At 44.7% G+C, this 72,089-nt stretch overlaps 1 protein-coding gene, 1 long non-coding RNA gene and 1 other non-coding gene across 4 annotated transcripts; 2 read left to right on the top strand and 1 right to left on the bottom strand.

The window, feature by feature from the left end:
* The first annotated feature begins 28,929 nt into the window (after positions 1–28,929).
* On the top strand, positions 28,930–55,863 carry LOC111852944 (uncharacterized). Of its 2 annotated transcripts, none has more exons than XM_072702076.1 (23): positions 28,930–31,106; positions 40,345–40,414; positions 40,973–41,044; positions 41,429–41,534; positions 42,003–42,092; positions 42,175–42,373; positions 42,459–42,533; positions 42,653–42,799; positions 43,092–43,259; positions 43,612–43,962; positions 44,243–47,208; positions 47,351–47,477; positions 48,064–48,169; positions 49,037–49,242; positions 49,912–50,009; positions 50,207–50,275; positions 50,445–50,593; positions 51,204–51,318; positions 51,630–51,817; positions 52,317–52,458; positions 52,564–52,690; positions 52,834–53,004; positions 53,090–55,863. In XM_072702076.1, exons 4-23 carry the CDS (start codon positions 41,434–41,436, stop codon positions 53,111–53,113), a joined length of 5,619 nt encoding a protein of 1,872 aa, XP_072558177.1. In that variant the 5' UTR covers positions 28,930–31,106; positions 40,345–40,414; positions 40,973–41,044; positions 41,429–41,433; the 3' UTR covers positions 53,114–55,863. The 2 variants fall into 2 exon arrangements, with proteins under 2 accessions (XP_072558177.1, XP_072558176.1); XM_072702075.1 differs by having other exon boundaries at positions 43,609–43,962.
* A 346-nt stretch (positions 55,864–56,209) lies between these two features.
* On the bottom strand, positions 56,210–56,400 carry LOC111852959 (U2 spliceosomal RNA). Its single transcript, XR_002840353.1, has one exon. It is a non-coding gene; the product is annotated as a U2 spliceosomal RNA (small nuclear RNA).
* An 8,123-nt stretch (positions 56,401–64,523) lies between these two features.
* On the top strand, positions 64,524–67,991 carry LOC111852903 (uncharacterized). The gene is made up of 3 exons (XR_002840345.2): positions 64,524–64,785; positions 66,912–67,014; positions 67,179–67,991. It is a non-coding gene; the product is annotated as an uncharacterized lncRNA (long non-coding RNA).
* Positions 67,992–72,089: the final 4,098 nt, after the last annotated feature.

Here is a 72,089-nt window from a genome sequence, read left to right as displayed (position 1 = left end):
CAGACATTCTCTGTTTGTATTTGTTTACGCAACTCTGTCTGTCTGTCTCCTGCTTACCTTTCTGAATGACCATCATTCTGTCTCTCTGTATTGCCTGTTTCCTCTCTCTTCTGTATATTGTCGTTATTGAAACAGCGCAATGATCGTTAAGTTAAACACACTCTGTTGTGATTAATTACAGCACATGAAAACATGCCGGCACAAAGCTTCAGAAGCAGTCAGCACACTGGAGTACTGGAAACAAACAGTACTGACCATTAGTGCACTGGTCACAATATTTCTGGTTGCTATATTTCATGTATTTTCATGTTTTCTCCAGCCAATTCTTTTAAGGCCCTTCATAGGTAATTTTCCAGAGAGAATCATCCATGAAATCTGACTGCATCATCCTGACCCCTTAAGAAAAGGCAATCAAACAACAGCCCGGGAAAATTGTTTTTAAGTGTATGAATCAGACACGGAGGGTTGTATTAGGACACGTGTGTGCGCGGCTGTGAGCTCGAGAAGCTTTCAGCCGTCCGGGTGATAAAGAGAAACGTGCAAAAACTGTCACGCCGGGGACGTGAAACTCACCGAGAAATTTTTCATTTCGGTTCAAGACGAGGGTGGGGGGGGCTGCCGAAGCAATTTATACATAGCAGCTGAAAATATACACGTAAGAATGCCTGCGTGTGCAGTAAATAACAACAACACATGAGATTCTAATCTGATGATCCGATTCCCTGCATTTACTGCCTTAAATGGTGCCTTAACAATTTTAATTTGGATTCAAGGGACTGTATTAGCATGACAAATAATCTCTGTTGCCAAAGCAGTGAGCAAAAATGTATATTTTGCACTAGATATAAAAAGTAGCATTTGATGAAAGGCTGATATAGAATAAATAATGAAATAAAGTGAGAGTGTGGAGGACGGCGAGCTCATGCACATGTTCTGCCTGTCCTGCATTTGGTGACCCGCACACCTGTCAGCGTGAGACAAACGCCGCCACCACAGCAACCCGTCAGCGCCTGACACATTCCGGAAAGTGGGGCAAATTCAGGTTACCTTCTGAATCCTGTCAATGTCTGGCTCCGGGGGAAATCTCAGCGCCTGTGCGTGTTCATAAAAGCGAGCGGTTTAGGGTGTGTGTGTGTGTGTGTGTGTGTGTGTGTGCGTGTGTGTGTGTGTGTGTGTGTGTGTGTGTGTGTGTGTGTGTGTGTGTGTGTGTGTGTGTGTGTGTGTGTGTGTGTGTTCTACAGGTTTTTTGGGATGGACAGGAGGTAATTCATGGGAAACAGATGTTGTCCGAGACATCCTTAAAAAATACTTTTTATGCCATCTGCTAGGGAAATAAGTGCAATATCTTTTATATATACATTTTTAAATATATATATATTTGTAAATTTTTATCTGTGTGTGGGATTGGTCAGGCTGGAGTTGGGAATCAATGGGATAATGAGTGAATTAGCATTTTAGGGAAGTGTTAAGTACAAGCATTCAGTTTGAAGGAGGAACTTAACATTTCCAAGATTATCTTTTGCATTAACTGAAGTTATTTTTATCCAGTTCTTTTTTCTTCTTCATTTTAACTTCTTTGTAAACTGCTGTTAGTATTGTGGCTGAGGGTTAAGGGAGGCAGGAAAGTACAAAAAAAAGGTTGAAGGATGAGGAAGGCATAACAAAGGAAGGATGGCAGTAAATAGGTTACTGGGCAAGTCGCAGTGGTGAGGATCTGCTTGCTCGTTATCTCAATTAGCACCTGCTGCGCTAACAAGGTGAGCCCTCGGTTGCCATGGTAACCACCCGACAGCATCCCCTCCCGTTCCTCCAGGTAATGGAAGGCGCAGATAAGAGCGTGGACTCCACGCCGCCTCTGCCGTCACTCTGTCTTTGGTTATCATGCAAAGGCTCGCGTTGCTGGTGGAGCGATGTCCCCTCGCTGACACAAACCCAACAGATGGCCCTGATGCTTGGACACGGGCAGCTGGTGACTCCCCCCCCCCCCCCCCCCCCCACCCCCCGCCGCCTTCAGCTGGAGCTCCCCGCTGGGGGCTGCTCACAGAGCCCACCGGCCATGCGCTGCAGGCGCCAATGACAATGTTAGCCTGGTGCTCTGACTCGGGCACATGTGCACCAGCGTCCGGCCAATGATTCTTCTGGAGAGGATTTTAAACACCGTTTCTCCAGGCGCCTTAATTGATCTGACGCAGTCTGATAGCTCTGCTGTGACCCTTTGCCAGATCGTTCACGGAGATGGTCAGAAAGTAGCGGGAAGAGGAAGCAGAATGGTGCTTAAAAGTGAATGTGACCACGATAGTGGTGCAAGGCTGGAGCTGTGCTCTGTGACTCCTGCCAGGATGGATGTTTGCCTTTGCAGAAGTCTAGGGCGGACACATGGGGAAAGGGATGAGCCGAGGGAGGGGGGCCTAGGGAGGGGGGCCTCAGGCGCACATCTCTGCTCTCCAAAGTATAAGTGACAGACGGAGGCGGAGAAACACAAACAGATGTCAATATTGATTTTTTTAGGGATGCAATGACGAGGACAGACACTGTATAGACACCCCCCTCGCCCTTTAGGGCGGACACTGTACACAGAGGCTCCTCAGCAGCCCTTATCATGTCAGATGGTGAGGGGGTCGCATGGGGTGGCTTGTATAAATGTCCTGCCATAAGATGAGGATCCATTTTATACCTTTGACCTCAAACATATGCTATGGAGTGTCAGGGGGGACACAAGGGAGTAGCATCCTGATGGCAGGGGTGCTGTGTGCTACACGGCCACTCTACCTGCATGTCAGGCGCATCTCACTCTACCTGCGTGTCAGGCGCATCTCACTCTACCTGCGTGTCAGGCGCGTCTCACTCTACCTGCGTGTCAGGCGCGTCTCACTCTACCTGCGTGTCAGGCGCGTCTCACTCTACCTGCGTGTCAGGCGCGTCTCACTCTACCTGCGTGTCAGCCGCGTCTCACTCTACCTGCGTGTCAGGCGCGTCTCACTCTACCTGCGTGTCAGGCAGATCTCATTCTACCTGCGTGTCAGGCGCGTCTCATTCCACCTGCGTGTCAGGCGCATCTCACTCTACCTGCGTGTCAGGCGCGTCTCACTCTACCTGCGTGTCAGGCGGATCTCATTGTACCTGCGTGTCAGGCGCGTCTCATTCCACCTGCGTGTCAGGCGCATCTCACTCTACCTGCGTGTCAGGCGGATCTCACTCTACCTGTGTGTCAGGCGCATCTCACTCTACCTGCGTGTCAGGCGCGTCTCACTCTACCTGCGTGTCAGACACATCTCACTCTACCTGCGTGTCAGGCGCATCTCACTCTACCTGCGTGTCAGGCGTGTCTCACTCTACCTGCGTGTCAGGCGCGTCTCACTCTACCTGCGTGTCAGGCGGATCTCATTCCACCTGCGTGTCAGGCACGTCTCATTCCACCTGCGTGTCAGGCGCGTCTCACTCTACCTGCGTGTCAGGCGGATCTCACTCTACCTGCGTGTCAGGCGCATCTCACTCTACCTGCGTGTCAGGCGCGTGTCACTCTACCTGCGTGTCAGGCGTGTCTCACTCTACCTGCATGTCAGACGCATCTCACTCTACCTGCGTGTCAGGCGCGTCTCACTCTACCTGCGTGTCAGGCGCGTCTCACTCTACCTGTGTGTCAGGCGCGTCTCACTCTACCTGCGTATCAGGCGCGTCTCACTCTACCTGCGTGTCGGCACATCTCACTCTACCTGCGTGTCAGGCGCGTCTCACTCTACCTGCGTGTCAGGTGGATCTCACTCTACCTGCGTGTCAGGCGGATCTCACTCTACCTGCGTGTCAGGCGCATCTCACTCTACCTGCGTGTCAGGCGCGTCTCATTCTACCTGCATGTCAGGCGCATCTCACTCTACCTGCGTGTCAGGCGCGTCTCATTCTACCTGCATGTCAGGCGCATCTCACTCTACCTGCGTGTCAGGCGCATTTCATTCTACCTGCGTGTCAGGCGCATCTCACTCTACCTGCGTGTCAGGCGCGTCTCATTCTACCTGCATGTCAGGCGCATCTCACTCTACCTGCGTGTCAGGCGCATCTCACTCTACCTGCGTGTCAGGCGCATCTCACTCTACCTGTGTGGTACACACATCTCACTCTACCTGCATATCAGGCGCATCTCACTCTACCTGCGTGTCGGCACATCTCACTCTACCTGCGTGTCGGCACATCTCACTCTACCTGCGTGTCAGGTGCATCTCACTCTACATGTGGGGCACACACATCTCAGCCTACCTATGTGTCACACATATCTCTCTACCTATGTGTGAAACACATCTCATGCTACCTGCAGGTCATACATATCTCACTTTACCTTTGTGTCACACACAACTCACTTTACTTGCATGCACACAATTCACTCTACATGCATATCACACAAATTTCACTCTACCTTTGTCACAAACATCTCATTCTATCAGAATGTCACATGCATCTCATGCTACCTGCAGATCACTGACATATCACCCTACCTGCATGTCACACACATGTCACTTTGGTGATATTCCCACTCCCTGTCACACACAAAAATTTCAGTCTGATGATATTCTCTCTCTCTCTCTCTCTCTTTCTCTCTCTCTCTCACACACACACACACACATACATACATATACACAGGCTTCAGTCTGGTGATATTCTCTCTCTCTCTCTCTCTCTCTCTCACACACACACACACACACACACCTGTCACAGAAAAGCCTCTGGCAGCTTCCCTAACACACGACAAAACAATGAATCACAGGAAATGTGAATGCAAATGAGGGCAGCAGATGATCAGACTGCAATGCGGCCAGACAGGCCCGCACGCTCACCTTCAAAGCCAGTCGGCCAGTTACGGTTCACACCGCGAGGGCTACAGTTATATTCAAAAAGCACTTTTCCAAAACAGCCTGTGATCTTCAGCGTGCACATGTCTGGCTCTTCTTATCCCACTTCTACTTTCCATGCTTAGTCTCTCTGCCTTTTTTCACAGCTGGCGTTGATTTTTGCCATTTATGACTTTCATGCTAATTAAACACAAGACCTGGGAATCCGCTTTCTTGTTCTGCATGAGTCGGAGGCAGATAGCCATCTCCGTCATCACCGTAATGTCCAGCAACGTCAGCGAGGAGACAATTCCACATTGTGCACATGTGGAGAGTGAGGAGCTACTTATCATCCACAGGAATGGATGGCAATGAGAGCTGGTGAGAAAATAACATCATGGCCTAAGATGTACTATCTCCAGACTGTGCGTCTGCTCGCACACCACAGATTGAGAGCCACACTGCAGCAAATTAATTTAGCCTGCACTAAATTAAAGCTTTAGATAACAAGCAAATAATGATGATATTTGTGTCTGCTCCGTCGTTCCATGCCCCATGTTAAATGATCTATGTAAATCTGTGCTAGTATGAACTGCCAGTAGGAACTCATCAAAAAGAGCCTCAAGGCTTTTCCAAGGATCAGTAACATTCTTCTGCAGTCTCTTCGGGTCCAGGCAGTGGTAAACTGAAATGTAGAAAATGAAACCTTGTTCACCATTTTTACATACATGCTCCCACATGTTTTGTTCCTGCCTTCCCCATCCTTGGTTTTTGGTAGACTTATTACATTCCCTCCTTGATCATGCTAATATGTCTCCACATTCACCATTCAGTCTCTGCAGTTGCACATGTGAGTCTTACACAAAAATGTTCTGAGGGCAGAAATAAAAATTGATTGGTTCAGAGAGATAACCAATCACATTGTAGATGAGGTTGGTCCAAGCAACTAGAGGAAGTTGGACAAAGACATCTGATTGGTTGGTTCTGTCTAATTTAGTTGCTTGGACCCGCCTCCTCTATAATCTGATTGGTTATTTCTCTGAACCAACATTTTTCTGTAAAGCTCCCATGAGCTCTTTGCTTGCCTGACAGCACAACTGCTGTTCCTAAGTAATGGCAGTTTTATATCAAGTAGCTTCTTTGCTTCCATGTTCGTCAACGGAAAACAAAGCGGGAATTACACGTACGCTAGCTGTGCTGCTCCACTGCCTGCTGCGATCACAGAGATCCTGCCGCATCTTTGCACCCAACGTGCCCCTTTTCCAACAAACTGATGTGTGAATCAGCCGTTCTCCAACCTGAAGGAATCGCAAACGGGCCTGATATAACGTCGGCCTCGCAGCGACAGCTATTTCCCTCAATGCTGCTAACATGTATTCCGTTAAGTCTATTTGTAAATGATGTCTGTTATTTACGTCTGACTTCCCCACGCACTGAATCTGTCGGGAGAGAATTATAAATGATTCCAGTTGGTTTGAGTTTATTTACACAGAGAATATTTTCAGGGATAAACATTTACCTTCCTCTTTGACAGCCACTCTGTCATACTCCTAATTTCCCTGAGTGTTTCCTGTCCTAATTAATGCCTTTTCCCCCAGTGACAACGGCAAGCTGTGAATCTGTTTGTTTTGCCCACTCTGACTGCCTGTAGGCTGGGCGTGAGGCCTGTTAACCTCAATAAATGTAGGTAGAGAGGGCAGGATGGAGGCTAAAAATAGTGTATATTTATGTCTGTATGGTGCTGTACCTGTGCTGTCCATCCAGTTTGGTGGATTTCTGTCTGTGTCGTGCTGTAGGAATCCATCCCCATGTGTGGATATCCAGCCCTATGGTTTATCTGTAAAGTAGCAGTCAAAGGTCTGGACACACCTACCCATAGAAAGGTTTATTTGTACTCTTCTCCACATTTTAGAATAAAATAATTTATATGGAATTATGCACTGACCAAAAAACAATAATTTGTTGGGGCGGGGCAGCTCTGTGGGTTGGGACTCAGAAGGTTGCCAGTTCAAATCTCATGGTCAGTAACATGATCCCTTTAATGGGCCGTTGAGCAAGGCCCTTAACCCCTATTGCCCCAGGGACTGTCTGACCCGACTGTCTCCTCTACACCAGTTCCATGAGGTGGCCTCCTGGGATGCTGCTCCAGCTGTCCTGAAGGAGGTCCCACATATGCTGAGCTCTCATTGGCCACGTTTCCTTCACTCTCGTCAGCCTCCTCCAGAACCAATTCTGTTGTGTTTAGGTCAGGTGGCCAGGTCATTGTGATGCGGCACTCTCCTTTATAGGCCGCTTGGCGTGTCCAAACTTTTGACTGCTACTGCATTCAGAGAATAAAACATGACATAGGAAAAGCATCTCAGTCATTAAGTTATCTGCTCTATCATTTAGCCAATGTATATTTCCCATTAGCTGTAAATCATTTCCATAAAGGTTTCATATTCGTGGAAATGATTGTAATGGTTTCTAGGTACAGAGAGCGCTGAGATCACTGACCCACAGCCGGCAGATTTACTGTGTGCTGTCTAACCCAGCACCTAGTCTAACCCAATGGGAACAGCTACCCTGTCAATCAGCAGCCTTTGATTGGCAGCACACGATAATCCTCATTTCACCTCTCGCTATGCACGATGAGACTGATGATGCAAACAATAAGCTTGGGGAAAAAAAATCATTTTGAGCTTCTAAAATGAAGACAAATAGGCTTTTAAGAAGCAGCCTTTTGGAATTACGCTGGGTCTGAGCTACCATGCGTTCATCAGTCACTCTGGTGAAGACCTGCCTGCATGATTATTCAGGGAACATCTCTCAGCACTTAGGCAACTTAAAAATACTGGCTTGTTCCAGCAATATTCACAGTGATGTTAAAGCTTCAGTTATATAAATGTTAAATCATTACTGTCAGATAATGTATTGAATGTCTCAGACACATACAGAACAAGTCTTGGTGGTCCAGCAGCAGAGATGAATAAACTTGGCATCCTTGTGTTTTGGTTTGGGCCAACTGTATCTCTCTGCGTCCCAGTTAAGATGTTTAAAATGCTGTTTATTTCAGAAGACAACTAAGATCCTCTTGGAATCTTGGATTCAATGCCGGGAGAGATTACGAGGGAAAGGGGGAGACTGGAGCTTGTGAAGTGAGAGATGGAGAAAAAGACGCTGAGGATGACACTGATGAAAGAGAGACAGACTTAGCATTAACTCCAAAGGGTAGTAAAGACAATTTACAGTTAGCTTAGCGGCTTCCACTCCCCCAGGAAGCCTCTCAAGCTGCCTTGATCCATGTCCAGCAAACAGAACAGTGACAGAAACCATTCACACAGTCCACACTGAGTGATACAATTGAGGTTAAGCATCCATTTTTGGGTGCAGCAGGCTGGACCAATTGAGTGGCTTTTTTCACTGTTTATTTCAAAGAAGAAACACTGTTCCCACTGCTACTCATTTCCACCATCTCTCCTTCCAATTATACCTATTTGTTCTCTCTTTCTCCTCTCTTCTGTCATTTCTCAGTCTCTTTCCCAGTGCACTCATCTCCTTCCCTCCATCCTCTCTTTCTTCTCTGTCTCCTCCGTCTCTCATCCTTCACTTCTCCCCATTTACTCCCTCTCTCATCTGTGTCTCCTTCCGGTTACGCTCAACAATTTTCCGTTGCTCCGCTCTGCGTCTCTCCGTCTCTCCCCATCTCCCCTGCCTTTCCCCGTCCTGCCGTGTCCTTGTCTCGTCGATGTCTCCTCCTGGGTACCTCCCTGTCATGTCCCTGTCTAATTCCTCTCACATTCTTGTCATGTCCCTGCCACGCTCCCTCTCTCAATCCCCTTGAATTCAGTTCACGCATCATGATGACAGAGTTACTTCCATGTCAGCCAGGGCAGTGCTATCCCTGACACTTAATGAAACGTCTTTGAGGTCTTATTTGCCGGGGGAATTTTTCCGCTATTCCCTTCTGGGTTCCTTTGTCAGCAGCACATTTTACATTACCTCGCACTACACAGCCAGGAGAATGATACCCACTCTATTTCTGTCCTACCGTTGAAGCTGCTTGAGTTTGATCGACTGCATCCTGGTGGCCGTGTGTGTGGGCAGCACACAGCTCATGCTCAGGAGTTCTCAGGAAGCACCACCCCTGTAGGGTTCCTGGAAACGAGAGGGGGTAAGTCAGCAGACCCAGAGGTGGGACTGGGATCACTGTGAGGGGTCACTGCGTGCAGTGATGCTTCTCATCTTGGCAATCACTAGGAAAATCCCGGGGACACTTTAATGCCAAGTAAGCAGACAGCTGAGATATTACATTGTCAAGCACGCAAAGCTTCACTCACACATACAGCTCTGGAAAAAAATTAAGAAACCACAGCAAAAATTTCAGTTTCATTGATTTCTCAATTTATGGGTATGCGCCTGTGTAAAATATACATTTTTTTGCAAACTCCATCTTGTCACTTCCCTACATCTCATTGATGAAGGACTTCTTCCTTGGTTTATGGGACTTCAATCCTACTTCTAGGAGACTGCTATGAATTATCCTAGCAGTGGACTTCACACCCACACTTAATGTTTCTCATTCTTTTTGTCACTCGGTGCCATCCTCCGATTCATGAGGGACTGTTAACAGTCATCTCTGGCATTAGAAAGTCGCTTCTGCCCTTTACCTGGCTAGTTTTTGGTTGTTCCCAGTGTCTCCTGCTTCACCTTATTCTTGTGTACTGCTGTGTTAGAAACTTTGGGCCTGGAAGCATCCAGCCATGTAACCTTCTGCTAACAGAGCAAGGATTAAACCTGGATTTCAAAATGCAGATTTTACAAAAAATTATAGAGTGGTCTCTTAATTTTTTCTCTGAGTAAAGGATGGGGTATGAATATATCCTGAGTTCTCCTACAGGCTGGTCCCATATCCAGAACGTACTCAACTCTTTCGCTTGCCCACCGAAAGGCAGAATCTGGCCAGTTTCCTTAATTGACCTTCCTTAACTTAAGGCTAATTTAAAGCATGAGGTTCTGGGTCTCTGCCCGGTCCTCTGCTCTGTGTTTCCCAGCAAAATCGCTGGATCAGCAGGATGTAGGAATGGATTTAAGGCAGAGGAATGGCCATCTACAAACAGGAAGTACTCAATGGATACGAATAGTCCGGGAATAATCAGGGAAGAGTCACATGTGCAATTAGGAAGTTTCAGATAACAGTCACTTGCAGAAATGGGAGCCTGATGCTTCACCTTAGCTTTCCAATTCTCACAGAGATTGTAGGGAGCTGTTATCTAACTTTCTGTTCAGAACCTCAAATTCAGGGCAGACTGTCTTCATTGTATCCTGCACCAACCTGAGCAGCTAAGTACTTGCTAAGACCCCAAACTCTCAGCCTCCCATTGTCTCCGTTGATGAGATACTGACCGCACAGGAATGAGCAGCAGATCCTTATTTAACCTAGGGATAGCCCTTTGGTGCTAGGCCCTCTCGCCCATTTATCTCTAAAAAATTTTAACAGTGGTGTCTCTGTGCCATCTCTTCCTTCAGCACCCCCTATGGGCCCCAGAGAATGGCAAACGGCCCAAGAAACTGTTACAATAATAAATGTTTCTTGCAGGAATCACAGTGCATTGTGGGTAACAGCACAGCTCGGAGCTCTGTTGGATATGAGATGGTGCTAAATAGCTGCTATATACAATTTCTAACTAATTTCCTAGTTGTTTATATTCAGCCAGTACAAGGAGATTGAAGTATCATTTAGAAGCCTTCAGGCAGATTAGAATAAGATGGATCCTGAGCCAAAGGCAAGGGCCACTACAGTGCCACCTTCCAGGTTTCTGGAGTTACTTTCCTGTCAGCGATCAAGGTGCACCTTATACATGGATAATAAATTCAATAACAGGAAATCTCACATAGCAAATAGCTAGAGTTAATTTAGCCCTACCTTGGTTCATGAATATTTAATAGGTACCTATTACTATGGAGCAGAAGTGGGAGACAGAAATGATTTAACCTCCACGGTATAAAGCAGTTTTCAGCTTGGCCAGCGTTGGCCCCTGCTGGTATAATGGGTGCCCCCGCTTTAGCCGGTGAATTCACACAGAACACGGCTCCGGAATATGAGCCTTGGGGCTGTTGTTGGGGCGGACGCAGGTGTTGTGGTCGGAATGGACTCCGTTTCAGCCTGCTGTGTCGACCCCAGCTAACAGGGAACGTTCCCCAAGCTTTAGCTGACGTTACATGACAGTCTACTCAATGCTGGCAGAGAACGTTCTTACTGTAACGTTATTTCCACATTTTACATTTTAACAAAGGTTCACGATTATTTGAACACCCTTCTAACGCAATTAATGTTGAAAAATATTGTTTTATAATTAAATATAATTTTTGCAAGTGTTGTCCAGCCTTGATCCCATGATCTTTGCGATGTAAAATAACATTGTTACCTGATGGTCTACCACGCCATTTGTTTATTGTCGTTTTAGTTCTAGTAGATGGATAACGTTCTGGGAGCGTCAGGAACACTGGACACTTTGAACAATTCCATACATTAATCGCAACGTTCAGTGAATGTTCCTGGAATTAAAAATTGTTAGCAGTGTCAGTGATTCTCCTGACCATTGTGCAGTCAGCAGAAATTGGTGATGCACCCTGCAGGCCCCCAGAAGCCCCCTTTCCCGTGGCAGATCATGCACCCAAAGGCCCCAAGCGACATTCCTGACTGCGGCACCGTAATCCGCAGCGCCTGCTCCAGTCGGCACTCAAGCAGCTGTTACCCGGAATGATCCACTTCAATTAGCTGAAGCATTTGGGGGCTTGACAGGTAACAGGGTTATTCTTCAGATATATTATCGTCATTAATCCAGCCTGAAGTTCTTTCAAATGTTTCACAGAACATCAGGTGCTTTTGGACAGCAGAATTTATGCATCGCGGCATGTTGAGAGCACGGAGAGAAGCTTCTGGTAACCGAATTAATTTTGTGTGGGAACAGACTTGTCCAGCTGTTTTTGCGATGATCCTGCAGTGGCTTTTAAATGGAGTGTCGGTCTTAATGTGTCTCACAGTCATTCGCGCACCGTCGCAGAAATACGAAACTGTTTGGCACAGTGGGCACCTCTGAGCCAATTCTCTGCTGTTCTGTTGGTTTCCATCCAAAGACATGTAGTTAAGCTAATTGTAATCTGTGTGTATGTACCTTTGCGTGGATTGGTATCCCATCCAGTATGTACCCCGGCCCTGTGTTGTCTGGGATAGGCTCCAGATCCCGCTTCAAGCCAGTCCAGAATAAGCGGCTGGAATCTGCATGGATATAAATACTGAAAAACACGACTGGGCTTTTTTTTTTTTTTACAGGAACTCCCTTATGCTGGATCTCTCTGTTTAGTTAGGTTATGGTAACAGTTACACAATTAGTGCTCAATTAATTCTGTCTGCTGTATGCAGTGATGATGCACGCAGAGAGTATGCAGTGAGGCAAATGTACCTTCTGATGGAAATGCCCTTGTTAACATTGTTAAGAGCCCAGACTGATCTGACTGTTTCTTCATGCCACACACCAAGTGGAACCCAGATCTCCTCGGTGGTTTGGTCATCCATTTCACTGGTGACCTTGTCTGGGCTGGTCCTGAGCAGGACTGGAATATCCCAACTGCATTGCTGCTCTCAGGTTGGTAGTTTTATTCAATTATTCTGCTAAGGTCACCAAAGGGTCACGAAGAGACCTAGATTATGGCAGCGGTAGCCATGTCCTATATTAGACACCCCCACCCCACCCCCCTTCCCAATATATTCCATAACCCATTTCAAATCTCATCATCTTCTCATTTTTAGTAAAGATTGTTTCTCCTCACCTGGTTGCTAAGCCAAACAAAGATGTTGTCATGAAAGAGAGACACACCTCCATTCTCCTGTGTGAAAAAGTGGTGTGACTCGACACATATGGCAGAAAGGTCTACTGTCCCCTGAGACTGCTGTAGTGTCTATCTCTCCATCCCTCTCAAGGTGTTTTGTTGATTCCGGTTATCAGCCTCTAGTACTAGTACATGCCTGTCCTGTCTCTTTCTCTCACTGCTTCTCATTTTGTTAAAGCTTCTGGAAATTTTACTGAATACCATAGCTATGTATTATAGGTTTAACTATTTCAAGGCCTAGAGATTAACTTGAAAGGACCAGTAGACATAGGATGCATCAATTTGTAAGGACAAGTGGTGGATGTAATATTTATTTTACACCATCTTTCCATCCATCCAACCTAAAAGACTAACCTAACCTAAAAGAGCATCATGGCATGCATTATATGATGCATCCCTGCATACATCTGTTCATCTTCCACTATGGACCGTGTACATCCTCACTATGGTCCATTTATAGACACTAATTAGCCTCACTGCATAACTGCAAGAAGAACCGAAGGATCTGGAGGAAATCCAGGCAGCACGGGGACAGCGGTTCATCCAGTCCCTATCAAAATGTCACCCAGGTGAATATTACAGTGTGTGAAGGCAGTGGAAAAACAGCCTTTGTATCTGTCTGTGTCTGTCTGAATGAGTCACGTAATTCATGTAACACACGGTTTACACGGCGCCCGTAGCACAATGGCAACATGGGGTCTGGTGTATTTTTGACAACAAAGAATCAGCATCTCTGCTGATTTATCATTATTTATCACTCTGATATTTATCTATTATTCATGCAGTCATACTATTTGTGTGCAGCTCTGCTGCTCCCACCGTTGCCTGTTCTAAACATCTCAACATTGTTTACATTCACGTTGTGTGTCAGTGCAGTTAATGTTTTTTTTTCCTGCACTTGTCCTGTCTATCTGTACACTTCATGCAGCGTAATTTCACGTCACCATATGCTGTGTTACTGTATATGGTTAGTGTGACAGTAAAACCCCATTTGAAGGCTACAGAAGTGTCTGTGTGTGTCTTTGGGGGTAAGACAGACAGAGAGAGAGAAAGCAAGAGAGAGGGAGACAGAGAGAAAGAGAGAGATGGAGGGCACACGCTTCAGCGGAAAGTTGTGTGATTAACATTTTTGGGATAGCTTCAAATAATGTAACAAGCATTTGATACATTTTTTGGAACATTGCTAACAGCAGGTACAAAAATGTTAGGGCCACATTTTGCTTTTATCTGAAACTTATTTTCCGTCATTTAATAAAACGAAGAACAGATTTCCTCTGCTTACAGCACTGCTTCGCAGCACAAATGACTGATTGTAGGTAATCGTCAATGAATTTGCTGCTGCAAGATGAGGGATGATGTACCTGGATTACAAGAATGCCTTTACATCCTATAAAACAAATATAAAACCAGGAAACTCTGTATATCCGTAAAAGTGAAGAACAAACTTCACAACAAAACATATCAATCCTCAGTGCTGATGCCTCAAGAAAAGACCGGCAGCTAGGAGTCTGCACTCATATTAAGAACAAATCTAATGTGTCCTTCTTTCATGCTGAGGATGCAGCCAAGGTCAGGAAAAGACAGGCTGCGATTGGTGTGCAAAAGCTACTCCCTGGGACTAGATTACCTTAATGCTCTGCTATCTGGCCGCAAAACATTCCTTAAATGTCACTAGTAAGTACAGAAAGAAGCTGGAAGACTTCTTACTGCAACTAAAATGTGCAAACATATCTGTTCTTGTGTATTACCCCAGCTGCCTGTCAAATAGTGAGTAGAATATAAAACGCAGCTTCTCGTTACCTCTCCTTAAACACACCCACGCCAGCGAAAGCCGGGATCTGCTTCTCCTATTCCACTTTTTTCACAGGATGCTGGATGTACATAAAGTAGGAGCTCAGCATGCAGTAGGGCCCACCTGCTCATGCCGGACTCAAACCCACTCTCTCTATCCATCTCTTTAGTCTCCCCTACAGGTAAAGCCTGGAGTGGGGGGAGGAATCCTGACTACTGGGCTAACCAGGCGTTGCAGTCAGGGGCACCGGTGGGCCACGGATACCCTGGCAGATTTAGGGGGTGCAGCACTTGACAGGAGCCCTTGGAAACATAAAATTATATGATGGGGTGGCCCAAGGTGACATTTACTCAGAAGAGTCAGAATGTCTAAGTACAGCCCTGATTACTGTCACATGTCGGCATGTGCGTGAGCTCACACATCATGCATCATGCTGTCACCTTGACGTGTTACACTGTCTGCACACACAGCCAGGGCTATCACGCTAACAGCCTACAGTACGTGATCAGTAATCACAGGCTAACGCTAACACTAATGAGCCATATTAATGCTAAGCTCTACATGCTGTTAGTTACCTCTCTTTCATACTGATCTGTCCCAGGCTAATCGCTTTGCCCTGTCACTCATTATTTATTATTATTTGCTGTTAAGTCACGATTCACTGAAAAAAAACCGGTTCAAAAGTATGATTCGTTCCCAAGTCGGACATATTTATCACTTGGATAGCTGCTTTGCGTGCAAGTAGCGTTTCTCGGTAAGAACATACCGCGCTGTATTTTGCGTGGTGGTTTTCCCTCCGACTGAAAATCGCGCAAATACATAAGCGATTCCACGTTGCATTGAACTTGGGTACTAATATAGGTCTATCGGTCACGTTAGAACAGATTTACGATTAAACTAAACGCGTTGCTGCAAAACTGCCTGTACAGTAGGCTACTGCTGTAACATTGTCTATATTCTACCTGCTCCGACACTTCATATTGCGACTTTGCCACGTATAACTTTACCACCTCATGTCGATTTGTATTATATAATAACAGATATTATATATGTTGCTAGATATCTTGTAGTAGTTATAGTACTTCATACCTAGTATATATTTCATTGTAGTGTTGCACTGCCCATGCACTGTTCATTGTCTGTAGTTCAGGTAAACACCTAATCCATGTCAGGAGGGGCACTATGAGCTACTATAGGTTTTACAAACTACTTTAAAACTGAAAGGCTCCTGTGCTTTGCTAAATTGTTCGGTTCGTCTTGTACTTTCACTGGGTTGTTTTTCTGATTGAAAGACTTCTCCAGCTGTTTCACATTAACATTAGCGACACATGTATAATTATAGAACACTGACCAATCAGCACACAGCAAAAATTTAAGTGAAGTCAGGGTCCTTTTAATCGAAATGGTACTTTTGTAGCTCATAGTCTCCCTCCTGACATGGATTAGGTGGTCACCCTACAGTATCTGTAGTCTGTGGAGAAAGATTTCAAGTAAGAATTTCATTGTACTCTGTACATATGACAATGAAATCTTGCTTCTTGAATCTTGATCACATTTCATCCGTACCTCATCTTTTATTATGCTGCTGAACGTCTCAGGTCTCCCTCGTGCTTATAAGGACACTTTTCTTCTTTTCTCATTATTATTCTGTGATTTTTAAACTCACTACTCTTGGATAACTCAGCTTCTGTGTAACTATTTTTCACACAATTCTCAGCACCTTTTTTTTTTAGTTTCTCCCTTCTGCCTCCTGCTTAGGGCCATCTGGTCCTGAACTAACAGATCATCAACTGGACCCAGACATCTGGCCTGCAACGGTGTGTAAAGAATGGATCCACATGTTGGCATGATGTAGTGCCCTGACACAATCATCTGCACTGTCCCGCTGTTGCCGTCCGGCCCCCTGCTATTGTCTTACATGTTCAGCCGTTTAAATTATATCTGTCTTTTCTATAGAGTCTCTCCAGAAGTCTCCTTGTCTTTGAAGGGGCTGCGGAATTGTTTTCAGCTTTTGGACTTGACAGAAATAACGACCGCAAATCTTTGAACTTTGTGACAAATCTAGTAAAAATGCATTATGAAATTTGATCAACCAAACGTCTGAGAGATAATATCAAACCTGTTAACCCCAAATGTCTAAGAATATGAATATGCCAAGCCTATCTGAGATGGAAGACGATAAAATTGTCCAATAAATCAGCCGTCAAAGCTGACGGTTCAATGGTAAAATGGAGACGTGAAACTTGTTACGTGAAACCTCACTGCAAGGTTAAAGAGACTTTCCCCTTGAGGCAGCTATTGAGGATCCTCTCCTGACGCAGTGGGCCTCCAGTGAGCAGATGATAGCAACACTCATTAAGAGGTAACAAAGCAGGCGTGACCGCAGTGTCATCGTAGGGACCACTGCGGCCTTGACTCCCTGCAGCCTGCTCCAGTCCATATGCAAGGTCCTCCTTAATTGGGGCTTGATTGCACTCACGCCTGCTGGAACTTCCCACAGCCTGGATAAAAGTGTGACACTGGCTACTGCAGGTGCCATTCACAGAACAGTAGAATCCTCAAAGGTTAGCACATAGAAGGCCATGGCAGAGATAAAATCACCAAGTTTAAAACCATAATAATGAGGCGTTTGTTAGGAGTCACACACAGTAACAGCCAGAGACACCGAACTGATTATCAAAAACAGTGAGAGAAATTCAGCCATGAAGCGAACGGCACTGAGGAAAATCAGCCCACACAATTCACACAATTCTCTAACTGCTCCGCTGAAGTTAATCTGCTCCAAAACAGGACACAGTAGGCTCTGTTTCCCTTGCACAACTGAAGAAACTGGCATTTTCTAACTGGGGCCAGTCTTTTGAACAGGTTGACATTAATCCATTTGAAATGGGGTCCTTCCATCTCTGTCATCTCTTGTGATATTATTGATCCTTTAAAATACCTTCACTGAATCAAGCTTATGTTTGATGTCAATGTGTTCATAAAAATGAAAGCAGGCACCGGTTAGTTTATTCTCTTATCGGGGTTATTGAGGTTATTGATTTGTTTTATCATTTTCCTCTTAACCATGCACTCACACACTGGTAGCACAATGTTGCCACCTGGTGGTTACAAAGAGCAATGCCAGCAAATTCACTGCCATTAGCAGTGTGCTGTCCCTGTGGCAGAATGCAGTAATGTTTGGGCCAGCTGGCTCAGATTAGTCTCGAACCCCTAGTCTGATGCGGTATCTAGGCAGACGATTGGGTGGATACTTCTGGATGAGCTCCTGATCCAACAGGAAGAGAAGATTTCTGAGGAGATGCTGGATTTAGTCACATCTGGATGAACTTACAGTCTAATCATAAGAGTGAAGTGACGCTGATATTAGGCAAATCAGAATGAGATCCATGTCAAGACTAAAAAAGCACATATACACAAATGCAGGAACAAATGTCTGTCACCAGAAGGGATTCAGATGCAGGTAAGACCTGTTTCTGGAACGGTAAACTATGTGCTACCCTGAGGGTATGTGTGCACACATAGCATCTCTGATAATATTTACACATTCAGGAGAGAAGTGAGGTCATTTCCAGTGATGTGTACAGTGCCAGTGTGTATGTGTGAGAGCGCAACATGATGAGAGAGCTCCGTCCACTGCAGGTCAAGTGTGCGTTTGTGAACAGCTTGAGGTCTTCTTTTTCGCATCACCAGAATGTTTGCTGTTTGCTGCCATGGCAACCATTTCTGCTGTTCTCCCAAACAATACATGGAGCATCAGGGTGGTCTTGACACCCGAGTGAACCTCAAAGGAAATACAAGATATGTATACGCAGGAAGATACATTATGGGATTAAGTGTCCCTGTTGCTTAACCAGACATTCCTGAGAAGCTCAATCTGACCTCTATATTCCTGAGGGAAATGCTGTGCATCGCTGTTGCAACACCTGAGCGTTCGATACGAGATGCCACAGTTACAAAAGTGTTCACGCAACTGGCAGCCAGTACAGGAGAACAGCAGGGAGTCGAGTCACATCGCCGGGCCTGAGTGAGACTGTCGTTGCTTGCCGCCTCCCCCAGCAAGCCCCGGGCACTCCAGAGAACATGGCCCAGATATATTAGCTTCTGTTGGAACCGCTGATGTGCAGACGTGAAGTTCCCCAGCGGAGGAGGATAAAGAGTCTCAGCTCACATCTGCCGCGCCTGACTGTGCAAGCCATCGGCTTGGCGGGCCGCCATGGCACTGCTGCCATGGTTACACAGAGCAAGACCAGGGCTCTCCAGTTGCCCACATTCCACGCACCGGGGTATAAAAACAAGGGCGAGGAGGGAAAACCCGACACGTGTTTATGGTTATTACTGCTCAGTGCTCGGCAGAATTTTGTTGCCCTGAAGAGACTTTGCACTTCAATATTACGGCTTTACTCCAGTGCAACTGAGCAGTCAGACTTTTACACTCTGGCTAAGAACCTTGCCAAAGGCTACCATTGTAGTACACGTCCTGCTATTGGTTCACCTATGTGTTCGCATTGATCGCAGGACCCATTCCGATTCACCCGAGCACCTGACACAAAAAGAATATCACCTGCAGGTTATTTATGGAACAAGGTGTTTGATTGGCTGGTGACCTGTATGCCAAATATGGTAAAAAGAACAGTACAACCCGAGAGGAAAGAGGGTTACTTGGGCTCCATTGTAGTTTCTCTCGGCTCTGCAGAGATTCCAAATAAATCTGAGTCATCATGCATACTGAGCCAGCTTACACTATGTGGGAAGAGGTAACCAGGAAGGAAACCACAGTGAATCAGTCTGGAAAGACAAAGAATTGTCTGTAGTCACACAAAATAAAAGATATGATGACGATGGTGATCAGGATGGTGGTCATTCTTATTCAGTATAATAGGTTGTATCTAACCCACTGTAATATATTAACCATGCATTTGTTGTTGTACACCAGTGGCATCTAGTGATCATATTTGACATTACATATATTACATGTTCTTTTTATTACATGTTCTTAGTGTAGTTGAATGTATACACAGATCAGCCATAACATTAAAACCACCTTGGACATTACTATCGATAACTGATCAGAGCTGCCAAAACAGCTCTGATCAGTTGAAACATGAATTCCACAAGACCTCTGGTATCTGGCATCAAAACATTAGCAGCAGATACTTTAAGTCCTGTAAATTGCGAGATCGGGCCTCCATGGATCGGACTTGTTTGTCCAGTGCATCCCTCAGATGCTCAATCGGATTGCGATCTGGGGACTTTGGAGGCCAAGTTAACACTTTGAACTCTTTTTCATGTACTTCAAAACATTCCTGAACATATTTCTGCAGTGTGGCAGTGCGGCAGAGAGTATTATCCTGCTGAAGGAGGCCACTGCCATTGGGGGAAATACTGTTGCCATTATTCTGACTTTCAACACATTAACTTCAAGAACTGTCTGTTTCCCTGCCTGATATATAATGGAATCCCTGACAGGTGCCATTGTAGATAATCAATATTATTCACTTCAAGTCAGTGGTTTTAATGTTATGGCTGGTATATGTGTGACAGAGGGGTTTGTGTATGTATGTGTATGATTTTCTGCTTGCTGCTCAGTGGCGATGACATAGTGTGTGTCATAGTAGGAAGGCTTTTGTCCTCCATTGTCACATAAATTCTTTACACAAAGAATAATGATTTTCTTGCCCAATCACACTTCAAACAAGGCAGCACAGAAATCAAAACAGCATTTCTGTATCCGTATGCTGCACGTGTACCTAGATGATTCAGCCATATTTCTGGTATATGATCATATATGCAAATAATTTATATTTTTGTCTTTCATAAAAACAACCATTAGGCTGGGTTAAAATATTTAAACAACATGCTTAATCATCTATATTCAGAACTGTGTTTTATGCATCTCTCTACTGCTTTTGGTTTCTGTCATTCTTCTTCATGGTAGTCCTGTCTATGACACATTAGATGCTTAAATATTATTATTATTATTAGTATTATTATTATTATTATTATTATTATTATTCATCGAAATTCCAGGAGAGTATACTTTAAGCAAGAAATCGAGGCGGGGTTTAATCTTTTCTCATCCACTAAAACTGAGACAGAACCGATGAGGAGAGAGATGGAGGACGGGAGGAAGGGAGGGACGAGGGAGGTTTATACGCGAGGAAATCGTTTCAATGGAAGTAAAACTGCGCAGTTTCACCGGCCAAATGATGTTGTACCGCTATTTTGCAGCCTTCAGATGATGCGCTGATGCAACTTACTGCAGATTTGTTGTAGTTTTTGATTTTATAAAGTAAAAAGGTGCATATATCTAAGAATAAATAATACTATTACTGACGACATGCGGCCTAGCGCTCACTATAACACTCCTGAGCTTCCAGAGTCAGACACGTGCACAGAACTTGTGTAGCCGCTGCCTGACGTCACCTTTTATGGCCGAAAACAACGTGACGTCATATATCTAACGTTATCCTGTGGTAAGTCGGCTTTGCAAAACTTTTTTGGCGATTTAAAAATAACTTGACAGGGTATATTTTGCTCATGCTCATTTTTCTGAGGGGGGGAGGGTAGATTAGTTCTTCAGGAGTTTCTGTGAAATCCTAAAAAATCTGTTCCGTTTTAAATTAAATGATTATCCTCACTAGCGTCGTTGGGGCTGTTTTTCTTTAGCACCCCTAATTTAAATTGCGTGCTCTCATTCATTTTAATTAAAATTCACCTGATATGTTATTAGTAGTTTCTATATTTTTTTCTTATTACGAACTATGTAAATTAGTGGCGCATTTTGCCTTACCGGCTGTGTTAATTTGAGCAATGGGCAAGTTTTTTCTCCCCTCGTTTTACAAAAAAAAAATCTTTCACTTCGGCCACTAGATGGGGATATTTCGACGCAGTACTCGTATTAGCTGGACAAGATCACACACGGGGAGAAAGAATAATTTAAAGCATTCAAAACAAAATTAAAACCCAACGTGTGAAAGAAATGTTTCAGCTAATGGACTTAAAGGCTGGTAGTCTATGGTATTTCTGTCTCGCTGAATCGGTGTCTTTTCCTAATGGAGTAAGACCTTCAATTAGCTTACGCTTTGGAAGCATAATTCTCACTATGACGCTCAGAAATGTGTGAGCCTGAGATTGGATATTGTGTATGACACTCTACGACCATATTACGAACGATTTAGAGCGTCAGGAAAACATGTATTTTTCTCCATAGCTAGAATATCTCCACCCATATCAAGAGGTCTGAATAAGCAATATTATCTATAATTCAGACCAACAAAAAATGACAGCCAGAGTGACAAAACGAAAGCATGTGGGCCTTCCCGCTGTGTTACAGATGCCTTTTCCTCCAGTTTACATGTTGGAGGAGGGCATGTGGGATAGAACCTGGAGGAATATGCCCCTTTGGATGACCAAGACCCTGCCAACTCTCCACAGTGAATGGGAGTTGACAGGAGCGAGCCAAATGGTGCCCGAGGGGGAAGGCTTAATTGGGGCAGATTTGATGGGGAATTTGGCAGTTCGAGAAGGTGAATATCTGAGTGAGCACGACAGGTGAACGTGTTGTGTACTGTATTCCTGTTGAGTGAGACACCTCACAAAACAACATGTGTTGGTATAATTCAAAGAATACTCATATTTAGATATATATATTTTCTATTTTTTTCACTCATATTTACATATATATTTTTCCAACATGGTTTTGACATATAAACCTGTATTGAATTATATTTTATTCATATGTAAGGTGAATAGAAACACCATTGCATGTTTCTTGATTGCTTTTACTAAACACAGATTGTGCATGTTTGTGTAATATGTGCCAGAATCCCTCTCTGTGTGAGGATGCTGTCGGAGATATTGTCTGAAGATTGTATGGCGATATTCTGGTCTGGTGTTATGAGAATGTATTAAGCCATCATGAGACTTATAAGCCCATGGTGAGAGGGCTATGAGGGTAGCATGAGAAGGTTATAAGCCCATTGTGAGAGGGCTATGAGGGCAGCGTGAGAAGGTTATAAGCCCATTGTGAGAGGGCTATGAGGGCAGCGTGAGAAGGTTATAAGCCCATTGTGAGAGGGCTATGAGGGTAGCATGAGAAGGTTATAAGCCCATTGTGAGAGGGCTATGAGGGTAGCATGAGAAGGTTATAAGCCCATTGTGAGAGGGCTATGAGGGTAGCATGAGAAGGTTATAAGCCCATTGTGAGAGGGCTATGAGGGCAGCGTGAGAAGGTTATAAGCCCATTGTGAGAGGGCTATGAGGGTAGCATGAGAAGGTTATAAGCCCATTGTGAGAGGGCTATGAGGGTAGCATGAGAAGGTTATAAGCCCATTGTGAGAGGGCTATGAGGGTAGCATGAGAAGGTTATAAGCCCATTGTGAGAGGGCTATGAGGGCAGCGTGAGAAGGTTATAAGCCCATTGTGAGAGGGCTATGAGGGCAGCGTGAGAAGGTTATAAGACCCAGTGTGCATGGAAGACGGCTTCGAGGCCATGCACAGAATGTCGTGATTTATCTTTGGCCCTGATTACTGGGTCTTCTGGGGCTCCTCCTTCAGCCCCAGCAGTCATCCGTCATCAGCAGGACGTGCCATTCTGTCTTATCCCTGTGCTTATGGAGGACACACCGCAGGCCATTCTGCATGCCTGCTTTGTTTCCGTGGCAACTTGCATCACCCACTCATCATGTCGACGGCTCTCTTTTGCGCACGGTCACGGGACCGGTGTGCGTGCGCCTGCACGTCCAGTCAGAAAGAGTGATATGTGAGGGGAAAGGGTGACGTGCTGTCGTCTTAATGAGCCGCCGGGAGGAAAGGGGACGTGAAATGGATGGAGTAATGAAAAGAATCAGCAGCATGAGTGTGACATGGGAGGAAAGGAGTGATACAGAAAGAGCAAATGAGGAAGACGCCAATGAATTAGCCAGCTGGCCGTAACTGGCACCAGGAGTGGATGGGAAGAATGGAAGGGGGCCTGAGGCAATGGCAAGATGTCCCTGTGGTAGTATGATGAAAAGAGCGGAAAGGACTGGGGAGACGGTAAATCGGTGGCAGTACTGACACTGAGCTTTCAGCTGCTTGTTGCATGTTTGCAGGCAGCGAGGAGTTATGCGAGACTTATGGATTTCTTTATGTTGTTTGGGACGCAGTGGAGGCTCTGCGGTTAGGTATCTGTGCCAGCAACTGGAAGGTTGCTGGTTCAAATCCCGTGAATGCCCAGAGTGATTCTACTCCGTTGGGCCCTTGAGCAAGGCCCTTAACCTGCAATTGCTTCACCGTGGGTATGACATTAATCTACATCCAGCCCTATAAAGGGGTCCTCCAACTTACAGGGAATAATATGGGGGTTGGTGGCAGGATTGGCACTGCAGCCACCGGAAAAAACCTCACACTGGTCCATTCAGACTAGTGTGGTGCTGAGGTATCACCCCTCGCATGGCTGCACTCAGGTCCTCACCCCTGAGGTGGTTTGTCGTGTGGTGGGTGCAGCAACGCACTGTAATCGGTGCAGCAACGCACTGTAATCGGTGCACGCTCCTTACCTCTCTCTCCTCTTTATGTTGTTTCTGGTGAGAGTCAGGCAGTATTAGGAGGTTCCTCCCTTGTTTCCACTGGTAATTCAATGATAATAGTTATGATAATAGCAATAACAATATAGCTTAGCACTGACCCAACGTGAATCAGACATCCCTGGGATTAGTTTGTTAGTGCTGTGGAGAATGTCCTACCTGCATTATCAGCTTTTTCATAAATGGTGTTTTTAGTTCAGAATTTGGAACTGGGGAAAATGATTAGAAAATGGTGTAGCTGTATCAGTACTGTAGCTAAATTGGTCCTGGCCAGAGGAGCTATTGGACTAATTATGGTTAATTAACAAGATTTATTGATGAGGCACAGTAATGGGCACTACGCAGAGACGCAGGGGGCAGCAGACACTGAGAAGGAGCAGATCTAGGCCCCAGCCACACGCTGCTAGGCTGCCTCCATGCTTGGGATAGTGTTCTGTTGCCATGGCAAAAATATAATCCGAGAGCAGAATGCTCTACAACCGGGGCTTCTGATTGGTCCAGGGGTTTGCATGGGCTGGTGATGCATGTGGCCTTTCAGCCAATGGGAATTGAGACAGTGCAGTGGTTGTTGCTAAGGGCCTCTCTTGCTCTCTACTCGTGTTCTCCTTCCTGTCTGTTTTATACATGTGACTGCCTGTCGGGGGTGGGGGGGATCGTGTGCGGGGGGGCACATGTTAAGAAATGTAGCAAATGCAACCCACCATATGTGGCATGTGAGAGAGGGGAGTGTGAATGTGTAGTGGGAGTGAGGCAGACAGACTGGGTAGAGAGAGAGAGGCTTTGGGGGGGGGGGGACACTGCACAGTGTCACATACACAAACTGTAATTCAATCAGGTCAGGTGACTTGAAGCTAAGGGTGAGATTTTCCTTGCACTTTGACTGAGATGGTCAGTTTAGGTTAAGCAGCTGCCTTAAAAAAAATACACCCCCACCTTTCCAGGATTCCAACCTACAGGAGCTGAGGCCAACTTCTCAATGATGATGCCACCTGCTGGTGGATTTTTAATGGATAAAACCTTTATTAAAACAACCTCAAATTCTCTACACTGTCAAAGGGATATGAATGTAGACAGGCGTGTTTAAGTATGTGTGAGTGCATGTAACATCCATTACTAAAGATGGGAGGACGGGTATGTGTGTTAAGCAGTTCAGTGATGACTGGAAATGGGATCTTATCAAGCAATGTGGAGACTGAAATGGTTCAGGAAATAGTGAGGAAGCAATTGCAGGTGTGAGCACTGAGCCGGAGGCTCAGATGGAATTGATTAAATATAATATCATGTAAAACTTCAAGTTGGTTATTATGAATGAAGCCATAGTGACCATTACATATCATGCAGCCCGTCTATTCCTTGAGTGTTATTCCCGAGTGTAGGGCTGTTTCCTGACAAAAAAGTCTCCTTACCCAGTATAATGGTTCAGAATTAGATTCTGGTGCTAAATTGGTCTTATGCCAAATTTACCAACGAAGACATATATCTCTCGCTCTCCTTGTTCTGTTTCCTTCTGCTCCTTCTTCTCTGTCTCTTCCTCCTTTTGTCTCAATGGTTAGTTCGTGAGAGGAGAAGCCGACCATCAGTGTGTCTTATTCCTGCCCTAGCACCTCACCCTTTTTCCTTTGACCCCCCCCCCCCCCACACACACACACACACACAACGAACTGGACAGGGAGGAAGAGAAAACGCATGTTGTTTCAGCAGTGTGTGTGTGTGTGTGTGTGTGTGTGTGTGTGTGTACAGCCTGCAGCCATGGTTAAGTACCCCCCCATACTGGGACAAACACAGGGGAAATGGTCAGATCACACACAAATAAGAATAACTGATACTGATAAAAACAGAGAAACAACACATATATGGCAGAAACACAGTAAGAGAAATAACATAGACAGATATATTTGTATAGAAAGTTAGGATTTTTTTAGTTGAAAGGCACAGAAAAAGGTAACAAAGACACAAAGAAGGGGGAGTGGCAGTTAGAGTGAGGAATGGGGGGGAAATTGCAGGTGTAAGCAGTTCTGTGTCTGCCTGATCACTGCGACTCCACGTGGAGGTGTCTCTCTCTGGGGTAACACCTGCTCCGCCAAGGTTTTTGTCTCTCACATCTGTGTGTGCGTGTCAGCATGGTATGAAACATGCACAAAAACTCACCTCTCCTACACATCGCAAATGTGCATAAACAACCGCTCTTACACATCACAAACACACGCAAACACTCACCGCTCTTACACATCACAAACACACGCAAACACTCGCCGCTCTTACACATCACAAACACACGCAAACAATCACCGCTCTTACATATCACAAATATGCACAAACATTCACCGCTCTTACCACAATAATCGCACAAACACTCGTCAGTCTTGCACATCACAAACACATGCACTCAATGTTCTCATTCAGGAATGATATCAGAGGTGTTGAGTTTTAGTGTGAAAGGTTCATAGAGAACCTGTTATTACTCTCGGACAAACAAAGATAAAGGTTTAGAGCTCATCTAGAACTTACTATGATTGTAAGCGTACCCAGGACTGGTTGCTTGGCAATTAGTCTTCAGGAAATGCAGCTTCATACCAGATCCTACAAGTAAACATGGACAGATGTTGTGAGCAGCCACATTTAATTGTGCTAAATGACAATCCTCTCTGTAACCTCTGTGCTTGAGAGAGGCCGAGAGAGAACCCGAATGTCTTTATGGTGACGGAATTCTAAGGGGATGCAGATGATTCGGCACATGGAGCTGGGAATGCATGACATACCTGATAGTCATCTGGATTTTTCCGTTGACCTGAAATCACATTCACAAGGTGCTCCTCCACCCTCCCACCTGCATGCTCACTGTCCTTCTGCTCCTGTCCCAGTAGTGCCACAGACCAATGGGAAGCTTAGTTCACAATTAGGTGATAAAATGGAGTTGGGCTGCTCCTGTCCCTGTTTGATAATAGATCTGCTCCCCACACACTGTGGTTTCTGTGTGTGTGTGTGTGTGTGTGGATAAAAAGCAGAGTCAATGTAAAAGGCAGTGCAGAATGTGTTTCTTTTCCTGCATGACTGTAGGGTGTACAAACTGACCTGAGCTGACACAGCTGAGTGCCATAATGAATATAAATGGAATCTCCAAAAATAGCCCCCTACCCCCCACACTCACACACACTTCCACCCTCCCTTTGCTCTGCAATGCAAACTGCTCTTTGTGCAAGCGCTTGCTGGAATATACCAAGTTTACCCTGGCACAAAAAAGGGGATGCTTAGCACCAAGCAGCCTGTGGGAGCTCAGGCTAGGCTGTACAGCTGGTCACCCTGCTTCTACCTCCCACTTTAACTTTCTGATATTTAAAATTAGTGCTATTACACTGCCAATGTTTTATTTCAGATGTCCACTTGACAGACTCCACACAAATTGCTTAGAATAACACATGCCCAGATGGTGAATGCCAGTCCTGTGTTCATAAGTGCTCTGAATGCACAGAAGGCTCTTAATGGCTGATGCCAGATCAGTCTAAGTGTTTTGTCTCGTAACGGATAAGGGTTATGGCGGTGGCAGGGTGAACTGATCCTAAAACAGCCTGAAGGAAGCAAGCAAAGCTTGTGAGGACAGGGCTGTGATTGGTGGAGCTGTGGAACTGAATAGGAAGGCAGTTTAGATGCACCCCCTACGTTGGACCCATGTGCTCCTCTCCTGGGGGGGGGGGGGGGGGGGGGGCAGTTGCCAGCAGTGAGAGGTATGATGGCACTGTGGGGAAAAAAGGCTTTGCAGCCAAAGTGCAGCTGGTAGAAATGGATTGTAGGGGAAGGGAGGTGAGATGAAACAGGCCTGAGACGCAGCTGGCATGAGGACAGTAACAGGACGCCTTGGCGCTCTGCATAGGTGCTGTTCCGGAAGCAGGAGTCTGCAGAAGATCTCAGTGGAGATGAACAGCTTGATTTCACCATGAGTCAGATAGTACTGCACTAGTACATTAATGAGTTATTAAGCGTGCTGCAACTCCGAGCTGACTGTTTCATTTTGAAAGAAGAAAAGACTGGCGCGAGGAAAAATACATTTTTCATAAATCCTTTTATTGGGCGGCATGGCGGCGCAGTGGTTAGCATTGTTGCCTTAGACCTCTTGGACCAGGGTTTTACCATGTTGTCTCCACCATGGCTCCATGTGTGGGGAGTTTGCTCGTTCTCCCCATGTCGTCATGGGGGTAACTTTGGGTACTCCGGGTTTCCCCCCACAGTTTATTTGGAGATACCAGATTGCTCGTAGGTATGCATGTGTGAGTAAGTGGTGTGACCTGTGATGGGTTGGCCCCCCATTCTGGGTTGTTCCCTGCCTTGTGCCCATAGGCTCCAGACCCCCTACAACCCTGAATAGCACAAGTGGGTACAAAAGATGTATGGGTGAATCTTTTTATAGCAAGCAGTTCCCCCCCCCCCCCCCCCCCCTTCTCACCTGGCCCTTTTCTCCATCCCTCTACTGTTTTCCTTTCCCACATTCATCTGTCTTCCCTCTCTTTCCACATCTCTCTATCTCTCACCTCTGCTTCTGAATTCCTTCCCCCCCCCCCCCCGATTGTTTTCCCTGTTCTCTTTTCCCTCTGCCAGTACAAACCCGGGAATAGATATCAGAAGAGGCTATACTGTACAAAGGGATCCCTCACAATCCCCCTCGTGAAAGCAGATACACACCACAGACAGTCTGTGCCCCGGCTTCAGCTTCCAAATGTTTCTTTGTTAAGTGCAGACAACTGGGCGAGTCAGTTTAGCACCACACTCCATTTATATGAAGCGTTTATGGAGTATTTCTCTGAATCTGAGGGAACCAGATGTTGGTGTTTCTCTCTCTCCCACACTCACACACACACACATGCACACACACACCATCACGCTGTTAATTGAGGTAATTGAAAAACCAGTCTGTCACCATGGGGGTTGCTAGCATCTTGCGGTTCAGCTTTTGTATAAGTAGAATTACAAGTTGTCACACAGACACACTCATTCACCACACGTAAATGCACACTTTCACGCACACAGATGCACACACAAATCTAAATACACAGTCCATGTATTCAGATCTTTGTGGGGATTCTCCATTCATTTTTATGGGCATGACCCTAATCCCAACAATGACAACCTTAACCCCTACCCAGCCCTAACCTTAACCATAAGTAACCAAACTAAATACAAGGCTTTCAGCATTTTTAGCTTTTTGATTGCATTCACAGATTTTTATAAAATCGACACTGTCCTTTTGTGGACTGAAAAAACGTCCCCACAAGGTAAAAAGTTGCAGATTATCATCACATTATCGCATTCTTATCACAATCTGGTCCCCGCAATGTAATAGTTACAAAAACGCATTTCCATGCTCTCATGCACCAACTGTTCATGATGTTCAGGAATCGCGTGTCACCAAGGTGAAGGTGTAGCTCTCACAGAGGCCAGATGTTGCAGAAGCTTTTCTTGCACACGTGCAGCTCGCCTGAGGATGTCCTTACTCCCTGACTCCATCGAGACTGCAGTTCGACTAAAGTATATGAAAGCTAAAGAATGGTTTCTTTGTGTGTCTGGATATTGTGTCATTCATTTAGTCTGTCACTTTACAAAGCGTCTAAGTTGCTGGATTAAAAGAACATAAATGAAGTTCTCAGTCTTTTTGGTTCCTCCAACACAGTGTCTGTGTGTTGTATAGTCGTCCAACTCTGGGTATTCTACAGTGTGATCTGAAATAGACACTATTTGAATCACACCCAGGCGCCAGAAATGTAAGGGACAAACAGCACAAAGAATGAAGAGTAAAGAATGCAATCACATATCACATCTCCTCCTATATTTTTCTGGGTGCTATCTCCACATCCTTCTGTGATTGTTACATGTTGCGTATCTGTATCCACAGAAGGTTTGCCCTGTATTTTACTGCCTTGCTCCATCTGTCCAAAACTCCTGGGCTCACATCCGTCTCCATTCCTCCTCCCTGTTTTATGACATCCCTAATAAGGAGATGTGCTTCCCAAAAGCCTCGATGCCATTCATTTAGTGGTCTCCAAGCCAAAGATAACATGCTAGTGTTTATCCTATAGGGTCTGTTTGCTAAGTGGCATCCAGGCATCCTGTCATGCTTTGCTGCTGCAAACTGCTACAGAACCATCACTGGCCAAGACAGAGCTGCATGCTGAATGTGGTGAAAAGAGTGGATGGTCCAGGAGAACTGGAGTTATATCTAGGTACCAACTGCCACAGTTTGCCAAAAAAGGCACTGTTTTGTCTGCAAAGCTGGACATAGCTGTGAGTACTGCAGAGAGACGGTGAAGTTTCATATGCCACACACACATACACACGCAGAGGTCAGCTGGCCCCTGTTGCTTGTGGTTATCAGTATCTCTGCTTCCTGTATTAGCCCTGGGGAAAGAGAGTGAGAATGAAAGAAAGAGAGAGAGAGAAATTCAATATATTTGACCCACAGGGAGTGAAACATGGGAGATAGAGGGAGGAAAAGAGGGAGAGAGAGCGAGTGACAGAAAGGGGGGCAGGAAAAGAGGCTGACGAGAAGAGAAGAGGGTAGACGAGGGAACAGGGGGAGGGTCTGTTTAGAGACGTGAAGCAGGCAGCCTTGCAGGGGGGTTGGGCTATGTGTGTTTTTTTTTTTTGTCCTCTCTGCACTCTCTCTCTCTCTCTCTCTCTCGAGCTGCTCCTTTTCTTTCTTTGTCTGACTACTGAGAGGTGGAAAAGCAAGCGAAAAGAGTGTGTGTGAGGGAGAGAGAGTGAGAGAGAAGGGAAGGGGAAGACAGGAAGGAAGGAAGGGAGGAAGGAAGGGAAGAGGGAAAGGAAGAGGGAGAGATTCACACACACTCTTTTTTTTGGGAGGATTTTTTTCTTTCTTTTTTTTTTTTACACAGTAGAATCATCGCACGGCATCCAAGCCCCAGCATCTCTGGAGTGCTTTTCTGTGAAAGAGCATCACCAGAGCGCCTCAGCAAGGGGAGGTTTAAAGGGAGAAAGACACGAGGTGGAGTGTGGACCCTGTGCTCCTGGAGGTGCTGCTCCTGCTACTGCTCCCACATCGGCAAGGTAAGCATGCAGGAGCATCCATGCACAAACATGCACCCTGCTTTAGAACAGAATTCCTAAAACAGGTGACAGGGCAACTTGGAGCATGCGGTTTCCTGCTTTTCCTGCCAGTCTCTTTGTTCTCTTCCCTAAAAATGAGAAGTCAGGCTCTCTCTTGCTCTCTCTCTCTTCCTCGCTCTCTCGCTGCTGGGCTACAACCACGGGTGGGCTACTGTGAAATACAGCCCCATATGTCTTCAGCGGAGTGGCTCAGCATGTGTGCGTAAGGGCGCACACTAGGGTGCAGGTTATAAGGTCGGGTCTGTTTTGTATAGGAAGCTGTGGGTCGCCAGTGTCATCAGCACTCAGAAAGGCGTGTGCGCGTGTAACCGTGCGAGTGTGCGCGTGTGACAGAATAGAGCCCCAATCCACTCTACTCTACACCGTCCGCGTGTTGCACGGCAGCGCGTCGGTCACTGATCTCTGTGTTTCTGCGCAGCGAATTGGTCTCCCCCTGTACATCAATCACTTGAAATCATTCAGTGGAGGATGATGATGCCAGTTACCATGACGATGCCCCTTCCTCGGGGAAAAATATTCACGGCGGAGAATGGGTGCAGCGCCCATATAGGTCTCTGTTCTTCACGCCTGTAAAACCGTTTCCGCTAATGTAAGCATGTGAGCACGGATCTGAGCATGCACAGATATGCGCAAGCACTACTGTATGCGTATATTTAAACGCAAACCACCGTTTTCGGTGTCTTTCCTTAAACTGGGTGAAATTTCTGCAGAGGGTCGTTAAGCCATGTGGCTACAATGGGGTGTGGTTTAAATATGGGGGTGTAACATTACCCTCTCCCTCCTTCACCAGGAGGGCTTGAATCCATAAATCGCCAAGTGGTTCTGGGCCTCCTGTCAGGATGCTGGGGTTTGGCTGAGCCTGAATGTCACCTCTCTGGCGAAGCTGCTTCCCGCTTCACTACACCGGTGTGTTCCGTGCGCGTGTCCGTCGCCTGCTGTGGGTGGCCAAGCAAGCTCTTGCACTGGGTTTCTGGGGCCATTGCATGCTTCTCACTCTGGTTAATTATTCAGGTGTCCCACTGTCATCACAGTGGAAAAGACACTCACTTGAAATACACCGTGGATCATGTGTGCAGCTGAAGGCTCACAGCTTTTCATTTTGCTCACTTCCATTCAAAATTCAGTAAATCCAGTACTTCATTATTCTGCGAAGCTGGGCTATTTATTCACTAATTCTGTGCCTTTATTGAAATTTGTAGTAGAAATGTGGATTTTTTTCAGGCTTATTTAACTGACAGCATTATAGATTAAGCGTCGCTCTTTTGCTCTGAACCTGCAACTTTCTGAACCTGGGCCTTAATCAGCGCATCAGCAGCCTTCTGGTCAGTGGCGGCGTCCTTCTGCTCTGTGAGTTATGCAGTCACCCCTTCCAGACAGGCACTTTATGCCACAAACATGCCGTGTATTTTACCAATTGTCTTTTCTCACCTACTTTACTACCAGCTGTCAGTCATCAATTTCACAACCCCCCCACCCTGTTAACTGTATTGCATATAGTAGGGTGGCAATAGAAAATTCAATGCCCCCCCCCCCCACAAAAACATAGCCATAGAGTACTGTGTGTGCCCTGCAATGGACTGACATTATCTCCATGATCTTCAACTCCCTACTTCCCTTTTTCTGCCTTGTCTACTTCATGTCCAACTAAAAATGCCAAGATTACTTTGCAATTTTTTTTTTTTAAGAATTCTTGGTTTGCTCGATAGACATTGAAATGCTAATGTCTATGCATGCACATTTTCATGTGTGTTTGCGTGTGGGGGGTGTTTTAGACATAAGCAGTTGTCAGTTACTAAAACTCAAGTGTAGACAGGAAACCAAAAGACCAAATGTGTTTTTACAGCCTTGAGACACATACATAATTCACACAAGCCTCACAAGATGTCATACATGCCTATTGGAGGCTTGGGGTCACATGAGGCTTCAGGCCTCTGGTGTACCAGTGAGGTTTAGTGTGCAGGGTGACACTTATACTGGCACTGCTTGTGTTATACCTATGCAGGTGAGCCTCATCAGACATGACACCCTTAAAAGCTGACTGGGTTTCTGTGTCATTTCATGGCCATTAGGGATCAGTGACCCCCCCCCCCCCCACATGAGCAGAATTGCTCTGTACCCCTTAGCCCTAAGTACCCCTCTTACATAAACAGAACTATAGTGTCAGTGTCCCTCATATTCACAGAATTAGAGTGTCACTGCAAATGCACATTTACAATGATTGTGCCCCAGTCACATAGGCTGGCTTATTGTGTTAGTGCCAGCCCCCCCCCAAGAGTAGAATTAGTGTCAGTGTCCCTGTTCCACATTGCTAATGTCATTTCCCTGTCACATTTTGAGTTATAGTGTCAGTGTTTCTGTTACATTGCATTGTAGCATCACTGATCTCTCTCACAGTATCACCTATAGTGTCAGTTTCTATATCTCACATCGAGCTGTAGTATCAGTGTTCTCTCTCACAATAACAGCTAGTGTCAGTATCGACATCTCACATCGAGCTGTAGTATCAGTGTTCTCTCTCACAATAACAGCTAGTGTCAGTATCGACATCTCACATCGAGCTGTAGTATCAGTGTTCTCTCTCCCAATAACAGCTACAGTGTCAGTATCCACATCTCACATCGAGCTGTAATATCAGTGTTCTCTCTCACAGATTCACCTACAGTGTCAGTATCCACATCTCACATCGAGCTGTAGTATCAGTGTTCTCTCTCCCAATAACAGCTACATTGTCAGTATCCACATCTCACATCGAGCTGTAGTATCAGTGTTCTCTCTCCCAATAACAGCTGCAGTGTCAGTATCCACATCTCACATCGAGCTGTAGTATCAGTGTTCTCTCTCCCAATAACAGCTACAGTGTCAGTATCCACATCTCACATCGAGCTGTAATATCCGCGTTCTCTCTCCCAATGACAGCTACAGTGTCAGTATCCACATCTCACATCGAGCTGTAGTATCAGTGTTCTCTCTCCCAATAACAGCTACAGTGTCAGTATCCACATCTCACATCGAGCTGTAGTATCAGTGTTCTCTCTCCCAATAACAGCTACATTGTCAGTATCCACATCGAGCTGTAGTATCAGTGTTCTCTCTTCCAGTAACAGCTACAGTGTCAGTATCTCACATCGAGCTGTAGTATCAGTGTTCTCTCTCCCAATTACAGCTAGTGTCAGTATCCACATCTCACCTCGAGCTGTAGTATCAGTGTTCTCTCTCCCAATAACAGCTAGTGTCAGTATCCACATTTCACATCGAGCTGTAGTATCAGTGTTCTCTCTCACAATAACAGCTACAGTGTCAGTATCCACATCTCACATTGAGCTGTAGTATCAGTGTTCTCTCTCCCAATAACAGCTAGTGTCAGTATCCACATCTCACATCGAGCTGTAGTATCAGTGTGCTCTCTTCCAATAACAGCTACATTGTCAGTATCCACATCTCACATCGAGCTGTAGTATCAGTGTTCTCTCTCACAATAACAGCTACAGTGTCAGTATCCACATCTCACATCGAGCTGTAGTATCAGTGTTCTCTCTCCCAATAACAGCTAGTGTCAGTATCCACATCTCACATCGAGCTGTAGTATCAGTGTTCTCTCTCACAATAACAGCTACAGTGTCAGTATCCACATCTCACATCGAGCTGTAGTATCAGTGTGCTCTCTTCCAATAACAGCTACATTGTCAGTATCCACATCTCACATCGAGCTGTAGTATCAGTGTTCTCTCTCACAATAACAGCTACAGTGTCAGTATCCACATCTCACATCGAGCTGTAGTATCAGTGTTCTCTCTCACAATAACAGCTAGTGTCAGTATCCACATCTCACATCGAGCTGTAGTATCAGTGTTCTCTCTCACAATAACAGCTACAGTGTCAGTATCCACATCTCACATCGAGCTGTAGTATCAGTGTTCTCTCTCACAATAACAGCTACAGTGTCAGTATCCACATCTCATATCGAGCTGTAGTATCAGTGTTCTCTCTCCCAATAACAGCTAGTGTCAGTATCCACATCTCACATCGAGCTGTAGTATCAGTGTTCTCTCTCACAGTGTCAGAGCTTCTCTCACCTTCAGGGTCTGTATGTACTTTTCCTAACTCTCCTGCTGCTGACTTTAAATAACTTTTGTTCTTTCCCTCCCTCTGTTTCTCTCTCTCTCTCTCTCTCTCTCGCCCTCTCACTCTCTTTTCTCACTCACTTGCTCTCCTTCAGCCTGTATATTTTTTATCTGAGCCACATTCACTGTGGATTATTTCAGATTCCCCTCCATCAGTCATGAACCAAATACATCCAACATCATTTCAGTATAATCTCTGATTCTGGTAAATGTGTTACAGCAGTTTTTAATGGTATGCGTACACGTGTGTCTGTGTGTGGATTATGTTTATATTATGTTGTGGGGACCAAGTGGCCCCCACAATGTGATAAAAACTTGCTATTTTGACATTGTGGGTACCATTTTTCAGGTCCCCACAAAGATCTGTGAATGCAATCAGAAAACAAAAAATGCCAGAATTCTCATATTTTGTTTGGTTAGTTATGGTTAAGGTTAGGGCTGGGTAGGGGTTAAGGTTGTCATATTGTGATTAGAGTTTTCCCCATAGAAATTAATTGAGAGTCCCCACAAAGATATAATTACAAACCTCTGTGTGTGTGCGTGCTGTAATGCATTACAGTGGGCAATCCAGAAAGGTTTTGGAGACCCAACACTAAATGCTTAGAGAAATTGAAGAGCAGGCATCCTGGGTAGACGATTATTTCTTCAGATTAAAACTGAAACATAAAATGGATAAGATGAATCTAATAATAAGTGGCATTAAGCCAAGTAGGGGGCATTGGGGAAAGCCAGTCTGTGCTGTCAGGGAAGGTTGTCCAGGGGAACGGGACATTGCTGTGATGTCATTTGATGGGCGGGGCAATTCTGCCAGCCTCTCTGCTTCAGGGAGCTGGAGGGTAAGAAACTCGTCCCTTTAAGAGACTGAGCTGTAGTCGGGTCAGTGCTATCTGGGTGACAGACCCCGCTGTCTCTAAGGGAATACGCAGCAGCACTTCACACACACACACACACACCACAGTGGCTGACCGCCTGTCTCTTCGCAATTACCCAGATTAATCTGTTGCTGCTGTGACTGCCGCCATGCTGAGATACTTAGCTCAAAGCATGAGAGCTGCAGATTATTGCACCTCAAAGGCTACAGTATGGAATCTATTTCTTAAAATAAATGCTAAATAACTGATAACTTTGTTGTTGTGTATCGATGATATATACAGCTTCTGGGTAATTGTCGTTTATTTTGATTGTTTGCATGATTGGAGTGCAGCTGGAGCTTCTGGCGGTTTGAGGTGACTGGCGGTTTGAGGTGACTCTGGCGGTTTGAGGTGACTCTGGCAGTTTGAGGTGACTCTGGCGGTTTGAGGTGACTCTTCACGTGTGACCCACTTCATCCCTTGAATCTAGCCATGCTGTGCCAGCTTTTTACAGTTAGATTCAGGGTAAATAATCTTTGGGAAGCTGGTAACATCTGGTAACATCAAAATGCTCGCAAGAAGCACTTATTTGCATTTAGCAGTGAGAATTACACTGCAGCTATAAATGAGGACAAAATTGCATTGTGCTGTGGGTTTAAGGTTTATAGTCTGTAAATCTGACGTGCCTTATTTAAGGAAAGACTTGCCTATGTAACACAACCCCCTTCTTTGGTTGCTCAGGAGCAATTGTTAGACCAGTGACAGTCTAACACAGTGTTTCCCAATCCGGTCCTCGGCAACCCGCAGATAATCCACATTTTTGCTCCCTCCCAACTCCCTGCCAGACAGCATACATTTTTGCTCCCTACTGGAAGCTGGGAAGGAGCAAAAACATGAACTGGTCTGCGGGTCCCCGAGGACCGGACTACTCTAAATAACAGCACGGCCTGCTCACCCACAGAAAGACTGGAGCTTATCTACAGCCCCACATTCATGAATAGCTGTGCGAAGGTAAACGTATCTACAAGAAACACTAGTGTAATTACGACAAAGAGTACATGCAACGGAAGTGTACCTGCCCACACTCTAATTCTATCAACATGACTGATGAACCTCTCTAACTGGTTATAATGGGCTATACATAATTCTATACATAACCCTTCAGTTTTTCGTGCCTTAATACTGTTCTCTTAGCTTCAAATTCCTTTGAAACCCAATGTCCAGCCCGGTCGTTTGCTAACGCGGAAAGGAGCAGTTTGTGTTTCTGTGAAGGTGCTTCACAGAGAGGTGTGAAGGCACTTCAGAGAGAAGTGCAGGTGTAATGGTGCAGATGGAGATGACCTTCCGGTACAAAGAAACGGTCATTACAGGAGGTAGAAAGGAGAAGTAGGCCTGGGAATATGGAGGTAACGGCTTCCTCCCCATCCCCAAAGGAGTGTTCACTTCATGAATCAGTGAGCTGAGCAAATGAATCAAAACCCATCTGGAGAAAAGACCCAGTTGTTAGCCTACAGGCTGCACACATAGCTTCACCCTGTCAGTAAATTTAAAGGGCTGTCGTTGCTATTTAAATATTTATTGCGCTATTTTTTTGTGAAGTGCTGTACATATCCCAAGAATATGAATCCCATACATCTTAACTACATTTTCATATTTTTTTAACTACATTTTCATATTTTTTTAACAATATATTTATTAGGTTTTGACAGTATACATAATCTTAAAAACCAGAACACATTCATACACAGCCCCCCCCCCCCCCCCCCCCCCAGCATCACACAATAGCTTTTCTTTTCCCTGCAAAGTGCTATTATAATGTTTCACATTATGCAATATACATAACACAAAATTACCGTACTGTGTGAAATAAATGCCCCCCATAAACTTTGCGCACGTTCTTCCCGGTCATTACACCAGGGCCATATTTGGTAATGTGCTTGCAGTGGCTGATATCACATCTATGAGAAGGACAGGAGTCTTGTATTGGATATTATGATACCCAGCTGGCTTCAAGATGCAGATTAAATACAGGAAAGTCAAGAGGATTTCAGATGCAGCCTTCTGAGCACTGCAGTTTGTGTTTGAGTGATTTAAATATGTTATAAAAATATGTTGCCTTCAGATAAATAGAATCGGAGCATGAGCAGCTACCAGGAAGCGGAAGCATTTGAGGTCCCGCTCTTGAGGTACTGCCTGCACTAGGTCAGCCACATATGGCTTCGCTGGCAGGGAAATAGGGGTTTATAACCCGAGAAATAAGGTCAGAGCAACCAAAGCCGCATAACCCATTCAGCAGCACCTTTAGGCTTATCTCTTCTATACATATGAGAACAGGGACAAACTGACAATGGTTTTGTGGTTGAAAATAACAGGCTATGAATGTGGCTTTCCTGCTACAGAAAATGGAAGCGCCACAGTCTCTGTGAGAGTTGTAGCTTTTATCTCGGAAAGTGGAGCAGTCTCCACCCAGGATCACTGTTGTTCTTTTCCCTACCCCTGTTATGTGATCAGAGTTAATCGTGTGCACATCAACAGAGAAAGGAAACTCAGAGCCTAAATACTGCAGATTTTAATTTTAAAAGTGTCTTACCTTGCTTGACCTATAGGGGGGTTAAAGGGCAAATGCGTAAACTCGCCGAGGAGATAAAGATCAACTCGAGAAATGGCACGGAGCTGCCGTACGGGCAGAAATGTTATCGCCAGCCACTGTAAATAGACACTCTTCCTCCCGTCGTGTTTGCAGGGTGAGCGGCAACAAGTAACACATACTCTTAGGTGACAGTAAGCGCGTGTGAGTGTGTTTGTGTGGGCAGGGGCAGCGGATGTGTTAAATGAGGGAATGTGCGTGGTGAGCAGTGGCACTGGGGCCAGCCAGACACTGAGACAGCTCCTAATAATGTTTAACAGGAAAACTCGTAGTATACAGCGCATTTCCTGTGCTTATGACCGCAGCTTCCTGTCTGCTCATGCATTTAGCCTCATGATAGACTCGTGTAAAGACAGTGCAGAGTGATGGCCACTAAGCTACAGCCAATACAATCATCTCAAGTACATAATCAAACATAAGGTGAGCCTGAAAAATGGACGACTGATTTCCGAACTTGTGTTTTTTCTTCATCTCTGTCCTACGTGACACAACTGAACTGAATGTGTACACTGCTTTACAGAGACCTTCTAGATCTGGACAGGAAGGAACAGTCGCAAGACATTGGGAGTTTAAAAATATAAACCTCAGTTAACTGTGTAGGACAGCTGGGCTCAGGCAGCTACAGGGAGCTACAGGAAAAGGCACTGCCCTGTTGCTTGTTTTTGCGTGAATGAGAGGGAGAGATGTGGTGCTTAAACAAACATTCTGGCATTCTGGTAATGCAGTATTATCAAGCACTGTTGTCAGGCACTGTTATCTACAACAGACCTCATTAGTGCATCAAATATACTCCAGCCAACCGCCCCCCCCCCGCACCAAAGAAAAATGGCCACTGTATAGAACAAGCAGAAATGTGCATCCTTACTTTTACTTTAGTGTGTCACTGGAACCAGGAAAAGCTGATGAGTATGGCAAACAGTGATACATCATGATACGAACTGTGACATCACGGGTGCCGCTTTCTATCTGCAGATTCCCACAGGCCGGCACAGAAAATTGACTCATTGATGGACTTTGGCTTTGATCTTGACCTCAGTTCACACCGTGCTTTTAGGAGGCAAGCCGCTCTTTCTGTTTTTCTGTAATGTCAGCCCACCCAGAGGGGGCTACACAGCCAGTTGACCTTGGACTATCAGAGGTTTTTTTTCTCACTACTTGGAAGTTTTAGGTTCCTCTCCTCTTGTCTTCTAGCTTTGTTTCTGTCTTCATCTTTCCCCTCTTTCATATAATATTCTGTATAAATCATGTAGGAATTTATTACCACACACCCATGTAAAGTGTCTCTGGGGTGACTCTGTTATTAAAGGCGCGATATAAAAATAAATGTGATTAGAATTACATTAGAGGTAAAGGTGGGTTTTCCCCATTTTCATGGGAACTTTGTGTTTATGCACATGGGAGTGGCACAAACTGAGAGCAGTGTGGTAAAATAATGGAACAAATCATGTGTGTGTATGGGAGACTGTAGTGATCGGAGAGTGTGTGTGTGTGTGTGTTATATTGCCTATGCCTGTCATACTCATAAATAAGAATTCTCTCTCTCTCTCTCTAACCCCCAGACTGACAGCAGAGCGAATCCCAGAGGGATGGTGATTGACATCTGCAGCTGATCCTCTGGTGAGACTGGAGGTAAGATGGAGCTTCAAGTACCACAACCAGGCACAGACTGTACCAGGAAAGTGACCTGCAAAGAACGGGAATAACATCCAGGGCACCCCCTGCTTTGTGCCCTATGGTTGTGGGATCCAGGCTCCCTTGTGACCCTGTACTGAATAAACATTCAGAAGATGGATGGATGGATGGACGGATGAAACGAATGAATACTGGGTTGTATTTAAAGTTGATTGTCAGACTTGGTAAGATTCCTATTAGGTAGGCAAGGCTGACGGGGGCACATGTGCAACAAGGGAATGGGTGAGTGAAGGAGGGGATGATCACACTGAAGCTGTCATTCATGGGTGGAGTCGTGATCAAGGGTTGCTGACGGGTGCCAGTCCTATTTCACAAGAATAACTCCATGAAATCAGACATGACGTCCAGCCAGACGTCAGTAAGGGTCTTGGTGTAAAGGCTGGAGCCGTACCGGTTTCCCCTGAGCCTGCGGGAGACTTGAACAATGTATAATGTATACAGTAAAAAGTAAGAAAAACTGCAGCTTCAAGAGTCATTTTTGCCTCTGTCCAACAGAGAGCAAGGGATTGAGGCTGAGTGCACACACAGACTGACAGAGCCCTGTGTGCTACAGTGGAGGGCTTCACGGTGAGTCTCATGGACAGTGGTGTGTGTGGCTTATGTATATGTTACACTTCGGGGACTAAATGTCCCCATAATATGATAAAAGCCTGTTATTTTGACCTTGTGTGAACCATTTTTTTGAGGAAACTCAACACAAAACATCTGTGACTGCAATCAAAAATCTAAAAATACCAAATGACTTGTATTTTGTTTGGTTACTTATGGTTAAGGTTAGGGCTGGGTGGCGGTTAAGGTTCTCAGTGTTGGGATCAGGGTTTTGCCCATAGAAATGAAGGGACGGTCTCCACAGAGGTGTGAATATAAACCTGTGTGTGTGTGTGTGTGTGTGTGTGTGTGAGCATACATCTGTGCATTTGTCTCACCTGTGAACCCTCCCCCCCCGGCCAGGCTGAATGCATCACTCAGTGGATCAGTTCAGTGGGCGTGGCACACGGGACCCCTACCCACATGACAGACCATACCGGGGGCCATGGGTTCGGGCTCCACCCACAAGGTAAGCTCATGCATTACTCTTCTACATGTGAATCCTCTCTCCTAAATCCAACAATATTCAAGCTTTAAAGGCACTGATTATAACGTTGACCTTTGACCCCATGAGAACTTGCCATTACAGTCCATCACTGTTTATCTCTTTGTGGCTTGTGTTTGTGTGATTCATTGTCATGTGTAGTAACAGTCTTTCATTTGTCAGTGAAGTGGCTTCTATGTTGTTTGGTTACCTGCTGAATATTATGTTGAGGTGCCGATGAGTCATTATAATTACTTTGGTTAAACTAAGGTGTGAGACGGAGGCTCTTTTCATGGTCACCCTTTTTCAGCCCTTTTTGGTAGTGGCCGACTGCCTTCCCATTACTGTAGGGGGGCAGTACCACTGGGGGAGGAGAGGGATCACAGGGAGAAGCGACACTGAGAGTGTCACCGCTGTTTCCGGCTTTGTAATCCGGCATCTGTTTGTGTCCAGGTGCACTGGCAGCCAACCCCAATTCCCCCCCCACATGACCCCATGTCACATGACTGGACCGAGCCATCCTCGCAAATTCCACAAAAACAGGTGAGCGCCGGCCAAGGCCGGACACAGTCTCTGTCACACACTCGCATGTGGTCTGACTGGTAAAAGCTGCCGATTTTCCAAGTTCCCCAGGGTGCAGTGGAGGCCAGCTGGAGCAGGGGGGCTTACAGGGCCCGGGGGTGCAGAGGGACATGCGACTCCTCCACCGGGGGCCTTGGCAGCCACATGGGCATCAGACTAGAGTCCTCAACCACTGCTACCAGAACGGCCCTCACCCGCATGGCGGATATGGACCCAGCCCGCGGGCCCATCACCAGCTTAGGGTAAGAGCGGGTAACAATGTAATCACCAGAAAAACGAATCTCACCCAGTTTACTTTGGTTTGACTACCCTCTTCCTCTTCTGTAGTACGGGGCTCCTCACCAGCTTCATCACCCCCGAAATCACACCCCTGTGGGAGAAATGTGGAGCCCCCCCCAGCAGGTAGGGCCTGTCGCAGCCCCTGGGACACTCCACAGTGTTCTTACCAGTTCTCCTCCACTGCTCCGAAACAGACTCGCACTTTTGCCAGTGAGTCTCACAGTACTGGTTCATGTACTCAGCAGTGCAGGGGGGGCCCAGGAAAAATGATGGGCGGACACCTGAAGCGGCCCGCCCCCCCCCACACAGAACACTCCGTCATACAGCACACCCCTCCCCCTGCTGAAAACTGCCCCAGCAAGAGGATAAGGAGCTCCAGCTCTGAGCAGGTCAGCATCCCCCCCCCACCACCTCACCATCTTAAGCACCAGGGAATTCAGGTTCAGAAAGTCAGCCTTTGAAATTACATACAAGGAATGAGGGACAGCAGCCTCACATAGCATAAAACACTTCATTTAGCTTCAAAGGCTTTATTGGAAAGGAGGGTCTCTGTAGGATAATCCATGTGGATTCAATTACCCCCACCACAAACCCCCTATTGTCAGCACTATAGCGCCCACTGCTGGACACGATCAATTCCACCATGAGAAGCAAATGTTGAACTACCTACTCGTTCTCCAGGTCTTCCACCCAACTCTGCAACGATTCCCAACACAGAGCCACCCTGCACCGCCAGCCCCCCCCTTTGCTCGTCACATGTCCCCAAAATGGGCCTTCCGGAACCCTACCCATAAAGGTGAAGCAGCCTGGGCTCAGAACGACAGGAAGGCTGGACCTCTGGAGTTCCAGGTATTTCTGATGTCCCTGTCACCACCCTTTCCTTAAAAAGAGCCTGACACTTTTCCCCACAGTGACTAACAGCTGTCTCCATTTGTACAGCTGGATAGTTTACTGGAGCAGTTCAGGTTTTGTATCTTACTCAGTGGTACAGCAGATCAACCCGGGATTTGATCTACTCACCTTCCCATCGCAGGTGCTTGTTCTTGACTCCCATGCTATATGCCCATGTGTGAAACGCAGACTAACAGCATAATCACAGGGCAAGTGAGCCTGCACACTGATTGGCCGCTGTGTTGGTACTGATAATCCGACACAGTCCTGTATTTCATGCCTAACATCCTCATTACCTCCAATCCAGCAGGAGTCCTCCAGTCCGTCTTTGGGAGGGCCCCCATACAGACCCCCACTGTGCAGGCCCTGGCCAGGGTCCCCAACCCCACATTCCACACTGAACTATGCCCCCCGACACGGAGCACAGCCCAGCAAATCCACACCCCCGCCCTGTCCACCCACCCATAGCCGTGAGCCCCGAGCCTGCCCCACTCCTCGGGGGGTGGTGAGCGATAGGCCCCACCTCATACCAGCGAGCCTCACCGGCGTGCCTTACAGTCCCTCCCAGCCAGCCCCTCCCACTGGCAGCAGCACAGTACCCGAGCATCTGGACCCCGTCGAAGGCTGGACGCCAGCAGGCAGAGGTGGAAAGAGCGTGTTGGTGAGCCTCACCCCCACCCCTCATTAATCTGCCTGTCTGTCAAGCTGCAATGGACAGAGGTGGAAAGTTCGGGAAAAGTTCACAAATTCAGACCAAGATTTTATTTCAGCCAAGCAGTTGAGTACTCTGTGACTGGCTCGCTGAAACAAAATCTTGGTCTGGATTTGTTATTTCTGGAACTGAACTTTTCATCTCTGGCAATGCATGTGGATGAAGGACTATACATGTTTCAGAAGTGCAAAGGTATCAGTCGGGGTGTTTAACCACTTCTTTCTCACAGGACATGGGTCCCTCCAGGGCAGGGATAGAATCTCAGGGTCAGCAGCAGCACCGGGTTGATAAGGCGCCCAGGGAGCCTGTCTGTGGAAACCCCTCACAAACTGGCCCTCGAGACCCAATGAGCAGCACCACCACATCCACTGAACCACTAAGCCAATCAAGCTCTCTTCAGAGTGACAGCTGGGTGGTGCTGACCCAAGCCAAGCCCACTGCACCCTCTGACATCTCCCCAGTGGATAGCACTACCTGCAGCAGTAGTGGAATTAGACAGTTGGAACCCCCTTCACTGCAGTCAGCATCTCAAGAAAACGCCCCACCCGCATATGGCTGCTCTATCGCCTCTGGACGCTCTCCAGCATCACCCCCACATTCAGCATGCTCAGGATACCAGATGTCAGAGGAGAACGGCATCACCAGCAGACCGAATGGCTCACAGCCTCGCTCGCCACACGGCCCACCTGATCCAGCCGCCACCAGATCCTGCCCGCAGAGCATGGCTGAGGCGCTGGATAGGCTGGAGGCAAAGCTACAAGAACACCTTCAAGCTCAGGAAAGACAGCTGCAGGAGGAGAAAATGGAGCGGGAGAAGGAGAAGGAGAAGATTATGGCAAGAAGTGACAAGAACACAAAGAGCGATGAGCTGGAAAAAAAGGAGGGAAGTTGGAGGAAGACAGACACAGGGGAAGAAAAGAAGGAGAGCAGCCAGGAAGAGAAGCCATCCTCTCCTTTGATGGCCTCTCCCCCCAGCAACCCATCTCCTTACCCATCGCTGAGCCGCGCCGGGGCCCTTCCTGTCCTTGCGGCTTCAGAGAATCATGGGCCACCACCACTGACCCCTCAGACGGCATCTGCACGCGAGAAGCAAAGACAGAGGGAGGGAAGAGGGACTTTTGCATCACAGGGTCCTAATGCCAAGAGCACTTTGGAGATTATTACAAGTCCTAACAAAGAGCGGGAAAAAGAATTACCCCAACTTTTCCTCAAGGGCTCCCGCCTGGAGACCCACCAGAGCACCAGCAGCAGTTCCATCAGGGAAACCTTCAAACCTTCGACAGCCAGCAAAGAACTTGTAGCCTCCATCAAGGGACCCTATAACTGTACTAGGAAGCTTTTGACACCCACTAAGGGGCCTTTGAAATCCCTGACCTCCAACAAGGAGTCTTTAAAACTCTTAACCTCCAGCAAGGAGTCATTGACTCCACTGACACCCAGACAGGAGATTCTGACTTCTGACAAGGATGCTCTAGCCTCCCCAACATCTAGTTGTAAGCGCATAACTCCAGGTGGGACTCGTTTTGAAGATGAACCCTCTGAGCTGTGTAATGTTCGACCAGATGGTCTGCTCTCTGTCATGTGCCTGCTGGATGAACCTGTCCAAAAGGAAGACAAAACGCTCTCCCATGGAGACCCTCTCTGTGCCCCTGACCTCCTCCCTGCCCCTAAGCTGCACTGTGGAGATGACCTGGGGCCGGATCCCCTTGCCAGCCCTCCCGTGCTTAGCAGGCAGGGCTCCTTAGCATCTCTGCCTTGTGAGGAGGATGACGAAGACGATGACCGGAGGATATCTAAGCATACTTTGAATCTCAGTTCCACACAGTGCCCATCAAGGTTGCCACAAGTGGGAACCAGCTACCGCCGTAGTGACCTTGCCAAGCTCTATGGACTGCCGGATTTGCCCAAAGAAGGTGAGGGGGAGGAGGATGAAGAAGAAGAAGAAGAGTCAGAGCAAGATGACAACTCACAAGAGATGTCCCAGAGGCCACACCTTCACCAGACAGGGATGGGTGGAAAGTTTGAATCACTGGATTCTGCTCCGGAAGGCCAGAGATATACCTACCGTGGAGGCCCCTTTGGCAGACCTCCACCTAATGCCCTTGCAGGGGTCAAGTACTCTTCATCCCTCTCTCTTTGCCCCGAGGTGTGCACCTCACCTACTACCCTTCCTGGGCAAAATTCCAGCCAAACTCCAGCCTACACTGATCTGCCTAAAGGAGAATGCCAGGAGCCAGGGGGAGAGCATGATGAAAAGAAAGTAGCTGTTTTAGAAGACGGAGGGAAGAAAGAGAAGTGTGGGAAATCAGGGACAGAGACAAAGAACATTTCTTCATCATCCTCTCTTCCCTTCGGACTGCCAACTACATCATTTCACTGTAACTTGAAGTTAACCTCTATCCCAAGAGCCTCACTGAAGGAACTGGGTCGCAGCTGTGAGGTCCTGCTTACCCGACATCCCCTCCCAAATGGAGCTGGAGGTCGGATCAAGATGGAAAGGGAGGTGGAGGACACTGCAGAACCACCAAAAGGCAAAGGGCAAGGGAGGGAGAAGGGTCAAAAACGCAAACAGAGCAGCACGCGCAGCAGAAGAGAACAGCAAAGCACAGAGAGGAAGAAAAAGCACAGAGGAACAAAGGAAGGGACTCAAGTCTGCTCTTCCTCTTCTTCATCCACTGCCTCTCTGGGGTCCAGCTCACGGTCCATGTCTAACAAGCGATTGAAGGAGACTAAGTCGCGCAAAGACCGGAAGACCCGGCAGGTCCTGGGAAACCTTGACCTGCAGACCAAGGGGGTACAGGAGACCCAAAGGAGGACAGCCCTTGGTGACAATGAAGGGTGTGTGCAGCTTGACGACAAGAGAATGGAGGAGGGAGAAAGTGAGTCTCCTGCCGCAGGTAGCACAGGATCCGTAGCCGCCCCTGGTAGCAGCACAGCTACAAGTGTAGCATCAACAACAGCAGTGACCCCCACAAGTGGTACCCCTACCAATGGGCCCCCAACTCTGGGTGCTGCTGACTTACTGAAACTGAAGGCCCTGTCAGATGGACCTCCCCGAGAACTGAAAATACGACTGATCAAGGTAGAGAGCGGCAACAGGGAAACCTTCATCGCCTCTGAAGTTGAGGAGAAGAGGATCCCACTCTCAGATATTACCATCAAAAACACAGCTTCTGAGGTTGTCCAAGCCTGCAGGTAAGCAGTTTGGAGACTTGAAAGGATGTTTCTTCAATGCTTAAGGTTTTGTTACTGCCTGCCGCATTTTGTTTTATACTTTTACCCTTTTGACTTACCATATCCTGGGTATGACAAAAAATTTTCTCATCTGCCATTCCAGGGGAGCAAGGGTGAAAGGCAAATTCAGAGAGTCCTATTTGCTCCCAGCATTCTCTGTCAAGCCCAAGATGGTCAGCAGCATGCCTATTCCACGGGAGAAGCTTAATCCCCCCACCCCAAGCATCTATGTGAGTATTTAATATCCACATATCACTGCGCTACACGGGAGGCTATTCAGAACATCATCACCTTTTGTGTAAAATACTTTCTTAATTCAAATCTCAATTGCTTTGTATCACAGTTGACTTCATGACATTGTATACGAATTTCCCCCTCATTCCCCTTTGCTAAACTGAGATTTAGACAATTATGTAAGACTGACATAAGTGATTTTTGCTTGTAAAATGTCCTTACCTAGCATCCCATGAAGACCTGTAAACCTAACGCATGCAGGCAACTCGCTTTTCCTTGTGAAAGCTTAGTCAGTATCCTGCTGAAATGCTTCTGCGGTTATTCCTGCATCCCCATATACAGTCTGACCTATAGTCCCGTTTCCCAGATGACTTATTTGCTTTGCCTTTGAATTTCAAGTGACTCCATAAAATAACCCATCTGTCTCACATTCGGCATCTTCTTTCCCACATGCCCTTGTCATATAAACATGCATCTGGCAGAGAGTGTCTCTGTGCTGAACGGTGCATGATGTATAGCACTGTGTGACATCTGCACTTGAGTTATGGTCTTTGAGAGGTTTTAACGTCTGTGCTCCTGCAGCTAGAGAGCAAGAGGGATGCCTTCTCTCCAGTGCTGCTGCAGTTCTGCACTGACCCCAAAAATCCCATCACTGTCATCCGAGGTCTGGCCGGCTCCCTGCGTCTCAGTGAGTTCCTCAGTCACCACAGTGCTGCCCCTTCCATTACCCCACACTGCTCCTCACTCAAGCCCATGATATCACACCACGTGGCATCTCCAACACGTCCTGATTTTACCAAGTTCAATGTGTCCCTGGGTCAACAAGAGAGGGGCTTGCTTTTCACTTCTTTAACCAATCAGAGTCTTTGTATGACATCACTGCATTAATGAAATGCAGTGTTTTCTGTTAAGCTGCAAGATAAACATAGAGAAAACACCGTAATATGGTTACCTATAAGGCTGTACACGGCAATGTAAGGGTGCGTATAAGGTTGTACACGGCAATGTAAGGGTGCGTATAAGGCTGTACACGGCAATGTAAGGGTGCGTATAAGGCTGTACACGGCAATGTAAGGGTGCGTATAAGGCTGTACACGGCAATGTAAGGGTGCGTATAAGGCTGTACACGGCAATGTAAGGGTGCGTCTTTAATAATAATAACATAATAATAAGAAGGCTTCAGCAACCTTCCAATCACAAGCACAGAGGTGTAGCCTGCTGATCCACACACTGCTGTCGGAAGGCTGGAAGCCCGGATTTTGAAAATGAGGTAAAACAGACCAATATGGTGATGTCATACAATGAAGACTGATTGGATAAATATGTGAAACATAAACCCCTCCCATGTTGACCCAGGAACACATTGAACTGAAAATCAGGATGTCTGACATCTCCACGCAGCACGTGGCATCGCTGAGTTCACTATCACACCGCGGGTTCCCTTCACCCTACCGGCCTGAATGTGTGCAGCTCACTCCCAAAACTGAACAACTCATTAACACACACTGGACACTTATATATATCATTGAGACATGAACAGATCTCCACTCTCCAGGTCTAGGCCTGTTTTCCACCAAGTCACTGGTAGAGGCCAATGGGGAACATGCAGTGGAGGTACGAACTCAAGTCCAGCAGCCGGCAGATGAGAACTGGGATCCCAGTGGCTCCACCCAAACCTGGCCCTGTGAAAGCAGCCGCTCCCACACCACCATTGCAAAGTACGCACAGTACCAGGCCTCATCTTTCCAGGAGAGCCTGCAGGTGTGTTTCCTAACTTTCACTTTCCTAAAATGCCACTATTAGGTTGATTGCGGCTTTGATCCTTTGTTTAAACCACTCAAGTATATCTTAGTCTCCTCCAGCTATTTTTAACTAAGAATGACACTTTGAATCAGAATCAGAATTACTTTATTAATCCCCATGGGGAAATTCTCTTAAATTACAAAAACAAACTCCTGATGAAAATAAAATATTTAGGAAAGTTATGTACAGATGATAGAAGAGATTTAGATAGAACTATAAGAACAATAAAGTAATTTAAATAAAATAAAAATAATAAAATAACCAATAAAAATAAAACCTATAGCAGCAATTGTATTAACATTGGCATAAATTAAACATAATTTGCATAAAATTATGGGTCAGTGGCATCAGGAGTTTTATATTGGGGGAGGGGACCAAATTTGCCCCAGTAGCGACAGGGAGGGGGGTTGGGATGGATATCATCACATCGCCATGGGTACAGGTGCAATAGTCGCATTGCGAAAGGATGTGATGTCAGAAACATTTTTAAATAATTTAAATGATCTAAAATACATGATGTTTAAAAGGGTCGTTGTACGAGTCAGTATGCGTACATGGGGTAAAATGGAAGAATGCGACAAAGTCATAAAAAGCCTTACTGAAGTCCAGTGTGTGACCTTCCTGCAGGAGGAGAAGGAAGTCGGTGAGGATGAGGAAGAGGAGGAGGAACAAGGCCATAACCCAGATCTTACAGCCAACGTACCTACCAACACAGGCACCCCCAGGTACAGTCCCAGTCCTAAACCAGCCATCTGGAGCAAAAACTTGTCACTCAGCCTGGTTGTAATAATAAAACCAGTTTTATTATTTTCTTATTGTACTCATTTGATGAACAAATGAATGAACAATTACTGTCGGTTTATCACAAGCTACTGCAAGCAGCAGAAAATCAGTATTTTAAACCCTGGGTTCTATTTCACAGCACGGAGCAGAAACCGCTTGGAAAGATCATCAAGTTTGGCACCAATATTGACCTCTCTGACCCCAAGAGGTAAGACTCTACAGCTGTATCCCTCATGCAGGTGCCTGCCCAATAGGCTAATCCCACCCATCCACCTACTGTTGGTTTATTAAAAACTTACCAGTCCATTAGTCTGGGGAAGAACATACAGGGAGTTATTGAAAGCGACAGTTGACACGGCCCCAAATCTCCACCCCAGGTGGAAGCCACAGCTGCAAGAGCTTCTGAAGCTTCCAGCCTTCATGCGTGTTTCATCCAATGGGAATATGTTAAGCCATGTGGGCCATACTATCCTGGGCATGAACACCGTGCAGCTCTACATGAAGGTCCCAGGGAGCCGTACCCCAGGTGTGTGCCTGTCTCATTCCGGGTACCGTACCCCAGGTGTGTGCCTGTCTCATTCCGGGTACCGTACCCCAGGTGTGTGCCTGTCTCATCCTGGGTACCGTACCCCAGGTGTCTGCCTGTCTCATCCTGGGTACCGTACCCCAGGTGTGTGCCTGTCTCATCCTGGGTACTGTACCCCAGGTGTGTGCCTGTCTCATTCCGGGTACCGTACCCCAGGTGTGTGCCTGTCTCATCCTGGGTACCGTACCCCAGGTGTGTGCCTGTCTCATCATGGGATGGGTACTGTACCCCAGGTGTGTGCCTGCCTCGTCCTGGGTACCGTACCCCAGGTGTGTGCCTGTCTCATTCCGGGTACCGTACCCCAGGTGTGTGCCTGTCTCATTCCGGGTACCGTACCCCAGGTGTGTGCCTGTCTCATCCTGGGTACCGTACCCCAGGTGTGTGCCTGTCTCATCATGGGATGGGTACCGTACCCCAGGTGTGTGCCTGTCTCACTCTGGGTATGATTCTTTCTGGTTTGCTGTACCTCCTTATGCTGCACATGATCTCCCTCCGTTACCCACCACCTGTCTACATGCAGCTATAAACCATAAGTTTCTGTCACACTCAGGCCATCAAGAAAACAACAACTTCTGTTCTGTGAACATCAACATTGGACCAGGCGATTGCGAATGGTTTGCTGTGCATGAGAACTACTGGGAGGCCATCAATGACTTCTGCGAACAGTGAGTGACACAGCATTCCATCCTGCTGCCAAATATTCAGTTTTGTAGTCCAGGGTTCCCCAATTCCGGTCCTGGCCAACCAGTCTGTGACACAGTTTGCAAACTTCCATGCTCAAACACACCTATTACACCTGGCAATTAGCTGGTGAGCTGCAGAAGATATGTCTGAGTAGGGAAATCCAGGACCGGAACTGGGGTTACATTTTGCAAAACCAAGATATTGATATTAATAAAGCATCAAATACATAATACCTGTATAAGTACGAGGCAGCACTTAGCAGAGATTTGATGAAATGTTTTCTCACTTCAAGGCATGGGGTGGATTACCTGACAGGATCATGGTGGCCAGTCCTAGAGGATTTGTACCGATCCAACATCCCAGTGTACCGGTTCATTCAGCGTCCAGGGGACTTGGTGTGGATTAACGCTGGCACAGTACACTGGGTCCAAGCTGTGGGCTGGTGCAACAACATTGCCTGGAATGTGGGCCCACTGAATTGTGAGTCCAAGAAGAGTTACAATTAATAGGCATTTAATGGTGTGTGACTCTGTATGTTTAGAACTCTGTGCCAGAAATCACAAGGTCACTGGTTCAAATCCCATGGTAGGCAGTGTGATAATACCATTGGGCCCTTGAGGAAACCCCTGTACCCAGTAGCTTAAGGGACAGTGGCTGATGCTGCTCTCCGATCCTCACTTGCATTTAGCTGTGGAAAATGCTGTGCTAAATAAATGCAACAGGAAAGTTCCTGATGATCGACTATTGTTTTTTAAATCTTCTTACAGTACAAGGTTTTCATTAGTCGTACTGTATGGGCAGGCTAGTGGTTTAGACTAGATTGACCAGGGCATCCAGATTTTGCAGAGTTTGATGTGTCCCTGGGGCTTGCATTTCACTTCTTTAACCAATCAGTCTCCTCCCTTGATGACCCAGAGACACATCGAACTTGGCAAAATCAGGACGTGCAGATTGACCGTTTGCTCCTGTGTTCATATAGCCTACCAGTACCAGCTGGCCCTGGAGCGCTTTGAGTGGAATGAGGTCAAGAAGGTCAAATCCATAGTGCCCATGATCCATGTCTCATGGAACGTGGCCCGTACTGTAAAGATCACTGACCCGGACACCTACAAGATGATCAAGTGAGTGGAGCGTCGACTGTGTTTGTGTGTGTGCACGAGTTCCACCAGCAGGATCTGCAAGAGCACTGCTATCCAAACTGCTGCTATCATTCTATGCCCCCTTAGACACTGCCTCCTGCAGTCCATCAAGCACATCCAGATTCTGCGGGACCAGCTGGTGGCGGCTGGAAAAAAGATCTCCTACCAAAGCCGGGTGAAGGACGAGCCTGCCTACTACTGCAACGAATGTGATGTGAGTTTGACCCAATACGGGATTTGACATGAAAATCCCATCATCCAGCCTCTTGAGCACTTCCTGCTTATCTACAAGATCTGCTTTGTAATGCAAGAGAGTGTTACTCCTGCCTATTTTAAGGCCTCTGAATGTTTTCACAGGTGGAGGTGTTTAACCTGCTATTTGTGACCAGCGAAAGCAGCAGCAGGAAGACGTACGTGGTGCACTGCGAAGACTGCGCGCGCCTGCGCAGCCAGAACCTCTCTGGGGTGGTGGTGCTGGAGCAATACCGCATGGAAGAACTGATGAACGTATACGACAACTTCACTCTGGTGAGAAACTGTATGCAGAGTTGAGCTCCCTGTATGTCCCTTCATATCAAAGCACTCTGATCTCTTATCCCTGTCTCTCACTCAGTCTCCAGCTCCCAGTTCGCGGTGAGAAGAGCCCCCGTCCCCTTCACAGCCATAACCAAAACTCGCTTGGAGAACACAAGATATCGTATTTATTTAGTTTTTTTGATACTACGACTGCTAATACTTGCTGAATCAGCCAATCAAAAATCTGTTTACTCAACATTGTTTACATAACACTGCATCAGCTAAGAAACTGTTGTCTTCCCTCCTCCATCAGCTGCTGATTGGTTTTCTAACCACAGAAAATAGAATAACAGGAATGGCTCCTGTGCTTAGAAGCACCAGGAAAACATGCTTGTGGAGCCGACACCAGAAAAGTGTGAACCTTAAAGTGAGACACAAACAATCTCCTGCAGAGGTTGGTCTGATTTAACCGAATATCAGGGAACCACACCCACATGTCCATCCTTTTCTAATTTCAAATCTAGTAGGATGGGTTTACATACGGAGACAATAAGCCTGTGCTTACTCAATTGCCATGGCAACATTGTTTTTATGCGAACGGCAGGGCAATCCGTCTATCAGCTAAAGAAGCTCAGTGACCTGCTTCTTGGATCTATTGGTTGCTGTTTTGTTCTCAGATTTTGAGGTGAATCCTGGGATTTGTAAATGTTATTTGTATTTCTTGTGGGGTGCTATTTTAAATTTTATTTATTTCGCATATTTTTGAGAAATGTTTAAAACAGCCTGGTTGTTTACCACATTGGCCTTGTGACATTTGTTTAGATTTTAAATAGTAATTATAGAGATTAATACTTTTTTTCTAAAGCATTAAGGAAAAAAAATTGTATCAAAATACTTCAAAACATACGGGTTCTAGGAAAACTGTTTCTCGTTAATCTGTATTTGCAAATCACGTATATGTCGTCTCCATATTTTACATAATTTTATCTTTGAAACTTAAGATTGGATTGTTGAAATACACCTATTTAGTGACTGTTTCACTATTCTGATATTGCTACTATTATTAACTATATTCAAATTGTTTGTTTTACCTCATTTGGCATTTTTGTCTTTTTATCGGGAATTTTAATTTTTGGAATTTATTTATGTACTTCTCGGTCTCTATTTATTCGCATTGATGCTCTTCTCCTTCGGGTTTGAAGTAACATTTGATGATCTTCTGTTCATATTCTGTGTGGTATTTCAGAGGGGTGACTGGGAGACTCTCGTTTAAATGGTGCTCATCTCCCCTTGCCTCTTCAGAACTGATACATGATTTATAAACATATACAGGAATACATTGTTAACCTATAGAATGGTGCTTAGAACAGGGCCAGTATGCATAAATTCTAAAGAATGCTGTCTTTGTACTGTATTAAACATGAATACCTTCTGATATGTGTGACCGACCTTAAGAATCTTTGGGTAAAAGGATAAAATTGTGAGACTTGTCAATATTAATTATTAAATGGTTTTAGTGATGGGGCTCTCACTTTTCTTTAAAAAAAATCTATTTTCCTGTTGCAATATACATTTGTCCTTCTTTGGTGTTTATTTAAACTGCACTGTTTGGAAACTAAAGACAGGAAACTGAGCCGGATTTGTCTTCTATACTCTGTGAATTTGTGAGATTACTATGACTGAGCATAAAAATAAAACTTTTGATAAACTTCAAATGATGCAATGTATGGGTAACATGAGTTTTAGTGTGGCTACATATACTACCAGTTAAAGGTTTTCGCACACACTGAGATATTCTACATTTGCATGTCACACTTAACTTTTACTGAAAATATATTAAATACTCTTTGTTAACAAATAGATTTATGGTATGTTCAGCATTTGAATACCTTTATTAGCAAGATAATGTCATATCTTTGATTCATCAAAGTAACCTCCTGCAGCAGTCAGAATGCCGAATTTTCTCTGCTGTTATTTCTACAAGGGACATTAAATGCTGCTGTTTGAGATGAAACAGTTAACTAGTGCATTTAAAGTTAAGGACAGCTTAGAATTTGACTCTGCCATCACCACATAAAAAGTTAATAGGATGTCAGACATGCACTGTTACATATTCTTTCCATGTTATAAAGGAAACGTGTTTTATTTGACTTAAATTTTCATTTATAGGTTTTTACTCAATTTTCCAATGCTTAAGAATGAAAAAAAATGCAGTTTTTTAAATAAATGGGAAACCGGTAAAAACCTGTGGTGTGCAAAAAATTTTGACTGGTCGTGCACATTACCATGTCTGTTTTAATAGTATTTCTAGCAATTGTGGCATTAGCCCATAACTTCAGTCATATCACCAATGACAAAAAGACTAATATGTGCCTATGAAATAGGTGCCTGGCACAGTGAAAAACCACTGTCTGTTCTATGATTGGTGAAACTGAACAAGACCTTAGGACAGTTGGGCTGCTTCATTCTCTCAGCAGAAGTACATATGAGATCTTAGTAACAGACTGACACACAAAGCTGAATCCTTCACTGCTGTATTGGAATCAACACACCACAAGAACATTAAAGTAATGACACAGATCCAGGAGACACCTGGTCAAAGTACATAGTTCCTCTGACATCTGTGAAAAGAGTTACTCTAATAACTAACAGCTGCTATGCCATTGATAATGTAGTACAGTGATATCTAAGCCAAGGGATGTACTAGTCAATGTAGTCTTACTGTAATATGTAATGATCTATATACTTACTGGAAAACTAGTATTGTGTTTATTGCTGTAATGTTCTTGTAAATCTGCGCTGTCACACATGAACTTCAGTCAACTGTTTGCATAGGAAAAAATTGACATTAAAAATGAGAGAAATACTGTGCTTACTTGTCACTATCAAACCTTTGTCATTAGATACTTCACTCTGACAGCAGCAATGTAGGTTACCATAAGCACTTAGACACTCGGGCAAACACAGGGCCAAAAAGAATATATTTGACCTGAGAATTTTGAGAGTTTTCCCTATCTCTCCTGGACACAAAGCTGACAAGAACACAAACCTCACACATTTAAACTCGTTACAGCACGGTAAATAGCTTATTGTAAAAATGCAAGTACAATGAACAAAATCAAACAGCAGAGGGCATTCTTTGCCTATAAAAACACATAAGCTCATTCACATTTACAGATAAAACAGAACTTTCTTTTCACCATACTTTTCCCCTGAAAAAGGGTGCACCATTCCTGGAGACACTGCAATACCAGGTTGATGCATGGAGTGGACGGAGCAAGCCCCTATTCCATCTCCCTGTTCCAAAAATCAATTTAATACTGTATATGGTCCCCAGATAGGGGACGTATCAGATATTAAACTGATAAGAACAGATTTTTTTTTTTCCCAAAATACTTTGACAGTTCTGCACAACCATTTACATAGACACAAATACATTAAGACATATAATAAAAACTGCACTTTTAAAATTGGCACTGTCAACAAGGAAATATAAAACAACCTTTTCCTACTAAAACAGTAATATTCAGGGATAGTCATAAAATAAAAGGCTGAAATTTTCCCATATCAATCAAATCAATGCCAACACAATAATTCATTAATAATAAAACATTCTTAAAATATTATTAAACAAACACAATATCTAATGTGATAAGAACAGATTTTTGTTTTTAAATACTTGATTAAAATGTTCTGCACAACCATTTAAACACATAAAATCTGCACTTATAAAATTGGCACTGTCAACAAGGAAATTTAAAACAACCTTTTCCAACTAAAACAATAATACCGAGGGATAGTCATAATATAAAAGGCTGAAATTTTCCCATATTATACAAATCAATGCCAATACAATAAGACATTTTAAAATTGTATTAAACAAAATATCTGCAGACCCATTCATCATAAACTAAGCAAAAAAGGCAATAAAAACAAGAAATACATTCACATACCATCAAAATCTAGCTAAGATTATATTACACTTGATTTTAACCAAAAGGCCGAGAAGCTATGCTGGGTCATGGAACCGAGCCAGAAGCCTTTCCCAGCTATAAAGTTTCAGTTCATGGATGGGTTTTATCTATCTCTATAAAATATGTTAGCCTGAATGTCAATACTAGATATTTCTGGTTATGTGATTAATATAAAACAAAATAACTCAAATTAGTTATATTTAAACAAATTCCTCCTAAATCGTGATCCAACAATGCAACTGTACTTGCATATCTAACTTCCGCTTCCTGGATGTCGGGGGATGGACGCATTTTTCCCCCATAGTGGCGTTCTAACAAATCCTACCCCTCTGCTGCAATTGGCCAATTCATACTTATAAACTGTCTGCCGATTGGACAGTGAAGAGTCAATTACATCACCATAGGAACCACACAGTAACTTGAGATGCAGCATGAGACAGCAATGGTTATAAACAAACCTGTTTTGTCCTAATAATATTCTAGATTTCAGTTGTACTACTGTCTCCATATTTAATGCATGTGATCATTTTCTCCTTTTTATGGAATAAGGAGCCTGCAGGCGAAAACCATTTTACAAGACCTGTTTTTAAATGCAGAGCAATAGCCGTGGATTAGCCTACGTGGCCTACTTCTTAAGCTTACAAACGTCTTCTCAAATACACAGACAGGTTATATTATGACTGACAGTTTATACTAAAAATATTAACTAATATACTCCGAAAATACATTAGTGAGCAATAAAATATATACCTTTTATAAACACTAAATTAAAGTAAGACTACACCCACACAAATATATATGCCTGCACATGTACAACAATTACTCTTATGCGTTTAGTGGGTTTGGTATTAACAATTCTCCATGTTATTGGTAAGCACTTTAGCCACGTATTGCATTCCCCGGACAGGAAATAAATATGGTTTTCAGACCAGTCCGCTTCATCAACAAACGCACAGAACAGCTAGAGAGGATCCTGCAAAAAAAGAAAAAAAAACTTAATATATACACCTGCCCCAATAAACATACCACAATGGTAAGCAAAGTAAACATTTTCGAATTTTATACAAGTTCATTTCAACTGCTAGCCCTATTGCCAACAATGTTTTGCTGTATTTCCATTTCATATAGGCACCACTATCCGAAATTCAGTGCCAGTGCCAAGGGTGGGCTTCGCTGGCTTCGAGTGACGTCGATCATAAAATGCTTCACAGTTTATGACGCGACTATCATGTTATGTAGGTGTAATCACCTACAATTGAACGAATGTCTACAAATCCTATTATATAGACTTGGTAACTCCATAAATTTTTACAGTAGTAAAAAGTACAGTAGAATTTTAAATCTGTTCAATAAAGAAAACGATTTTAACTAAGAAAACTCGTAATTTCTATGGAAAAAATGTCGATTCCGGGAAGTTCAATCACCTATTTAGCACTCGACACAGTAAAGTTCCGCAGAATACAGCTGTTTAAAAGCAGAGTCCTGCCTCATCCCTAAAAGTTCATTGGAGCCGCCACTGTATAAATTTTCCCAGTAGGGTACAATCAACCAAAAGCAAATTGAGAAAAATGAATATCCCCTAGGTACCCCGCACAACTGGTACCGCCGCTCTCTTCTCACACTTCCATTAAAAGTTAGAAGGACCCCTCAACTAGGCCAGAAAAGGCTTCCATACTGCCACAAGACCCGTGCATACGAAGGTAATAGGAATATGCGCAGACCATGTTTTTTAAGTCATAATCCTTTTTCGCAAAAATATATATAAACAAAAACTATTGTTAACCCACGTTTGTGGTCCGTTTCATACCAACATTTATGAAACCATAAATATCGGGTATGATGGCGGGTAAAAGCAGGCCTGGTGTTTTGTATTACATAAACTATTTCAGGCGTTTATACTGACGATTTTATCCATGATTAAAAAGAAGAAACAAGCGCCCTCGTAATCAGAAATCACATGGTTTAGCCCGTGGCGTGTGAGTCTATTTGTACTACGAGTTGTACGTGGAGTTCAGTGAAATATCTTTAACAGTCCAAAGAAAAAAGGAATGCAAACACACCAAGGTTATCAATTAAGGCGCTAAAAATGAGTAATGTCGTCACAAGTCTCTCATGATTACCGACTGGCGAAGCTCTTATGACGCCGTGTTCAGTGTTCACGCCTAATATTTTTGTGCCCTACTTTAATTAATTAAAGTAATTGATTGAATGAAAATGCAATTCAATAATAACCTTCGGCAATTGACGGCATATGCGCATTGTCATAACTCTATAATTACTTTTAACCTACGGGTAATTAGTAAAGTCTCGACCTTGGTACAGAGTATACTGCCCAAACTTGAGTCTTTTTCAAATTAAATCATAAACCAAACAAATTGCAAACTTCTAATAAAATTTTGCAATTTTTATGACAAAACACCCGAGTAACATAAATTTACCTGTGTGCTCAGGCAGGCTACACCCTCAACACAAGCGAATGGCCTCAACATTAACTAACTGAAGCGACCCCTATCGGCTATTACGAGAACTACTAACACCACACGAAACGGTTAAAAGCGCCGCGCACTTAAGTGTGTTGTCAACAACTGTGTGAAAATTTGCGTCAAAGACCGGTCGAGTCTTCTTGCACACAACAGCACAAAACAGTCTGTTCTCTGTAGGAGAAACTGGGCTGGCCATTCTGTTTACATAGGCATGTATTATACCCATTGTCAGCCACAAATATTCCTGTTTGTTTGGCACATCTTGTTCCCAAAGTCAAAACAAAACTCTGCAGATGGTTTCATAATTAAGAATATTCAGAGGACCACAAAGTTTAATAATCTGCTGACCATTGTAACCAGTATGCGGCTTCATTTTGAAATGTAATAACTGATTACAGTCAAAGATGTTTGAGGGGCGTGAAGCATGGGCAGCCACAACTCCCACCAAGGGAATTACAACCTTTAAATCGGGGGTAGGCAACCCTGATCCTGGAGTGCTGGTTTCCAGCAGGTTTACTATCCTACCTGGTCTTTGATGAGCCTCACCAGATCTCAGGCAGATAGCAACTCATCAGGCAGGATATAAACTTGCTTCGTATAATTTAATATATGTTAGTGTCGAAAACCAGACATGTTTAATACCTTCTGTCTTTGTTTTATGGCAGAATGTTGAACCTATATGCACTGTGTTATTTTTACCTTTCAAGAAAAATCTCAGAAAAACATATTAGTAGTAATGTATCAGTTGCCTCACTTGTATAAAGCTTTGGACAAAAGCATCTACTAAATAAATAAAAGTGAATGTAATCTCACAAACACTTATAGTCTGAGCTGCTACAAGTATTGGGCTGGGCCGTAGCTAGCAACTCTGGGCCCCCCTGACACAATATCACCCTTGCATTATATAATTTTATCATTTTATATATTCAAGGGCCACTGTAAAGTCCATTGGCCTCTGAACCGGCCTGGGTGCACCTCTGTATAGCACACACACCTAAATCTGTCTGTGGTGTAGGTTGTCAGTGTTCTTCCATCTGTGTCTTATTTACAACAGGACTGAGAGTATGTGAATCCGGGGATCTGCAAAAGCGGAAGAGAGAGAGAGAAATGTCAACAGTGGCTTGAGGCGGAAGATGAATGTGTCCACAGCTGTATTTGTAGCAGCATTCATTCCGTGGAGCTTAAAAGGAACTGTATCTGCATGAGGCCTCCATGCAGAGTAGGATCCACAGATGACCAGTGAGACACTGAACTCACATGCTGTCCTGGGTTTGTGTTTCTCTGTCCCTGCCCCTTACTGTGAAAGTCCGGGGCAACATCAGACAAATAAGCTGAATCTGAGATCAACAGCCAAGTTTTTTTGAAAGCACCCTTCTCCCAATGAAATGCTATATGCATTCTTTCTCTATCCTTAAATACACAAATAACATGAAAGTATGTGATATGGTGAAGGTGGAACAAATAAGGTTTAAAGGTGAATAATTCAGCACAGGTGGAATCATACAGCTGAGTTATTGCCCATCAAGATAGGTGGGATTAGGGACCCTGGAGAATGGAAGCACTGAACATGCACATAAATAAGTAGGTGAGATTCCATTTTTACACTGACAGAACTGAGCACATGGTACACCAGTAGCATTTAGTTGATACTACAGCTGCAATAACAGAAGAAATGGTCATTTTCGTGCTCTTCAGAATTCACATCCTCTGTTTTATGCAAAAATATGCACAGCTCGCTTTTCTATAGTGGGATCTCAATGAAATGATGCGTGAATTTGTTTCTGTGAGGAGATCTCACAAAAAGACATGTGATTTGGCAGGTGTGAGCAGGCCTGCCTGGAGAAGCAGATGGTGGCATTGTCTCTCTCTTTCCCCTCAAGGTGGATCACTGCACTCTGAGCTCCGGTGCCTCCAGTGGACAAAGGCTCACATTCCCTCCCCAGGATACGAACCCTGTATTATCCAGTAATAAACTTGGAGCATAAACACCAGCACTAACACGATTTAAAACATACTGAGCATAAACAATATGAAATGTGGACAATAAACAGACTGTCTCCAACAAAAGATAAATGACATGAGGGACATCTTTTTTACGTTTTATACTTATTCTAATTAATTTACATTGACACGCATTTTGTAACGTTGCGTTTTCGTCCATGGCCTAATAGTATAACAACAGAGACATTATTATAATATTTCTTTCTTTGAAGTACGCATCCCCGCACGTTTTCAAAATGGGCGGAGTTGCGTTGTTCATGACCGGAGTCACGTAGAGCGGCCTCATGCTCGCGGCCTCAGTAGAATCGCATCTGCAATACATGCACGTCACGCGACCACATGATGGCGCCAAACAAATACAAAAGCATTATGTCCTGCCCACATTGAAAATCAGTGAGACTTGTTTTATTAAAAAGAAACGACCACATAAGTAATGCAACTAAATGGTTGCTAACTGGAACCTTTGGTAAACGTGCCCCTGAACGATATTAACACCAGCCGCTGCTGCCGTAAAGCTCTCAGCATCATAAAAGACAAAATCCATTCCTGTTCGAACTCGATCCGGCCATCTGGGAAACGTTACAAGTCTTTTCATGCCTGCACAACCAAACTGGAAAAACATCTTTCTCTGCACAGATTTAAGAGTTTTTTTCCCCGTGGTTCAGTGTGTACTGACTAGGGGCAGTTTACCATGCTGGCATCAATTTTGCGTCAATTTTGCACTAATTAAAATATTATTTCTGTATGTTGCATAATTTATATTTACACTGCATTTTTACATGTACTGTATATGTTGTGCAATGCATGTGTGTATGTTTACATATACGTTGAGTGTATGCTTGTTTGTGTAGGCCTACTGTTTATATATTGTTTGCACTTTTGCATATTTTTTTACTCAAAGTGCTGCTAAACTAATTTTTGCTGCCCCTGTGAACAGTGACAATAAAAATCACATTGACCTCATCAGAATTAATTACATTAAAATTCAGAACTTGAATAAACAATGTATAGCGCAATGTGCTGAAATATTATAATAAACATATTATGTTCACATTTAAATCACAAGGCTAAATATGGTTAAAGCCCACTTTGACGGAGCTGTATAGACCTACAGGGAGAAGTGGACCTTGTGTACCATGGTGGTGAAAAGATCAATGGATGTTCTGCTCTGTTCTTTGATGTAGAAGACTGTAAACAGCGAGAGGGGAGGGAGGGAAAGGAGGGGAGACGTGTGAACCTTGAGGTGGGAGGAGCAGCCCAGAATGTGCTTTCCAAAGACAGAAACTAGCTGAGAGCAACTTGAACCAGTCAAACCCAGTCAGGCTATACTAACCAGCTGTAGGGTTAATGGTATGTCAGCACAAAACAGACAGTAGTCAGAAATCAATTTCAAAGGGGTGCAGAAGATTTCGAGAGGAAAATAGTAAATTTCATGGGAGGCCCAAACCTGTAATTATATTATGTGGCTACGTGCCTGGTTCAGAGGGCTGGGGCCAGACTTACTGTGGCTTAAGTTGGGTTTCTGAAGCCCAATTCTCATTGGTCATTGGTTGCTGTTGGCAGTACAACTTGTTGATCAGGGGGGTGTGGGGTGTTGCTTGTAAAACATAACTCTTGTCGAATGAGGGTGCTGGCTGCAGATCAGTGAGCAGGATGGATTTAATAAGTTTCATAAGGTTTTAATAATAAGATGCGATCAGGACATGTGAACATTAGGGATCGTAAAAAAAAAAGGAAAACGTGGCATGAAAATACATAATTCATTTTATAATTAACTAACCCCTCCCCAAAACCCCCAGCGTTCCACAACCTGGTGGAAAACTGACCAATCAAACATGATTTGTATTATTCATGTCCATTGCGCTGTGGATAAAATCAGACAGAATATCTGCAATGTTAATATGTCAGCTGGACGTTACTCCAGCAGAATGGATGGCACTACTCTTATAGCCAGTGTGCCACTCGTTGTTCCATGTGCCTTTGGTCTTTATCAATGTTCTTGTCATTTCTGTTTAGTATAAAGGCACTCAGTCCAAAACAGTAGTGATGGCCAAATGAAGCTTCATGAACCAATTGCTATATTTTCTGACACCACTAGATGGTGCTCTCTATTCAAAAAAAGGGCTCATTTCTGCCCTAAAGCAAACCAGGAACGTCATCTAGTGGGGTCAAAAATACAGGAAATTTGGCCATCACTCCAAAACCGTCCATTGATCACATCAACAACAAGGCTAGATGTTGCGTTGTGTTAGGGTGGCAGCATGATCGAATATGTGAAATCTGTAGTCTCATCTCTCTGTGAGTTTTTCAGTGTCAAAGAGGTGATTAAATATCTAAGACAGTAAGTGCCGTGCATGTGTTAGTGAGGTATCTGTTGAGTAACAGAAAATGAAAGACTGTGTAAATAAAAATAAACAGTGTAAATGGGTGCAGTTAAAAACTCTTAACTAGGTACTGAGATGCTACATGAAGCTAAGTCCAATTATAATTCTGTAATTTCTGTTTTCCATCTTAATCATCAGATGAGGATCAACAGTTCCAGGAAATGATTTCTGGAAATGACTGGAAGAATGGACACCGTTGACGGTTAGCTCGCACTGATATATACCTACAGCCCACACAGCAGACAACTTTCATTTCTGCCTGAATTCTGGAGTGTGGATAGAGATGATAACTAGGGTTCACGGTCAACTTGTAATCCGTCTGCACCGCATTATTTATAGTCGCAGCACTGGGACGGTGTAAAAGAAGTTCCTTATGAAACTATCGCGATGGACCCTTAGAGACAACAACATTTTAAATATCCCAAAATAAACCAAAATATATAGGGAGCAAAATAAACCCACCGGACATGATGTGCAAATGTAGGCCAAAATGATCATAAAAGACGGGAATAACACATTAAAGGCATCTGTTAGTAAACATGTAGGCCTAATTGAGAGTCAGAATGTACTGCGGGTGTGTTTACAGTGCAAGCGTCCTCCAGGTACGTAGGCGTCTATCCTATTCTAGAGGGTTGACGATTTGGGGGGCGTGTCGTCACATGGCCACGCGCAGGGGATAAGCCATTTAAAGGCTTGACTGCTCCACGCGCCTGGGAGGGATTTTCCATGTTTGCATGTTTCAGTGCACAATCTTACAAAACCCTGAACTGACACACAATCGGTTTCGTTTGAAAGGACTGCATTATTGAGCTCTGGTTATAAAAAGGGCACCACGATAGAGAGAACAGAAACTGTTCAGTTTGGACAACGATCTGTTTGTTGACAGTAGCTGAGGACGAAGTAAGTTGACGAGACAGACGTTCACTGCTACAGTACTCGCCTCTGTTAGAGGTAAGTTAACTTTGGTTTTGTTTTGTTACGATATCCCGCGTTAAATCAATCAGTATATTAAGTTTATGTTTCAGTGGCTTGGCGATGAAACCAAATAATTTCCCTGAATAGATTTCCAAACTGGATGCGGAACCTAACATATTTTAATATCAGATATTTGTTGTATGATGATTTCATATTAATCTAAATTACATTGAAAATTAACAAGTGCAATGCATTGTGAAATAATGCGATGTTTTCCAGCTGTTCAATATAGCCTACCAAACATTTTACTAAAAGCTGCATAGCTCAGTGGTGTAGTTTTTAAGCAAATACCAAAATTACGGAAACAGCAGCGGGACTTTTGATTTGAGGTCCTTATGTCCTCATCGTTATGTTATGAAATGCCAAATTATATGAAGGAGTTTTTAAGTCGAAGGCGTATCGGTAGAGCACGCTCAGTCCGGTTAATTGTAGTCCCCGATGTGGCCGAAGTGTGTGAGTGTGTGCGTGTGTGTGCCCTGTCCCTACATGTCCCCCATGCTGCTTGGGACGAATTTAGATCATGTCCATGACAAAAATCTGAAAGACGGATGGAAGGTTAAGGACACTTTTAGTCAGAGGTGGAGATTTCAGGTCCAGAGAGTATAAATCCAGACCAAGATTTTGATCCAACCAGCCAGTTGAGCACTCTCTGACCGTGACTCTTTATGCTCAACTGGTTGGTTGAAACAAAATCTTGGTCTGGATTTGTACTCTCTGGACCTGAAATCTCCACTCCTGCTTTTGGTGTATCTATGGAAGAAAACTGGATTAATCTTAATAATACTAAAATATATTAATACGTTATTAAAATATCTTTAGGCTAATCTGGTCCAGTATGGTGAAATAATAGCGTTCAGGATTACACGTATTGTACAGGGTTATCGGCGATTAAAGTGAGATCGTGTATTTAACGGGGGCAACAGAAATAATGCCGATTATGAACGTCACTGCCTTTTAATAACAAACATACAGTAAATCACAGCGCTAGGCTGCGACTCTCCCCAAGCGGGCAGCAGGGAGCTCTGGAATTGTACATATATACGTGCTTTGAGTCACGTCTGGTCATACAGCCATTTGCTGCTCCGTGTGACGTTCTTCTGCCGTCTATTCGGATCCAGCAGCGTTCAATTCGTCAAAATCTAGGAGCGTCGGTGCCCTAGATAAGTAAATAAAGAACTTAATTTCCAGACCTCATCTTGCTTAATGACTAACCGACCGTTCGCTCTATTTTAAGAGTATTAAAACTGCACCGCAAAGCTCAGAAAGAGATTCTATACGCAATTGCCATTAAGCTTTTACCTATTAAACAGCTATAAATTGCTGTTTATCATAAAATATAAGGACACGCTATAGTATTTTATAATCGCCATTCATTTGGCATTTCTTTTTGTGATATTGCTTTGTATTATTTCTTTTGTGTATTTTATGTCTTACTGTTACTTTTGACGTTGTTAGCTTATCTGACGCTGCGATTTATTGCGTGTTTATTAAGGCATGCAAATGAGTGTCACATTTTACTAAGTAAATCTGACAATAGACTTCAAACTTGATCTGAAAGATTACCAGCGATGCTACGTCTAAATTGGAGCATAACTTTCATTTGAACGAATGGTAGCCCTGTGATGCTGCTCGTGACGGACTGTGCTAAAATAAGTGCAACCTTAGACCAGGTCAGCCGAAAAATGGACAAAGGATTGGGGAAATAAGAAATGTACTAGGACATATGCAAATGCAAATAACTTAAAAATTATACTTTGGCTGAAAGAATATCTAGCACATGGATTTTGTTAAGAATAAACATTATATTTCCCAAAAAGAAAATTCATACAAAGGAATTCATACAAAGGGCACACAGTAGTCACAGCTGTCTGGGAATGATAATAGGTTCTGGTTCTGGCTCCGATTTCTGCCCTGTTCCTGAGTGTGCAGTCTCAGTCTCAGTTCTCTTGGGAGGTTCTGCTGAAAGGTGCACATATTCACGGCAGGATATTCCTCGGCTTTGTAGCACTTCACCACCTTGTCCTATTTAAAGCTCATGCTTTCGATACATTTGACAGAAGAAAAAGTTAATCAGTGCCCCCCCCCCCCCCCCCCCCTTCCAGCTGCTTCTTCCCACAACCATGGGTGTGAAAGTGCTGCAGTGCTTTCCCTGGTCCAGGAACTCCAAGGAGAGGAGCAAGAGTAGGCAAAGCACCATCCGCACAGGTAGGGGCACCAGGTTCTGCAGCAAAATGTAAATCTCTGACTGGAGCACCTTGTTAGCTGGAATCTGTCATGCAAGCACCTGGGATTTGGTTATAAATAGGCAGCATGTGACTATCCTACAAAGCCTAAGGATGCTGGTCTTTATTTCTAACCACCTTCCTCAGACACCTCCCTGCAAGAAGAGAAACCACAGTCGCCTGTTGCCCCAGCATGGCACGATGAGGGAGTGCAGAGGAGCTCGCGGGAGGCTCGGCACGTCTGCCTGACTCACAAAGCCGTCATCTGTCTTCGACACCGGCTGGACGGTAACGTCATTGATTCCACCAACTGACGTCCCCATTGGACGACCGGAAGGACCCGGGACTGTTACTAATGCAAGTTCACAGCCCCTGAAGCTACTCCTGCATTTGGGGTCAAAGGGTGGCTACTAATACAACTTATAGGGCAGGACTCATTAAGCAACCCTCAGTCGGCCATGGGCCTGAGGTGTGAGCTGCTACAGTGACAGGGACCGCCTGAAGAGGCCGCCACTGAGAGGCTAGGCCAGCTGCATAGAAGTGTCCACATATACCCCGTCATGCATTCATCTAACTGTTTATCTTGGTTTGGGGTGCAGCAGGGCCTGGAGTCTATCTCAGGCAGCATATTAGACAAGGTTGGGGTACATCCTGGATGGTATGCCAGTCCGTAACACAAAGCCTACATGCAGATACATACGCACAGCCATATTCTGTGGGTAACAGAGAGAGACCTTTTAGCCTAACGGCATGTCTTTGGACCGTGGGAGGAAACGCAGACAAACAAACTCCTGAGTTGCCATAGTGACTCGGTTACTAAAATTTGTATAATTTATGTATGTGTGTGTGTGTAACTGAGATGTGTAGGCCTCTCCTGTTGGGATGACTCCCTATTTCCCATGGGTACACCCTCTGCAGTCTCTGGGCTGTGTCATCTGTGAAATAAAGAGCTACCAAGCTTGCCGTCGTCACTTTGATTTGTTTGCTCTGGTGGGTGGATTTAAATAGTGCTGTTCATGCTAACCCCCTGGAGACATGTATCTCCAGGGGGTTAGACGTGTTTCTTCCTCAGATGCCACAAATGGAATGGTCTGGAAGTTCAGTGGGTCCCTGTACCTCACTACATGCCCTACCCATAGGCTGTGTTCCCCAAATCTGATCCTTGGGGACCTACAGACAATCCGCATTTTTGCTCACTCCCAGTTCCCAAACGTGGACTGTCTGACAGGAAGCTGGGAGGGAGCAAAAACATGGACTGTCTGGCAGGGAGCTGGGAGGGAGAAAAAACATGGACTGTCTGGGAGGGAGCAAAAACATGGACTGTCTGGCAGGGAGCTGGGAGGGAGCAAAAACATGGACTGTCTGGGAGGGAGCTGGGAGGGAGCAAAAACATGGACTGTCTGGGAGGGAGCAAAAACATGGACTGTCTGTGGGTCCCCAAGGACCAGGTTGGGAGACACTGGCCTTAGCTGTGGGGCTATGCAGTGGCCATGGAGAATACATTATGATTGCACAGTGGAGGGTGAGGTCAGTCTTTTTTTAATGCTTGAAAAGTGCCAAAACTGGACTATGAATCAGGTGGTATGTGGATTCAGAGCCTTCATGAATTGATTTTTAATGAGCATTTTTCATTTTACCTCTCTACATGCGCTGCACATTTTTTGATACAATCAATTGCTTTTAGTTATATTTCTGCTGTAAATAATGCTGGTCTTTACTATATGCACAGTGTCTGGATTTAAAAACAAAAGAACAACCATGTGGCTTTGTGTGCTGTTTGTACTAACAACACAGGCTGCCAGTTTTACACCTGCATGAGAATGAATCTGTTGTTGGGAAACATTGGGGCGCTGTAGGTTATGCGGTTTTTTATTGGTGCTACTACACACTATGAAATATGAGCTATAAATGTAAGACCTGAGTGATGGACAAAGGTCATTTTCACCTCAGGTACACCTGACAGCAGTGTCGTAAACTATATAGATATTGATCTTCTTAAACCATTTAACCAATCAAAGAACTGAAAGGACTGTGTTCATGGAGGCAAATATTTTAACACATTATTGAGCAAATATTTGGCACATGGGCATAAAAAATGCATGTAAATTTTATAAAAAAACTGTCACATAAACCCTAAAATACAACATGTTCTGCCTGGATTTTTTCTCTTTCTGCTTAGTAAGTGTTAATTGACCAGTTTGACCAGTTCACACACCCACATAATTATATACATTCTATAGCAGACGTAAATATGGGTGACCAAGCACACATAGAAACCGGGACGATGGGAGGGGGGGGGATCTCAGCCAATCGATGACGTCTCACGAGCACCCAGCTGCTGCTGTTAATGGAAAGTCCTCTACCCTCCAACACAGACTAAGTATCCACACAAACTCTGAAGGCTGAGTACTGAATCCCGGTAATCCATGGTTTGTACTAACACAGAATGAAATATACCAACATAAGGGGCTATATTAACACAGGGTGGATTATACAAAGACAGCATTGACTTCATCAACATAGTATGGCTTCACCGTCACTGGGTTATTTATACCAGTACAGTGGGGATATACTAAGATGGGGTGAATTATAACAAGGCAATGGGGTTACGCCAACATAGGGTGGGCTATACCAACAAGGTGTTGCATTTTGGGGCACAGCAACAGAGAAGCATTGCAGCCTTTCGTCTTCTGATGTTCATTCATTATGCAAGTGGGCTATCCCAGACTCCAGTTCACAATGAAGGAGGACCGAATCATTCCTTGACCTTGCTGCAGGAGGAGTAAAGAAGCAAGGAGGTGTAGGGCTGTGGGTGAGATGGGGAAAGGCACCTCCCAGTCATGTCCTGGGGGAGTGCTGTCTGTCTTTGTCGATCTGAGCATGGTGATGTATATGGCTTCAGCGGCACCCAAGACCTGTCCGGATGCTCATATTTCTTGTTTGGCTCTGCTCCTGATTCACTTCTACTCTCCTGCCTGACACTCCCCAACTTCTTCATCATGTCTGTGATAAGCCATGTCAGCATGTGAAAGTTATAGTGTGATATTACAGAAAACACCACTGCAATCACAGGCCTAAAAATACCATTAATATCGACATATTTATGGTGCCCTCCAGAATTCTTGATAAAAACAACCAACAAGGCTATGAAAAATGTCTTTATTGGCTACATCTTAAACTCAAATGATGAATTGTTCACTTATAATGATGAAGGAAATGGAAGAACACATTTAAATCACATTTAGATCCAAAAAATCTCTCTAAATCCTTCAGAGTCCTTGGACCTCTCTTGTCTACCTGTCTCTTCCGCGTACTGCACACATTCTCAATGGGGTTATATCAGTGGACTGGAATGACAGCTGCAAAAACTCAGCAGACGCTTTCTTTTAGCAAGTCTGCCAGATAGATTGTTGACATGATGTTTCATTGTAGTTTTGAAGACCTGGTAACCCTAGAATGCAAACTACTGCTGCAGTTGTCCAACTGAGATTCCTGGACAAGATTTTGCCCCGTGAATTATCTACCTTACTGTGTATGGATGCAGAAGAGGCTGATGTCCTTTCATCAATTCATCTTAATTATATCTTTTACAATGGAAATGACGATTCTCGATGTGTGCAGGTATTTTCAATAGCCTTTGTCTGATTTATGTAGGTCAACGACCTTTGGTCTTATTTCATTTATGAATTTTCTGGCTTTATCCATATTGATGGAAGGCTAAAGGGGTGGTTTTGATATATGTGCTACCTTATTTTTTTACACCAGGGAAACAGCAATTCAGTGCTTAAGAATTCCCAGGACCGCCAAAGAGTTGCTAAAAACTGAAGTGTGCTTGTAAAAGGTATAATTAGATTCTGTTCATGAGAATTTTTAGGGCAACAATAATTGTGACATATCTTTTGAGAAAAAACTTTAATTTCTTGTGAGGATTTTTTTTGAATGAATTTACTTCATTTAAAGGTTCCATTTCTCATCATGTGAGTGTTGGATGAAACTAACGGACAATAAACACATTATTTAATTAATTTTTGGGGTCATTTTTACCACATGTGCTGAAACTCTGGAGGGTATTGTACCTTGCAGTAAGATGCACCACTGAACCTGTCTACCCGTTCAGGAAAGATGTAAATAAAGTCTTGTCTTAACCAATCTGTTCAGCCGGAATTTTTGGGTCCTATCCTGTCATTTAGAGCCAGTTTTACTATGAAATGAAGTTGCAAATAATAGGTAATCGCCCATCCCTATTTCTACAACAGGCAACTGCACTATATTAGCCATAAGGGCAGAATCAAGATGCAGCGTGATAACAACTTTCAGATCACTGCAATTCACACGAGCCAAATCCCGAATGTCACCGAGCTCCATATACTCCATATATTTCTGTTACAAACAGAATATGGCTGTGTATGTAGGCTGTCCAGGAAACGACACAAATAAACCTGAAACAGAAATTAAGAAAAAATAGAAAACACTACAAAGAAATGGCCACTAGGTGCCAGTGTAGTATTTTTTTTTTTGTCAGCAGCCGTTATTTAATTCGTGGTTCTTTAGGATGTAACATTTGGGCTTAATATATCAAAATGCAAAGAGAGAGATTAATTAAAATAAATAATACATAAAATTTAATATACATCAATGGCACGCCTGTACAAATTTTATTTGCAGAGCTCTGACGCTTTCTTTCTTTTCTCCTTCCTGTGTCTGTCATCCTTTCTCTCAAAATGCAGGAAATTCATTTATTATTTACCATTTAGTGCTTGTTTATCTGTCTCTGTATCAGGCAGCCTGCAGACAAATACACCACACAGAGCAACTCACCTACCGGCTGAAGCAGGAAAGGGGAGCGAGAGAGAGAACGACGGATCGAGTTCTCTGGACAGACAGTGAGACCAGCTGCCTCTCATTAGCAATGCCCTCGATCGACACATAACTTAACCATGTTATTACATCCACCCACACACACATTCGCAGACCGTCTGAAGCCCCTGAGGGAATATGAAGCACTGCAGTGGTACCGAAACTGCACCGCAAGCTTTTAGCGCTCGCTTCAAGCCCCAG

This window comes from Paramormyrops kingsleyae, chromosome 18, assembly GCF_048594095.1.
Source record: "Paramormyrops kingsleyae isolate MSU_618 chromosome 18, PKINGS_0.4, whole genome shotgun sequence".
NCBI classification, from domain to species: Eukaryota; Metazoa; Chordata; class Actinopteri; order Osteoglossiformes; family Mormyridae; genus Paramormyrops; species Paramormyrops kingsleyae.
The sequence above is the reverse complement of the archived record's forward strand: the minus strand, read 5'-3'. Positions and strand labels throughout refer to the sequence as shown.

Bases quoted from the DNA above. Each gene is read 5' to 3' on its own strand.
- LOC111852944 (XM_072702075.1), top strand. From the start codon at position 41,434: ATGCATCACTCAGTGGATCAGTTCAGTGGGCGTGGCACACGGGACCCC. The intron at 42,374-42,458 runs GTAAGAGCGGGT...CCTCTTCTGTAG, and splicing joins GGGCCCATCACCAGCTTAGG to TACGGGGCTCCTCACCAGCT. The intron at 42,800-43,091 runs GTCAGCATCCCC...CTCGTTCTCCAG, and splicing joins GGAGCTCCAGCTCTGAGCAG to GTCTTCCACCCAACTCTGCA.